At 42.8% G+C, this 60,948-nt stretch overlaps 4 protein-coding genes and 1 gene segment (V, D, J or C); 1 reads left to right on the top strand and 4 right to left on the bottom strand.

Moving 5' to 3' along the window:
* The first annotated feature begins 396 nt into the window (after window positions 1-396).
* LOC110140365 (T-cell receptor beta chain V region E1-like) lies at window positions 397-1,189 on the top strand. The segment is given in 2 exon segments: window positions 397-580; window positions 861-1,189. Coding segments are annotated over 2 exon segments (390 nt in total).
* A 4,439-nt stretch (window positions 1,190-5,628) lies between these two features.
* LOC110140375 (probable inactive serine protease 58) lies at window positions 5,629-12,128 on the bottom strand. The gene is made up of 5 exons (XM_020898761.2): window positions 11,632-12,128; window positions 9,877-10,015; window positions 9,176-9,435; window positions 5,951-6,090; window positions 5,629-5,867 (listed from the first exon to the last, which is right to left on the bottom strand). Exons 1-5 carry the CDS (start codon window positions 11,675-11,677, stop codon window positions 5,718-5,720), a joined length of 735 nt encoding a protein of 244 aa, XP_020754420.2. The 5' UTR covers window positions 11,678-12,128; the 3' UTR covers window positions 5,629-5,717.
* A 2,946-nt stretch (window positions 12,129-15,074) lies between these two features.
* On the bottom strand, window positions 15,075-28,604 carry LOC110140374 (serine protease 58-like). Of its 2 annotated transcripts, none has more exons than XM_020898760.2 (6): window positions 28,514-28,604; window positions 22,244-22,372; window positions 20,567-20,720; window positions 17,789-18,039; window positions 15,739-15,875; window positions 15,075-15,346 (listed from the first exon to the last, which is right to left on the bottom strand). In XM_020898760.2, exons 2-6 carry the CDS (start codon window positions 22,281-22,283, stop codon window positions 15,197-15,199), a joined length of 732 nt encoding a protein of 243 aa, XP_020754419.1. In that variant the 5' UTR covers window positions 22,284-22,372; window positions 28,514-28,604; the 3' UTR covers window positions 15,075-15,196. The 2 variants fall into 2 exon arrangements, with proteins under 2 accessions (XP_020754419.1, XP_020754418.1); XM_020898759.2 differs by having other exon boundaries at window positions 28,458-28,598.
* A 1,656-nt stretch (window positions 28,605-30,260) lies between these two features.
* LOC110140372 (serine protease 1) lies at window positions 30,261-34,406 on the bottom strand. The gene is made up of 5 exons (XM_020898755.2): window positions 34,367-34,406; window positions 32,818-32,977; window positions 31,667-31,920; window positions 30,984-31,120; window positions 30,261-30,463 (listed from the first exon to the last, which is right to left on the bottom strand). The coding sequence occupies exons 1-5, from the start codon at window positions 34,404-34,406 to the stop codon at window positions 30,314-30,316; spliced, it is 741 nt and encodes a 246-aa protein (XP_020754414.1). The 3' UTR covers window positions 30,261-30,313.
* Window positions 34,407-45,971: 11,565 nt separating this feature from the next.
* On the bottom strand, window positions 45,972-49,864 carry LOC110140373 (serine protease 1). Its single transcript, XM_020898757.2, has 5 exons — window positions 49,639-49,864; window positions 48,090-48,249; window positions 47,399-47,652; window positions 46,716-46,852; window positions 45,972-46,180 (listed from the first exon to the last, which is right to left on the bottom strand). Exons 1-5 carry the CDS (start codon window positions 49,676-49,678, stop codon window positions 46,031-46,033), a joined length of 741 nt encoding a protein of 246 aa, XP_020754416.1. The 5' UTR covers window positions 49,679-49,864; the 3' UTR covers window positions 45,972-46,030.
* Window positions 49,865-60,948: the final 11,084 nt, after the last annotated feature.

Genomic DNA, 60,948 nt, shown 5'->3' with positions numbered 1-60,948 from the left:
AGGCTCTTCTGTCCATGGATTTCCCAGGCCAAAATATTGAAGTGGGTTGCCATGCCCTCCTCCAGGGGATCTTCCTGACCCAGGGACTGAACCTGTGTCTCCTGCATTGGCAGGAAGATTCTTTACCACTGTGCCACCAGAGAAGCCCCGTGACTTGGTTTCATTGAGTTATTTTAATTCCTTGTGAAGATTTGAGACAGAGATTCATCATCACATTTCTAGGAATCTCTCCGCAAAGCAGCTGAGAGAATGCAGGTCCAGGTACATTCACTGAGGCCCCGGGGTGAGTGTGGGGAGCATGTACATGTGTGTGTGAGTGTGTGTTGGTGTGCTGAAACAGGAAACTCCAGTTTGAGGTTTGAACTTCAGTGAGATAAGACAAGATACTGAGTCTCCTGGAAAAGCCACTCCCTTTTGAGCGTCAGGCCCGGAGAGTCTCAGCCAATCGGGCCTCCCAGCTCAGCGTCTGCTCTCCTGCCTGGTGGCCCCATCCCCCTGCCCTGCTGGAGAGGCGAGGTGATGGCCCCGTTTCCCGTCCTGTGGGACTGCGTGCTCCTGGCTGCCTGCGTGCTGAGTACAGGTCAGGGGCCTGGCAGAGACAACCGCTTGGTGGACTGAGGGAGGAAAAGAGAGACTGGGTCACAGGGGCGCCTGTAGGTGCAGAAAGTTCTACTCCCTGACCCCCGGCTTGCCGAGACCGTCCTGCGGTCCCCTCACCCTGTGAAAGGACCCCTTCTGTTCCCAGCAGCCTCCTCCAGGCACTCCTCATGGGATCTCTCTTCAGGCTTTGGCTGCAGCTAGAGATCTGGTGGTGACCGCTGCCCCCAGGAGCTTCAGCCTGGCTGGCCTGTGTGTTTCAGATGCAGCCCCGAGCTTGGTGGAGCAAAAGCCCAGGTGGGTCCTGGTACCTCGCGGACAGGCTGAAACCCTGCGGTGCATCCTGAAGGATTCCCAGTACCCCTGGATGAGCTGGTTCCAGCAGGATCTCCGGGGGCAACTACAGGTGCTGGCCAGTCTGCGGAGTACCGGGGATGAGGAAGTCATAAACCTCCCTGGAGCGAATTACCGGGCCACACGGGTCAGTGAGAGCGAGCTGAGCCTACACGTGGCCAATGTGACCCAGGGCAGAACACTGTTCTGCACCTGCAGTAAAGACACAGTGAGACACCCCAACTGGGAAAATGAATAAAAACCACCCACTGGGTCCCAACCACAGACCCAGCCTCCTCCTCCTCCCGGCTCTGCCCCAGTGGCCCTCCCCCACCTGGATCCTCCCTCTGGCTTCTTTACCACAAGCAGACTCTCCCTGCGCTTCAGAGAACACAGCCCACTGAGTCAAGGCTTGATCGGTGGCCCCAGCAGCCACTTGTGACTCTGGGGAAGACTTCTCCTTGAAGCTTAGGTTCTGTGTCTGCAAAGCACTGACACTAACGCCCCGATTCAGAAGGTTGCTTCTCAGATTAAACAACCAGTTCAGGTGGAGCCTTTAGGAAAATACAGAGGCATCTAGGAAGGACTTAATCACTGTTGGCTATTCTCTCCACAGTGGTGGTATTGTGCTAAGTTGCTTCACTCGTGTCCAGCTCGTTGCGACCCCAAGGACCATAGCCTGCCAGGCTCCTCTGTCCATGGGCTTCTCCAGGCAGGAATGCTGGAGTGGGTTGCCATGCCCCACTCCAGGGATCTTCCTGACCCAGGGATCGAACCTGTGTCTCAACATCTCCTGCATTGGCAGGCGGGTTCTTTACCTCTAGTACCACCTGGGAAGACTTAATCACAGTGAACTATTTTCCACATGTATAAAAAGCATACTGCATTTTAAGACCAGTATCAATGCGCAGAGGAAAGAAGGACACCCAAAGAAATCCTGGGAGTCAGAAAAGAGGCAGAGTGACTATCTCAATGTATGACCACCCCCCCAACACCGCTTGCTAAACAAGCACACGTTTTCCCAATTAGATCCACATTCTCTGCATTCAGCACCTCCTGAACGTCTCACGCCTCAATCTCCAGTTGATCTTTTTAAAAGCAAGATCCACAGAGAGGGCCTGACCTAGCAAGGACCAGGGTCTGGGTTCCGGAGCGGAGGGCTCACCAAATATTGACCTAAAGCCATGGCTCAGAAGTGGATCTGCAGCCTCAGGAAGGGCGCATGCCGACTGAGGGCAGAACAGTAGGCTCAGCCTCAGATGAGTGGCCGGGAACCACAGGGAGGGGTGTTATGAGCAAGACCCCCGTCCTGAGACCCCTGCAGAGAAGGGAGACTGGACTGCTGCTGACCCACCCCTCTTTCAGCTCTGAGTTTCTCCATCCCAGACGGTGTGGCCCACACGAGCAGGTGCCTGGGGTGCAGGGTGGGCGTGAGTGAATGCGGAGGCATTTCAAAGGCAGCCCCATCTCTGATGGCACAGTGGGTGGGTGGTTTGCCTCCGAACTACCAGCACCTACCTGCTCTTTCTTCAGCGCTTGAGTGAGAGCTTCCTCCACCAGGGGGCGCCATCGGCCCGCGGATCTCCATAACCTCACAGAGGGCAGGATGGCAGCCATAGTGTTGGCTCGGCCCCTCTCAGGCGTGGTGGTGAACACCTGCCTGGCTCTAGAAGACAAGGACGACGAGGAGGAGGAGGTCGAGAGCCTGGCATTTGGATAGCTGAATCCTCTCTCTATGGCGTTTTGGCAGAGCAGCTGCCAGAAATCCCAAAGTGAGATAATCAAGGTGTCTAGTACTGCATCGAGTTTTCAAAGGGTCTGGGAGTGATGGCCTTGGGATTCCTCAGCCCCTGGCTCCCCGTCTTTAGCTTCAAGTGGGTGATTTTTTTTTTTTAATTTTAAATTTGTATTATTGTCTTGTTCAGTTTCATCAAGAACCACAGCTTCATTTTCTTTTGGTTACACCGTGATGGCATGTAGACTCTTAGCTCCCTGATCAGGGATCGAATCCATGCCCCCTGCAGTGGAAGTATGGAATCTTAACCACTGGACCTCCAGGGAAGGCCCCGCTAGGCAATTTTATTCTACTCCAGTTGTCCCAGCTGATGACTTTAAACCAGGGCTTTTTTCCCACCCTGGTTCCCTACTGAGCAGAACTCATTTTATGGTTTCTCAAACCCTCCCATCCTTGAAGGAAATACACAGAGGAAAGAAACTCTAAATTAAATTCTATGAAATCTTTGAAAGCCTCTTCATTGCAGTATCTGGTGTTCGTTTCTGTGCATAGGAGCAAGCTCTAGCCTGATCTTCACCTGGTTTTTGTATGAGCCTGGCCCATCCAGTCACAGCTTTGGGGATCATAGCTTTTCAGCCTGGAGAATGGTGTTTATAGGGAGTATCCCCTTACTCATTCAGCATGCTCTCCAAATCCTAATGTCTTATTAGGATCTGAGGAGGCTAATAAGGGACACCCCTATTTTCTTTACAGAAATTCTGAACAAAGTGAGAGAGATAACGGAGGAGGCATGTGAAGAGGGAAATTTCTAGCAACGTGACTTACAGAGCTGATAGAGAATATGGCTCATACACATGACAAGAGCGGGCTTCCTAAGGCTGTGACTTAAAATTAGAAAGACTTATCCCACCCTTTAGGACACTGAGTCCTAGATGCCATCCTATTTTCTGTTAAAAACCCAACGTGCAAATGAACAGAGAAGCCTTGAAGAACTTTGCAGGGGTCGCGTTTCCTCCTCTTTCAGTATCATTTAGCTCCTGCTGAAGAACTTTTTGCATTTTAAAGTGTAATAACTTGCTAAAGGAAAACAGAAAACATCAAGTTACTAATTTCAGCTGCTTCTCCAACTCCTAAAATGGAAATGAATGACACAACATGGTAGTGTTTTGGAGTCTTTAAGAGGATTCTTTCAAGGACTCGCCATTAAAATGGGATCCCAAGAGTGAAACTGACAGAAAGGTCAAGTTATTTGATTTATATAACCAAAAGTAAGTCAAAACAACCCCAACAGGTTTGATAGCAGTGGAGTGATGTGAGTCAATAAGCTAAAGTATTCCAGCCTCCTTCTTCCCTTGCAAACTTGTTAGTTATATTAACTGATTTAATTCCCTTTAAGCCAAAGAGAGCCTGGGTGCCCTAGAACAGGGGTCCCCAATCTCCAGATCTACAGCCTGATGATCTGAGGTGGAACTGATGTAATAATAAGAGAAACAAAGTGCACAGTAAATGTAATGCCCTTGAATCATCCCCAAACCACCCCTGGGTCTGTGAAAAAATTGTCTTTCATGAAACCAGTCCCTGGTGCCAAAAAGGTTGGGAACCACTGCCCTAGAGAATGGATCCTATGCCAAGACTGAGTCTTCTCTTAAGTCTATAAAAGAAGAGCCCCTATTTACTTGGTGACTTAGGCACGCTAGGTAGCTTCAGTCGTGTCTGACTCTTTGTGACCACATGGATGGCAGCCCACCAGGCTCCTCTGTCCATGGGATTCTCCAGGCAAGAATACTGAAGTGGGTTGCCATGCCCGCCTCCTCTTGTGATATTAAAACCCCTTGGACGGATGCCATGAAGAAAGAAGGAGAACTGAATTCTTCTCAGGAGACAGAAGATCAATCAACATTATCTAGTTCTCATTCCTGGGGTCAAGATCAATGTGAATTTCTTGAGAGTGGCTGTCGCTCTGCCCTGGTAGACACTTGGAAGGAGCAGAATGGGGACATGGGGACAAGCTATTTGAGGAAGAATTAATGTACAAGGTCAGTTTGGAGGAGGAAAATATGGTATCCCTGAGAATTCTCACCAAAATGCTCTCACTGCGGAAGACTTGAATGAGCAGATAGACAAGCTGGTCTGTTCTAAAGTCCTTCTTCATTGTTCTCATTGTTTTTAAATGGCTCCACAAGCCAAGTGAGCAATGGAACCAAATGGAGCATGTGCAGAGACTTCTTGCAAAGACCTAATTTACAAAAGTCTCACTGACCAATCTCGCCCTTAATATAATACTGGCCACTCCCCATGGAAATCTATCAAGTAAAACTCTCAGGTGATAACTGGAGCTGCAGAGGTGAGATGAAAAGAGAAGAAGGAAGGAAGAAAAAGGCAAGAGTGTTTAACTGGGGGAGAATGAAACTCCTGGGGCAGCTGGCGTCATAGAAAGAGCACATTGGGAAAATCCATCCTGTGCTCTCTGTTCACCTGCTGTGTCCTAAACCCCAGTTACCTTTGGTATTAACCTCTCAGAGCTAAGTCCCTACTGAGAATGCTGCAAAATGAATGTCCAGAATCCAGGTCTGGTGCTGAGAGTTGTGTGGGCAAGGAGAAACCAATTCCTCCTACGGTGTCCCCCCTTAAAACCTCTCTCCTCCCTGAGAATTCTGTTTAGTTTGATCCTTCTCAGACTTCCAGCTGGCATGTATAACTTGCCCAAAGCACGTGTGATTGAATCCAGTGCAAGCAGTAGGCGTTAAGTCACCCAAGATGCCAATCGAATGACTTTTTTTTTTTCCAGTAAGGCAATGATCAGTTCATTAGCGAGAACGCAATCACCACTTCATAAATTCCAAGAGGTATGGAGTTTGCCATCATCATCAATAGGGGAGGAGGAAGTGCTGCCATGTATAGTCACTTACAGGGAGGTACCAGTCACCCACCCTGTGGGGCAGGAGTGAGACAGATGTGTGGGATGCATTCAGGACACCTGGTTAGATTTAATTCTGAGGCTGCACTTAGGAACAGGTGGTGTCACAGGGTCTAGAATTCTTGCCATGAGAACTCAGTTATTCCGGATGGTATTTTCAATCCAGGGTATGTAGTTAAAAATCCTGGTATAGATACCCACATCGGCTCTCAAAACACACCCATCTGCAAATGTCAGGATTCCTTGAAGTATCCCATTGCACACCGCTGGGGCAGCTGTGACTTCCTGCCAGGGAAAAGGAGACTGAGTTATTTTTCTGGCAAAGGACACAATAAAATGGGGACATTAAGGCACTGAGAGTATGTTACCTTGCAGGGCTGCCTCCTTCCTGGCACGATGCCCACACATAACATATTGTCTCTGATGCGGATGTTTTTATAGGCTCTGCGGCACTCAACTTTGGAGATTACAGAGATATTCACATTCTGCAGTGAGTCAGGGTCCTTGTCTGGAAGAAAGAAAGAAACAGAACTTCCTTAAGAGTTATGAGATATCAAACTTCCTTCTTTCCTTTCCTTCGTTTTCAACATAGTTCCTCTCCTGGTAGAAACAAAAGAGTTCAAACACAGAGAAATCAAAACCACGGCCACTAAGACAGTAGGAAGTGACCAGATTAACAATTTCTCATGATACAAAGCGTCTATTTATAAAAGAGGTTAAATTCTTGGAAGTTAGATGTAAATACAAGACATTTCTGCAGTGAAGTGAAACAAATTACTTACAATTTTTTCTGGCAATTCAGACATTTTTTTTTTTTTTTCAAGAGAGTGATTTTACTTCCTTCAGATAAATACCCAGAAGTGGAACTGTCAGATCATATAGTAGTTCTATTTTTAACTTTTTGAGAATTCAGACATTTTAAAAGTGTCCTTTAAGTTGGAATTTTTATTTACTCAGTTTAATTTTATTTTACTTTTTGAGCTTTCAGGTTTATAATTTGCCCCACAGTTTATATTCATCACCTATTCCTTTCTAATTTTTAAATTGAAACACACTGACATGAAACTGCAAAAATATGAGGTATGCAGTGTACAGTATTGATTTGACACATTTGAATATTGTAGCATTGAGTCAGAGGTAGATGCCCCTCTCCTCCTCCGGTGGTAAAGTGATAGGAGATTCATTCTCTGTGGACCAAAAACTCCAAGAGGAGAATAGTAGGACAATTAAGGGAGGAGGCTGGGCCCTGCCCAGACTACATATTTCTCATTCTCGAAGTCAGGAGACCTCCCTGGCCACATATGCATAGAAAGTTTCCTTAGAGGTCAAAGTGGAGTGATATCAAGGGATGCTCTACCCCTAGGCCTTTGCGGTAGAATCCATCTTGGTCAAGAGATGCATGTGCGCACGTAGGAGGATCCTGAGATATACCAAATATGGACTGTGAACCTGGCAAATCAAAATGATTGGCCTAAGGGAACCTGGGAAAAATGCCCCCATACAAGTGATTTAACCTGCCGTGAGGTCTCAACTCTCTCTCCGTCTGAGCCTGCCCGTGTGCCTATGAACACATACTGTACTCTTTTTCCTCCTAATAAATACTTTACTTGTTTCACTTCTTTCTGTCTTTGTGGGAATTCTTTTCTGCAAAACTAAGAGCCACGGTCCTTGTCACTGACCACTGGTCTAGTGGCTAGGATTTGGTGTTCTCACCGCTGCACTCTGGCCTCAGTCTCTGGCTGGGAACTCAAGCCCCGCTTCAAGCCACTGGAGCTCAGGACCACTAGAGATCCATGTGATTGGCCATAGTCCACCTCTGTCCCCTCACAGGATTATCATTTCTTTTTTGTGGTGGGAAAAATTAAGATCTAAGCCCTCAGCAAGTTTGATTATAATACAATCTCACAATCTATATTCATTTTGTACGCTTAGTTGCTCAGTCTTGTCCAACTCTTTGCAATCTTGTGGAATGTAGTCTGCCAGGCTCCTCTGTCCATGGGGATTCTCCAGGCAAGAATAGCAGAGTGAGTTGTCAAGCCCTCCTCCAGGGGGTCATCCTATACTGTGTATTAGATTTCCAGAACTTACTTATCTACTAGTTGCAACTTTGTACATTAGACAACGTCTTTCTTATTAATATTTTGAGAGTCTGAAAAGACTAAGAGAGATCTAAGCCTAGTTTTTCATTCATCAGATCAAAAGTATCCAGTATCTGCTAAAATAAAAAAAAAATCATGCAAAAAGTGGTTTCTCTTAAACCCATAAACCTAGGATGTGAAACTAGGTCTCCTCATTTCTAATTCAAATCATTTCCTTTATATCAATGGTTCACACATATTGTGAACTCTGAAGATCCATAACAAAATTTTTCCAACCTGCAACAAAATGAGAGAAAGAAGAACAAAGTTTCTATACACATGTTAGGTGTTCTTGGCAAGGATTCTTCTTTGGGAGGAAGTATATTATTTTGAGATTTTGCTTTTTAGAGGTGTGTTTATTTGAGTAACTTTATTTGAAAATAATATATTAAGTTTTTAAAAGAAAATGATTGAAGTTCTTTGCCTTATTTTCTAGTCTAGCAATAACTGTATAGCTCAACTTTTCTTTTGGAAAGGACTTTTTAAGAAATGCTTACTTAACTACTTCATGAGCCAGATAAAAATAAACTGCATTTTTTTGTAAGTTACATCTCTTTTTTATTAAAATGATATAACACAGATAAATCAAACATACTGCTTAACAGAAAAGCATTTCCTATTTCCAAAACTCAAGTTGTCTCTCAAAGGACAAGGAGTTTCTACTTTCCTTTTTTTTTTTTTTACTGGAATACAGTTATTTATAATGTTGTGTTAGTTTCAGGCATACAGCAAAGTGAATTAGTTATGCATATAACTGATTTATATATACATATAAAAATCCTTGCTTTTTAAGATTCTTTTCCCATATAGATCATTACAGAGTATTGAATAGACTTACCTGCACTATATATATAGGTCCTTATTAGTTATCTATTTCATTTATATAGTGTATATGTCAATTCCAATCTCTCAATTTATCCCTTCCAATTTTCTGATGAAGTGGGTGAATATTCATTTTTAAAATGTTACCAGTTAAAAATCTTAAACTATTGTTGATCTGTATCACAATTTTGCATAAAGAAGTTCTGCATGATTTAGCACAATATTGTGTATTTATCTTATGTTTACTACATAAGCATAATTTTGCTCTATTTCAGGGCTTTACGTTTCTTTAATGCCTGCGATGGTTTGAAACCATCTAATGTAGGTTATGCCTCATTTCAGAATTAAGAAAATTAAGGCTTCAAAGGTAAAGTGACCAATCAGTTGTCATACAGCAAATGAAGACCAGAATACAAATGTCTTCTTTCCACTAACATGTCTATCAGATATGAAAGCAAAGATGTAGAAAGGTACAGAGAAGCTTTCAGGACTCCTACAGTGAGACTCTAGAGAAGGGAAAGAAGATGAAAGGATGAATGAAGAGGTTACAAGGAAGTTCAGTGGGAAAAATGGCAGAAGCTAAGAAAGACTAGGAGTAGGAGAGGCTCACGTCTGGTTCTGAGAGCTACCCACAGAGATCACACAAGTTGTAGGCCCAGGTAGAGATGGTGCACATGTCGTCTTCAGCGGCAGGTTCTCTGGGCAGGCTGACTGTGTTCACGTAGTTGTTGAGTTCAATATGGGTTTGCAGCTTGATTAACATGAGGTTGTGCTCAATAGAAGTGATGGAAAATTGTGGGTGATGAATCATCTTCTCATAACCAACCACTTGTATGTATTTTTCTTCATTTATATTGGATGGTTTTGTAAGCCCCAGTATTAACTGAAGCTTCCTGGAACAATAGAGATGTTTGTGAGAAGACTGAACAGACATGGATTATCCATCCTTCTGGACCTTTATGGGGCTTCCCTGGTGGCTCAGATGGGAAAGAATCTGCCTGTAATGCAGGAGACCTGGGTTCAATCTCTGGGTCAGAAAGATCCCCTAGAGAAGGAAATGGCAACCCGCTCCAGTTTTCTTGCCTGGAGAATTCCATGGACAGAGGAGCCTGGTGGTCCAAGCTTCATGGGTCCACAAAGAATTGGATGTATGACTAAACAATTAACACACTATAGGTCTTGATGAGCTCCTCCCCAAAGCCTTTTCTCTACTACTGAACATCCCCAGGATGTCTCTCAAATCCCATTTAGCTGAGAGGACCCAGGGAGGATTTTGGTCTATGCCCAACCTGAGAACCCAAAACACAGGGTGACGTTGGAGGTTTATTACTCACGGTAAGTTACAGTGTGCGGCTGTGATCACCCAAAGAGGGTGGATCAGGACTCCAACACAAGGCAAGTAATCAGACTTCAAGTAGATCAGGTACGGGGGAGTGATAGAATTTTTGTCGTCTGGATCAAAGGTCAAAGCAACTGGACAGAGACACACAGAGCACAAACTCTGAGATTGTTTTTCAAGCATTATTTGAAAAAGACAAAGGAAGAGAACTCAACAGACTCGTTGCCCCACCCTTCTCTCCAGGCTTTTTATCTGTAAGTTGAACATGTAAACTGGATCACTTTGTTCTAAAACATGAAGAAAATGATTAAAAAATATATATTTCATAAGATGAAAGGTATTTTCCCATTTAGTTGTCATTATGTGTTCTTCAAAGTATTGATCAAATACAACCTTCCTTAAACACCTTCCAAGATTCAGTAGACATATGGCAAATCAACTCATGGAGAACTTGCTATCTTTGCCATGTTTAGAATGCTTTAGCCAATATTATCCCTTTCTCCTGACAATGCAAGGCTGAATGATAAGTGTTATTTAAAGAACAGAGCAAATGCTAACAGAGTCTGAGAAGGGAGGTAACCATTCATTCAACAAATAAATATTGAGCATCTAGTATGTGGCAGGCTCTAAGGGCTTGGGCTATATAGTGAACAAAACAGGGATCTGCCCCTGCTGTCATACATTCTGATGAGTGGAGACATTCAGTAATAGTAAATGCAGGAATACATCAGTGGTATAGTGTGTTGAGTGGTGATTAGTGCAGGGAGCAAGGCAGGGGCAGTATCAGAGGTGTGCCTGTGTGTGGGTGTGTGGGGGTCATTGTTCAGTATTGCATCAGCAGTTGGGAAGACCTCAGCACCAATGTGAGAGATGAGCAATGTATGAAGATGTGGGAGTTAATCAGGTATCTGGGGAAAGGAATTCCAGTGAGAGAATATGTGTGGAACAAGAGTCCTAAGGCCTGTTTAAGGCACATCACAGAGGCCAGGGTGGGGGACAGGGAGAAAGACAGGAAGGGAAAGAAGCCAAAGAGGTGATACAAGATTTTGTGGGATGTTGTAAGGAATTGCAAGGACTTGAACTTGTCTCCTAAGTGACACATGGAACCGTATCAGGGTATTGTGTAAAGGAGTGATGATAATTTCCTTATAGAGAAGTGTGGCGTGTAGGTATATAAAGCAAAGAGTCCTGTTAGGAGAATGATTTGGTAAAGACAGAAGAGGGTGTCTTGATCCATAGCGATCCGTGGAGGTGGTGACATGTGATTGGATTTAGGAAATGTTTAGAAGACAGAGACAGCAACAGGTTCTGATCAGACTGAATGTGGGTTATAAGAGGATATTCATGAATACCTCCAGGGTTTTTGCTTGAATGACTGGAACCATGTCTGGACAAGACCTAAACCCCTGAATGTGCTGCTATATCCATTAGTTTTTTTCCACCCTGGACTCCACTTTTCACTCGCTCATACCAAACATCAGTCCTCTTCTCCACAGGCCCAGAGTCAGACCCCTGTCTTCCTTAGAGAGTCTAGGGTCAGGTTTCAGGGTTCATGCCTCCCCCAAAAGCACCCATGCAGTCATCCTGAGGCAAAGACGCAGGAAGAAACTTGGTGGGGACACCGGCAGTTCTGAAGGAGAGTCAGTCCTGCGCTTGCAGTCTGGAACCTTGCTCCTGTCTTCACCCATCTTTCATGATTCCCTCAGGATTTCTCTTGGGCAATTAAGGAGAAAGATATGCAGATACTCACCAGGCAGGTTCAAGAGAGCCCACAGGAGGATTAAATTCACAATCATGTTGGAAGCCTTTTCAAAAGATGAGGTTCAGTGCCTTGAAAAGGATGCCAAGGAAGGAAAGAAGAACACTAAGATGGAGCAGGAAGGGATTCTAGAGTTGGAACAACTGTCATCTGAATTCTTTCAATTGCAGTTTTGAGTTCCAAAAGAGTAGGATGTGGTGCCAGATATTAGAGGTGCATCGACAGAGACCAGATGACTCAGTCCTCGACACAGTGGAGAATGGATCTGGAACCCAGCATTTCTCTCCCCCTCTTCAGGGAAAGATGCACCTAATTTGAGAGATGCCGAAGCTCACAGTGCTCCCTGCTGTGTAAGTCTCAGACACCATGTCTCTCTCTGAACTTCAGACTGATTCCTCCTACCTTTGTGATGCTAACCCTCATTTGTGTGACACTGACATTTATTTCCAGTGACCATAACCCCGCCCTCGGGGGCTGATCTTGATCCATCTGTCTGACACTAAACTCCTCATTGAGATATATGAGTCCTTTCTTCTGTGTCACTGCTCATCCATTTATTCTCTCAGCCAGCCAGCCAGCCAGTGATTTACACTGTGTGTCTGATGTGTGCCAGACTGTATGCTCATGTAAGAGGTACCCAGATGTGAGGACACTGCCCCAACTGCAAAGAGTTATAGACTAGTGGGAACAGCAGGTCTATAAACAGGCAATTGTGAAACAAAATATTCAGAGCTAAAAATCTAGATATATCCCTCTCTAGGGAAAAATATTTGCAAAACATGTATCTGTTAAATGATTTATATCCAAAACATACAATGGAATCTGAAAATTCAAGAATATGGAAAACAACCAGGTTAAAAAGTGGGCCAAAGATCTGAACAGTTTATCAAATGCATTAGTCTGCCCAAGCTGCTATAACAAAACACCACAGGCCGGGTGGCTTCAACAACAGACTTTTATTATCTGTTGCTTTGTAGTAAAACATGAAGAAAATGATGGAATCAGCTGTAGTAAACACGCATGATCAAGGTATTAACACATTCAGTTCCTGGTGAGAGCTCTCTTTCCAGTTTGTGGCCAGCAGCCTCTCGACTTATTATCATATGATCTTTCCTCTGTCTACAAGCAGAGTAATAGTAATAGTGCTCAGTGGCTCAAAGAGTGAGCTGCTCATGGGGTCATGTCTGACTTTTGCAACCTCATGGACTATAGGCCTCTAGGCTCCTCTGTTTCTAGGATTTCCCCGGCAAGAATACTGGAGTGGGTTGCCATTTCCTCCTCCAGGGGGATCAAACCCGTGTCTCCTGCATTGGCTGGTTCATTCTTTACCACGGAGCCACCTGGAAAGGCCCCGACTGAAAGTTACATGAAGTTAACTGGATCACTTTGCTGTATGCCTGAAACTAACACAATGTAGTAAATCAACTATAGATCAATTTAAAAAGAAAAAAGCGAAAGAAGTGATCAGATGAGCATTTTCTTAAAAACTCTGGAACGAACATAGATGTGATTCAATAAAGGGGGCTGGGGTCACTGGTCAGTGAGTCAGAGGCAGGAAGCAGGGCGTAACTAGAGACAAGCCCACAGTAGAAGACCAGCGAACAGAGGGGCTTGTGGTCTAGATGGACCAAAGATGACAAGAAAAAGAAGCATTGTTGAATTAAATGGGCTTAGTGTCCAAATCTGAGAATTTGGTTTTCCTGTATGTGCCAGGATAAGCTGTGATGTTCATCATAACCCAGCCATCTTTTTTCCTGTTTTGTTGCTGTTTTATTTTGTTTTGCTTTGCTTTGATAGGAGAGAAATGCATCCACACTCAGAGGGTATCAATATAAAAAAACCAAAGCGCCTCAGCCATCTCTGCAGACACAGATTCACCATGTCCCTCATGAGATAAACTCCAAATCTCTTCACTCTCTGCAGTCTTTTTCTCCTCTGGGGTGAGTCTCTCTGCTCATATCTGTTCCTTTTTCCCTTTTTAACAGATAATCCCATGTCATTCTGTCCCTCTCCTACATGTAACTCCATAGGCTCTCATGTATCACTCGATCCCCTGTTTTTGGGTCATTTGACATCTTCTCAATGCAGTAATTTTATGTGTCCTGGTCAACGGGTTTGGGATGCTGTGCGTTGCCACTTCACACCAGTGTGAGAGACACCCTGAGCATGGATCAAAGCTCCTGCCAATAGCACAGAACTTTACCTAAGTCCGCACATACTGCCTACAAACCTAGAAGCCACCTCACTGCTTCATTATCATCTGAGATCCAGATCTTTGCTAGAAATGGCCACCTCTGTTTCCTTCAAGGATCTCAAATATAACATGCCCCACCTTGCTCCTGATCCATTACAGATGAAAACATTACTTCTCTTTATATTACCATCTAGTATTCTTGCCTGGAGAATCCCAGGGATGGGAGAGCCTGGTGGAGCCTGGTGGGCTGCTGTCTATGGGGTCGCACAGAGTCGGACACGACTGACGTGACTTAGCAGCAGCAGCAGCAGAACCACCATCTACCTTGTTGTTCAAGTTGGAAACAGGGGTGATCCCTGACTCTGCCCCTTGTTTCCACTCACAGTCACTGTGTTTAAAGCTTACAGACTCTGTGTTCTTACATCCCCCAATTCAGACATTTGACGTTCTATTTATCATGGTGGCTTTAATGACTAAGCCTCTGATACCTACAAGATAAAAAAATCTAAATTCCTTTACCAAACAGGTCAGGCCTTTTGCTATCTTACCCTTACCTGCATAAATAATACTTTTCTGTCACATTCTGTCTTCTCTTCTATGAACAATTTATTTTCCACACTTCAGTATTACTTACTTACATGTATTTTCCAGAACATAATGGTTTTTATGCTTTTCTGACTTTTACCTAAGTATACCTCAGTTTTATAATATTCTCCTCTAATTTGTTGGCCTCTTGGGTGGTACCTCCTGTGATTCTGACACCCTGATTTTTTCCTATATTCTCACGCAACTTATTGCTCATCTCCACTGCAGTAATTATCACCAGGTAATAGAACTGGCTAATTGATGACAAAGTCTGCATTATGTCTACTCATGTACCCCTAGCATATGCATGCTCAGTTGCTCAATTATGTCCAACTCTTTACAACCCCATGGACTGTAGTCCTCCAAGCTCCTCTGCCCATAGGATTATCTCAGCAAGAATACTGGAGTGGGTAGCCATTTCCTCCTCCAGGGGATCTTCCTGACTCAGGGACTGAACCCGCATCTCCTGTGTCTCCTGCGTTGCAGGTGGATTCTTTGCCACTAAGCCACCTGAAAGCCCCAGACATATGCAGCACCTACCAAATAGCAGACATTTCAACAATTTTTGAATGAACAAATGGCTGGGAATGTTGCTAGATTTCTCATCATGTTTATAGTTTATATGATAAAGGAATAAGTTTTTAGTGTCATAGCCTAAGTTTTTAGTGTCATTTCTTTTTAATGAATTCTGCTCAAGAACAAGAAACATAATAAAGAGAGTTGTAGATCCAGGGTGGAAATCATGAAGGTAGTGCACTGAGGGGATTGAGAGACACTTCAGTAGTTTTCAATGATGCTCATGATCCATCTTGAATAAGAACTGATTTCTGTGAAGAATCCTTCATTTCCAAGGGTGACACTTCCTTTTGCCCAACTCAAGATTCCATGTACCCTCCCTCTGCAGATGGCTGGAGCTGCTGAGACTTCCTGCCAGAGAGAGGGGACAGGGGGTCAGTGTTGCTTTGTTCCTCATCCAACAAGGATTTATTCTAAGAAGGGGCACATTGTGATAGCAGAACCTTCTATCAGACTGGAATCACTTTTCTTGAGAGGGGAGTACCCTCTCTTCACATCCATGCAGGTCTCACCTCTCTAGGTTTGAATTTGACCAACCTGAGTGCAAGTAGGAGGAAAAAGGACAAATGACTCTCCCCTGACTCCCTCCCACTCTAAAGGAAGGCAGGGAATGGATGACCAATCCACAGACTGAGGAGTCAGAGGAAGACCGCAGGCCTTCTTTTGGATACCATTTGGTTTCCTACAAGCGCCTTTTCTCATGGACCCCTTGCTCTGTGCTTATCTGGCGATAGGAAAGATACCTTAGTATCAGTTAGGGTCTTTAGAGGGTGCCCCACACACATGATGTTTACTGACATTCTTTCGTCTTGCATATTCTGGCACTCATCGTAGGGACGAGTATATTGGCTTATCCACGTCAGGATGTCAGGGTCACTAACTGTGAGAAAGAGAAAAGTCCAGGGTGACTCTCCTTATCACATATACTCTTGTGATCAACCTCTGTTTTGTGAATACATTGTATATATTTATAGTAGGTATCAGACATTCCATCCTTCTTAGAGCCCCTTGTTCAGTATCTCTGTGTCTGAGCAGTGGATTCAAAGCATTACATGAGTCTTACATCAGATATCATCAGATCTATAATTCTCTCTGTACTGTGCATAACTTGGAAAGCTTAAAAAACCCACAGGAAAATTATGAATGATTGTGAGGAGAGAGAGACAGAAGCTGTTGTCCATAAGAAACCTTCCTTTTGGGGACCTACTTCATCATCTTTCATTTAATCATAAAGGGAGAAAGTGATTTTTAATGTGTTTTAAACTGCTTTTTTTATTGTGAGACCATTTATAAGTGGGTTATTTATAAGTGTGTATGTATATGTATAAATACACATATATAATTTCCCCTAAGAAGTAACATTGCTCATCTCACATATTGCAGATGTTACTATACTGTTAACCTCAGGTTGTAAGGAGCCTAACCAACACATTATGTAATTTCAATCTCTGGTGGAGAGTAATAAGGAGGAAGGAAGCAAAAAATCGACTAGAGATCTCTCAAGTTAAACCTAGCATTACTTATAAAGCGGAATATTTTGGATACATTTCCAATCTAATGTTTTAAATCAAATCAGACCGGGAAGTGTCAGGTCAGAAAAGGATGAGAAGAGTTATGTTCAGTTTTAACTTTTTTGGAAATCTAATTGAAATACTTAGAACAAGTTAGGTGAAAGTAACCTACTTACTTGAAATAGTGAATTCTTAATAAACATTGGGAGGCTGGTCCTAGAGAGTTTATAGAATTGATTTGTCACTGTGATTCTGACATGACATGCAGAGCCTATGTGATGACACTTTTTGTAGTTTTATTTTGTTTTCAAGTGGTATGTTGTAAATTACTTTCTAAAATGTGAAGCAGTTACTTTGAATAAGATTTAAAAGCTTCAATTTGTTCAGAAAATATATTCACTTAAATTCTCTAGAATGCTGCTTCTAAACTGAAGTGAAGTTGCCAAATTTCACTGGCACTGACCATATAAAAGTTCCCACTTGTTACCTTTACAAAACAGACTGATAGACCAAACAGTCTCCTATTTTTTATTTGTTTTTATAGAATATATGAATTGTTCTGTAACTATAGGAGAAAGGTTTAAACCTGATTACTATCCACAACTTGCCTTAGTGAGTAGGCTTTAACAAGCCAATCAGTCAATGTCACTCTTTAAAGTCAGCATGTTAGACTCCTCCAATAAACAACTGAGTGCCAATCAATCAACAACAATCTCACCCAGGTAATCAAGCCTCTACAGATGACATAAACTCTCTTCAGCCTCTGAAAGTCCTCCAAACTCTTAGTGGAAAGCTTCCCACAAACCTCATGTGAGCACGGCTTAGTACTCTGTACTGCTCATTAAGACTGTGTCTGCTCAGCATTGCTCTTCTATAATAAGCAATAAGCTCAGCTTTATCATTTCAGATATCAAGCAGTGGTTCTAGTATCCTCTGTTAATGAAAGGGAGGATAATGGTAGTATAAGGTGGTATAAGCTAAGTCCTTCGTGTACGTGTGTGCTGTGAGCTCAGTCATGTGTGACTCTTTGTGACCCCCATGAACCTGCCAGGATCCTCTGTTCATGGGATTCTCCAGGCAAGAATACTGGAGTGGATTGTCATGCCCTCCTCCAGGGACCTTCCCAACTCAGGGACTGAATCCTCATCTCTCGCATCTCCTGCACTGCAGGCAGATTCTTTACCACTGAGCCACACCTGAGACGTGCTTCAGGTATATCCTTCTTCATTTTCCCCAGCGCCAAAACCTTCTCAGGATGAGGAACACAGAGTCAAACACTTACGGTTTTTATATTTACTCCAGGTCCAGGTTGGGATAAAGCAGGATTCATTAAGTGATAAGGGTTCCATAGCTATGGCTATGGTTCCCACTTGGGTGGTGAGTTTAACAGCCTCAGACAGTTTTATCATCATCAGGTCATTGCTCAGATATTCTGAGTTGAAGTCAGGGTAGGGCACAGTCATTGAGTAACTCTGGGTCTGCTCGTGCTGATTTTTGATGTTGGGTTGATAAATTCCCAATCGGATTTTAACACTATGGAAGAAGGAAGGCAGGGAGATTAAAAAAAAAACAGAAAACAAGAAAAAGGGTTACAGAATGTCAGAACTGCAAGAAGTCTCATAGGTGACTTTCTTTAATCATCTAATGATCTTCATTTCTTAGACCTGAGAACCAAAGTGACCTGCCTTGGCCTGTAAAATAGTAGGAACAATAGTTTACAGGATTGTTGTATTAGAGTCAATGTATATACATACAATCTGACATGGTATCTGCCACCTAGAACATACTCGGTGGGATCTAGTTGTTGCTGTCGATGATGTTAATGATCACAACGACAACCTGGATAATCTGAATGAATAGGTAACAGATATGGCACCAGAATCCATTATTCCAGAGGTCTTTGCCTGCCCTCCACTGTCTGAAACAACTCTGGAGCAAGTATATTGTACCTGCAGTTTCTGGATATTCTTAGGCCCTTTCCAGCTTATTTTGGGCCCATATCTTTGTATTTACTGCAAGCTGCCTACACTGATTATAGATTCAAAAGACTCTTAGCAGTCTAACAGGACTCCCACTGACCCACTGTCTATTATGTTTCCTGGAGAAATTTATACCCACCCACTTCTATTGCCAGGAGTCCGGTCATGTAACAGACACAAGAGCCACTGCCTGCCAAAAGATAGTTTGTGCATTAGGTCTGGCTGAGAGAAGAAAATCCGATTTTCCAACGCCAGTTCTTGGAGTGGATGGACTATATTTCCTGTCTATGTTTCCTCTGTATTTCTCACTGACACAAAGCAGGGCTTCAATCTGTGTTTGAATGAACTGTCTTGAACAACCAGATGGCTGAAAACTGAGTTAGAAGTGACCGTTATACATTGCTGAAACTCTGACTAGGTTCCGATTATCTGACACTTTGTCACACACAACAGAGACACAGGTTTGTAAAGGACAGCATCGTCTCGTGCAGAGCTCATTCACTCCTCTCTTCCCTGCATCACATGGCTTCCACCTAACACTTCAACCTCAGCCTGTGAACACCCACCCCTACTCATGAGATTTTCTGTACACTCTTCCCTCTGCCTGAAATTTCCCCCAGAATGTATTCAACCTGGTTTCATCCTCCTCTTCGTGTAGGTTTCATCTCTTCAAACAGACCTGATACAATCACCCTAACTGAAGTAGGCATCTTGTTTCATTCCTGTATATTGCAGCTTGGCAATATACTCATTTCAATGTTTTATTTTGGGACTTTTATTTGCTTTGGCATATTTCCTCTACCAGAATGTGAGCTACGTGAGGGAAAGCTAATTACCATCTTGTTCCCTTGCTGTTTATTCAGTTCATTAAGCAGTCCCTGGAATATGGTAAATGTTCCAGAAGTATGTTGGATGAAAGTTGAAAGTGTTAGTCCCTCAGATGTGTCTGAGTCTTTGCGACCCCATGGACTGTAGCCTGCCAGGCTCCTCTGTCCGTGGAATTCTCCAGGCCAGAATACTGGAGTGGGTGGCCATTCCCTTCTCCAGGAGATCTTCCCGACCCAGGGATCGAACCCAGGTCTCCTGCATTGCAGGCAGATTCTTTGCCATCTGAGCCACCAGGGAAGCTCTCAAGTAGGTTGGATGGATGTCTATTATTTATTTTGCATGAGAAAGAGACTTTTGACATCTTCCTCTTCATCTCCTCCTAAACTGCCCAAGTGTGTATCTTTTTCCCCATTGGGAAGATGACTCTCTCTTCCTGGATCTTCTGATTCCCTGGGATGCCATTAGAACATGCTAGGATGCCTCACAAGACCTGCTTTTTAAATTTACTTATGTGTTTTTAAGTGAAGGATAATTGTTTTACAATACTGTGTTGGTTTCTGCCATACTTCAATATGAATCAACCACAGGTATACCTATGTCCCCTCCCTCTTGAACCTTCCTCCCACCTCCCATGTCTCATCCAAACTCAACCGGGTTGAGGTCCCTGAGTCATAGAACAAATTCTCATCAGTTATCTGTCCTACATATGGTAGTGTATATGCTTCAATGTTACTCTCTGTATTTGTCCCAAACTCTCCTTCCCCCCCCTCACCCCTGTGTCCATAAATCTGTTTTCTATGTCTGCCTCTCCATTGCTGCCTTGCAAATAGTTTCATCAGTACTGTCTTTCTAGATCCAATAAATATCCATTTATATATAGTATTTGTTTTTCTCTTTCTGGGTTCCTTTACTCTGTATAATAGGCTCTAGGTTCATCCACCTCATTAGAATTGTTCCTTTTTATGGTTGAGTACTATTCCATTGTATATATGTACCCCAGCTTCTTCATTCATCTGTCGATGGACATCTAAGTTGCTTCTGTGTCCCAGCTATTGTAAATAATGATGCAATGAATATTTGGGTACATGTGTGGTTTTCAATTTTGGTTTCCTCAGGGTATGTTTTAGCAGTGGGACTGCTGAATCATATTGTAGTTTTATTCCTAGTTTTTAAAGGAATCTCCATACTGTCCTCAGACCTGCTTTTGTTTAAATAGATTCCCCCCTGACTCCCAAGAGCAGAGAAATACTTACGGAGAGAGGCAGTGCGCAGCGGTCAGTACCCACTGCGGGTGAATAAGTGTCCCCACACAGGGCTCTGGGAAGGACTGCAGGTAGACCATATAAGGAATAGTAAAATCTACTTCATTTGTCTTCTCAGTGTTAGAAGTTTCTGCCAGAATGACTCCTAAAGAATCAGAGGGGTCACAGGTAGAGAGATAGGGCAAGTGGTGAGAGTTGGCTAGGATAGTTTTTCCCACCCTAAGGTTTTCAAACTAAAATAGTCTTCTGCAGCTGCTAAGTCGCTTTAGTCGTGTCCGACTCTGTGTGACCCCATAGACGGCAGCCCACCAGGCTCCCCCATCCCTGGGATTCTCCAGGCAAGAACACTGGAGTGGGCTGCCATTGCCTTCTCCAATGCATGAAAGTGAAAAGTGAAAGTGAGTGGGGAGCCATTTTCCCCTATTTTATTTTAATGGAAGGAAAATTGCTTTACAGTGTTGTGTTAGCTTCCGGTGTACAGCAACTCCAAGCAGCTATCAGAATACATATGTCCCCTCCCTCTTGACCTTCCCTCGCTCTCGCCTCCATCCTGCCCCTCCAGGTCATCTCGGAGCACGGAGCTGTGCTATCCTGCACTATCCCACTAGCTACCCCACTAGAAGCTTCCCACTAGCCATCTATTAATATCTGATACATGGTAATGTGTGTATGTCAATGCTACTCTCGATTCATCCCACCCTCTCCTTCCCCTGTCCGGCCCACCGTTCCTTTCTCTGTGTTTGCCTCTCTATGCCTGCCCTGCAATAGGTTCATCTGTCCCGTTTTTCTAAGGGAGATCATGCATGTCACCCAAGCTCTACACATTAAGAAAACTGACACACGTCTTTGCTTGAGATGGAGGTATACTGAAGTTCTGTGAAACTAATGCAAAGGTGTATCTGAGGCTGATCATAAACCCTGGTTGGCAGTGTTGTGTATAACAAAAATGAAAAAAAAAAAAAGATTTACTATGTTAAAAATATTATTCTAAATTCACTTTTGCCAGGAATGAAAGTAAAAAGTTAAATCCTCCCTGACTTTGGTGCTGAAAGGAGTGGAAGGCCTTGGGGGAGGGACCTGAGGCTCTCACAGCCCCTGACTCACCCCTCTCCCCAACTTGCACTTACTCCTCCAGAGTCCATCTGCCCAAAGAAAGGGAAGATGTACTTTTCTGCTGTCTGTCCAGGAGTCCTGGGAGAGTGCAGGACACTTATAAAGACATATGCTAACTTGCTCACAGGTGCAGAAGCTGCTTAGAGAGACTGTTGATGGGGTGAGCCATGCATCAAGAGTGGTACCTTTCACTTGCATTAACAGTTAATCAAAGGAAATGCCCACCGCCTCCTCTATCTTCAGTTTTGGCCAGCTACTTCCCCTCTGATCCATGTGCGTGCATGCATGCTTAGTTGCTTCTGTTGTGTCCGACTCTTTGAGACCCTGTGAACCACAGCCTACCAGGCTCCTCTGTCCATGGGATTCTCCAGGCAAGAATCCTGGAGTGGGTTGCAGTGCCCTCCTCCAGGGGATCTTCCCAACCCAGGGTTCGAACCCATGTCTGTTATGTCTCCTGCATTGGCAGGTGAGTTCTTTACCACTAGCACCACCTGGGAAGCCCCATCCTCCCACACATCACATCACTCCCTAAGCAGCAACAAGACCTAGACTCACCAGCCGTACTCATGAGCATGAAGAAGACACAGCACTTCATGACAGGCTGGGATCTCTCCAGCAGCAGACAAGTCAGATCAAGCTCTCGGCTGTCTCAATCTTTAGTCCAAGTAACCTTGGCAAGAACAGCTGGGGGAGAAATATTGCTTTATGGGGGTAGGGGAGGAGCAAGGATGCTAGCAATCTTCAAACTAGCCCTTATCAAAATCCAGTTATACAAGGCACAGCTGGGAGCTGGCTCTGATGTGGGTGAAAGAAGAAGGGGAGGGCAAGTCCAGCCCCTGGTGCCTCTTCTCTGACCCTACAGGTCTCAGGGGTCACGATGCACCTGCTGACACTCCCCGCCCCTTTCTGTGACGTAGCCATTCTTTGCTGTCCCCTCCTCCCTTTGTGGCTGTGAACCTTATTCCCTGCCCTCACTTGTCATCTCCGTTTCCCCAAGAGTCCCTCTTCTGTTCTCAGAGACTCATCAAATACTGGGGTAATGAAGTAAAGTTAGCAAGGCATCCTCCCCTCCCCATTTTAGGTATGAGGATGCTGTGGTCCTCATGGAAGTTAGCAGCAAAATTAGGACTTGGAACTGAGTCTCCAGATTTCCTCTGATGTGTTGAATTGTACCTGAGTCCTGTGGTCCCAGAACACAGTGGTGGGTGAAAAAGTTTTGGAAATTTTGTCTGCTGAGAAATGGCTTTCCACAAAGAATGACCCTTCCCCATGTTAGTTTGAAGAGACTCTGCCTACTCTTTCTCAGGGCTCCCACAGGACTTTGGATGACTTATTTGTTGATCTGTGACAAGGTCAATCACAGACCTTTTCCCTTTTTTACCTGAACCCACTGACATGGCCAGACATGGACCCTCCAATTCCCCAATCCGTCTCTCATCAATGATTAGCTGAGCTTGCAACTGTCACCCCCACCCCACAACAAATCTAACTACAACTAGAGATAAACACTTCCTGTTCAACTGACTGAGAATTCCCTGATTGTAAAACAACCTCAACTGTTCACCTCTCCAGCTGTTACTTGTATATATCTCCCTACAAAAGTCTTAAGGTAAAATCATTCTGCCGAGACACTCTGATCTTCAAATCCAGGATGTTCCTCTTGTTGCAGTAATCTGAATAAAATGAATCTCCTTGCCTGTTCACTTTTTGTGTTGGACACTTGCTACTCTTTTTAATGTACCCCACTCCTTTTTATAAGTTAGCCTTAACTTTCTGACTGCCCCAGCCAAGATACGTTACTAATAATGGGTTCAATCATGGATATTGGTCTATAGTTTTCTTGGGTTGTTTTTGGCTTGGATATCAGGATAGTGCTGGCCTTGTAGAATGAGTTTGGACGTGTTCTCTCTTCTTCAGGTTTTGGAGGAGTTTGAGAAGTGTTGTTGTTCATTATCTGAATGTTTGGTAGAATTCTCCAGTGAAGCTCTCTGGTCCTGTCTTGTTTTCTGTGTTGAGAGGTTTTGATTACTGACTCAATCTCTTTACTTGTTATTGGCCTGTTCAGATTTTCTATTTATAAAGTGCTTAGAATAGTGAGTTCTAATGGTAAATAGTAATGCTATGTAAACACTTGTTAAATAACAATAACCTTAGGATCCCCATATTTTCCAGGTTTCTGGGGATATCTTTTGCTCTTTATGTCCAAATACTGCTGTTAAGTCCTTAAAACTTTGTAAAATTTCCATATGTATTAATAGCAGTGAAGAGCATAGACTCAGGGGTTAGTTCAGGCTTTAATTCCTGGCTTTAGGGCTTTTTAGCTGTCTTGTCATGATAAAAGCATCCAGCCTCTTTAAGCCTCAGTATTCTAATCTATAAAGTGGGAGGAATATTAGTGCCTATGTCATAGGATAGACATCTTGGTTACTCCCAAGCTTTAGTGGAAAAGAGGCTTCTATTTACTTTTTTAAAGCAAATATTTTTAGATAAATTCATCTTGAGTATCCCTTGAAATTCTTTGCTTGTTAATGGGAAAACCAATAGATTATGGAGTGTACCAATTTGGAGTGAATTTACCTTTGCCATGCTTATATTTCCCATATGAAATACATTTACATTAAGAAACTAAACTTTCAAGTGCAAAGATTACTTTTACATAGCTATTGAAGGTCCTAACCATGAAGTTGGCAGCTGAGAGCCAACTCAGTTTTCAGAGCAAGTGGTAAATAAAATAAATGTATCTGTTATTGTAATGAGACAGGAAGCAAAGAAACTTTTCCTAATCTCAGACTGTTACCTCTTTGTTGTTGTTGTACATTGCCTTATTTTTGCTATGAAATATCATGTCTTTCTGGATTTTATTGAATTGTGAATTAGATATCTATTTGTTGTAAACACAGTTTGGGGAGAGATACCTTTTCTGACCCTACAGTATGGATTTTTATTTAAATTATGGTATGCTTTCATAGGCCTTTTGATGTTTTTCTTTGATTACATTTTGGAAGCAGACCTTTGCTTTCCATCTGTCCATTCTCTGATCCAGTTTTCCTTTCCTGTGGCATTTGCATTGATTGGCATTATATTCTGTAGTCTCTATTTGTTTTCTGTTTACCCAGTGAGAATGAATACACCGTGAAGGCAGGGTTTTAACTGTTTTGTTCCCTGTTGTATCTTTAGTGGATAATACATTGTTAGGCATGTAATAGACCAACCCTCAGTAAGTTAAGTAAGTGGTTGGATAAATGAATAGATATATTGTCTCCACTGTACAACATACCAGGTTTATTTAATCAATCTTCTATTAATGAGTATTTGAGTTATTTCCAGATTTCCAGTGTTATGTAGAAAAATACATCAATAAGCATCCATGATTACTCCGGTGGAGATTGTGGATGCCTCCTTAACATACACTCCTCCACTTTTTTGATAGCTAACCTTAGAATTACTCAGTTCAGTTCAGTTGCTCCATCATGTCTGACTCCTTGCGACCCCATGGACTGCAGCACGCCAGGCCTCTCTGTCCATCGCCAGCTCCTGGAGTTTACTCAAACTCATGTCCATTGAGTTGGTGATGCCATCCAACCATTTCATCCTCTGTCATCCCCTTCTCCTGCCTTCAATCTTTCTCAGCATCAGGGTCTTTTCAAGTGAGTCAGCTCTTCACATCAGGTAGTCAAAGTATTGGAGTTTCAGCTTCAACATCAGTCCTTCCAATGAATATTCAGGACTGATTTCCTTTAGGATGGACTGGTTGGATCTCCTTGCAGTCCAAGGGACTCTCAAGAGTCTTCTCCAACACCACAGTTCAAAAGCATCAATTCTTCAGTGCTCAGCTTTCTTTATGGTCCTACTCTCACATCTATATACAACTACAGGAAAAACCATAGTTTTGACTAGACAGACCTTTGTCAATAAAGTAATGTCTCTGCTTTTTAATATGCTATCTAGGTTGGTGATAACTTTTCTTCTAAGGAGCAAGCATCTTTTAATTTCATAGCTGACCATCTGCAGTGATTTTGGAGCCCCCCAAAATAAATTCTGCTACTGTTTCCCCATCGATTTGCCATGAAGTGATGGGACCAGATGCCATGATCTTAGTTTTCTGAATGTTGAGCTTTAAGGCAACTTTTCCATTCTCCTCTTTCACTTTCATCAAGATGCCCTAACCAAATATATATCAAGTAGACCATGTTTATTGAAAAATGAAAAGTCTACTCCTTGCTTGGATGGTATGCCATGTAACTTGATTATAATTTTCAACAGTATAATCTCCTTCAGTGATTGGCTTAATTATATATATGCAAGTGGCCAGATTCAATTGAGGAGACACATATGATATTTGACAGGGACTTCTGGGGGAAAAGCTGCTTTCTCCCTAGATACAGGCAAGGGGGCTGAGGTGATTTGGTGAATAGGTGGTGGTGATGGGTGGGGTAAAAAAACATTTCACAGGGTACAAGAAAATCTTGAAATTCATTTGTTTCTGTAGGGAAGCCTGAGATGTTTAGATAAGATAGATATAAGATAGCACTAAAAAAAAAACAGTTACGTGTGAAATTATTTTAGGCCATAAGTAAACATAAACGCAATTCAATAACAACTAAGGAAATACACAGGGCAGCTTAGTTATAACTGAACATTTAAGAGCCTTGAATTCAAGGCTAAGGAATTTGGGCTCCATCTTAGTGGCATGATAAGGCAATATTAAGACCTCAGGATTGCTTGGTACAAATGTGCCATCCAGAGGTATACAAAGGCATAGAAAATTGGTAAAAGTAATATGCATCTTGCCAAACCTTCCTCTTCTAAGATACCTGTTATGGACTGCATATTTGTATTCCTGACCACCAAAATTCATATAATCCAAGTCTAACACCCAAGGAAATGTTATGAGAAGGTAGAACCTTTGGCTTTGTTATTGTTCAGTTGCTTAGTCATGTGCGACTCTTTGCAACCACATGGACTGCAGCATGCCAGGCTTCCCTGTCCATCACCATCTCCTGGAGTTTGCTCAGACTCATGTGCATTGAGTCAGTGATACCATCCAACCATCTCATCCTCTGTCGCCCCCTTCTCTTTCTGCCTTCAATCTTTCCCAGCATCAGGGTCTTTACCAATGAGTTGGCTCTTCATGTCAAGTGGCCAAAGTATTGGAGTTTCAGCTTCAACATCAGTCCTTCCAATGAATTTTCAGGGTTGATTTCCTATAGGACTGACTGGTTTTATCTCCTTGCTGTCCAAGGGACTCTCAAGAGTCTTCTCCAGCACCACAGTTCAAAAGCATTAGTTCTTTGGCACTCAGCCTATTTTATCATCTAGCTCTCACATCTGTACCTGACTACTGGAAAAACCATAGTTTTGACCATAGGGACCTTTGTAGGCAAAGTAATGTCTCTGCTTTTTAATATGCTGTCTAGGTTTGTCATTGCTTTTCTTCCAAGGAGCAAGCATCCTTTAATTTCATGCCTGCAGTCACTGTCCACAGTGATTTTGAAGCCCAAGAAAATAAAGTCTGTCACTGTTTCCATTGTTTCCCTATTTATTTGCCATGAAGTGATGGGACCAGATGCCATGATCTTAGTTTTTTGAATGTTGAGTTTTAGGCCAGCTTTTTTACTCTCCTCTTTCACCTTCATCAAGAGGATCTTTAGTACCTCTTTGCTTTCTGCTGTAAGGGTGGTGTCATCTGCGTATCTGAGGTTGTTGATATTTCTCCCAGCAATCTTGATTCCAGCTTGTGCTTCATGCAGCCCGGCATTTTTCATGATGTACTCTGCATATAAGTTAAATAACCAGGGTGACAATATACAGCCTTGACGTACTCCTTTCCCAGTTTTGCACCACTCCATGTTCCATGTCCCGTTATAATTGTTGCTTCCTGACCTGCATACAGATTTCTCAGGAGGCAGGTATGGTGGTTTGGTATTCCCATCTCTTTAAGAGGGAAGGAAGACTTAGATGAGGTCATAAAGGTGGAGCCCCCATGATGGAATTAGAGGTCTTTCAAGAAGGTGATACTTTCACCGAACACAAGTCCCTACGCCAACGCACAATGAAGCCGAACACTAGCAAAGCATTTGAGTTTGGAGAAGAGAAAAGTTTATTGCAGGGCCATGCAAGGAAACAGGTGGCTTAAACATGGAGTTTGGCTTAAACCCCAAGCTCCCTGAAAGCTGTCAGCAAAGCCCTTTTATAAGAAAGGTGAGGGATGGGGTGTGGTTAGTTGTTACAAACATCTTGGTGTCAGACCCTTTGTTCTTAAGGTAAGATCATGGTCCATCGCCACGTTGCTGTAAATCTCCACCAAAACAAATGTTATTCTCTGTTCTGACAAGAAAGGGTAAGGTCCCAAGGCTCTACTTTCGCCTGCCAAGGTCCAGGCTCTGGCTAAGAAGAAAGGGTGCCTGCCCAGTTGGTTACCTGGAGCATTCAAACAGCGTCCAATCTGCATCTCCCCATTAGTGCCCAGGCCCAGCTGATGAGACAGAGCCCACCTGGCTCCCTTGGGACCAGGTCCCAGACCCTGCCCAGCTGTCATCACTGAGGGTGCCAGGTGCCCAGGACCCAGCTGGCCCTCAGGCTCCTCAGGCCACCCAAAGTGGGGGTGGGGTGGGTGGGTACCGTGGACCCATGCAGACAGTCCCGGCCTTTAGGTTGCAGAGGAAGTGATGGCAGAGAGATCCTTCCAGCCAGTGGGGGGCCGCAGTGAGGGCTCCAGAGCTCTGCAGGACACAGCCCCCAGCCTGTCCCCCCGGCCCACCCAACTTACCTGCCCGCTCAAGGTGGGAGGGCCTGGAGGGGCTCGGGGAGAAGGCCTCCACTTACCCCTTACCACACTCTCCTCTGGGAGGACCACAACACAGCCAACCATTGGCCAAGGGCAACTTCCACCCACCAGGTGAAAGGTCTCCTTCTAATGATCTCATAGTAATGGTTGCTTGGTAACAGGGTAACAGCTGTGTGCTATTGGTTGCATTCTACTCGCCCCTACTAAAGGATCAGAGTCGGTTCTCTCACATATGTGTTTACAAAAAGGCAGCTATCTATAAGCCAGAAATTGGGCCCCCTCCTGTGTCACCTTGATCTTGGACTTTCCAGCCTCAAACACTGTAACTAATGTCTGTTATTCAAGCCACTCAATCTGTAGTTTTCTGGTTATAGAGTACCAACTAAGATAACACCTGTTCATCACCATATTATGTGATCCTACTGGGGACTATAAACATTTTTACCTTCCAGACTTCCTCTGCCTATTCCAGTGCTTTTATGTTTAGACCATATTGTATCTTTTTTCCCGTGTATGTGTGCTAAGTTGCTTCTGTCTGGTCCAACTCTTTGCGATCCTAGAGACCATAGCCCCCCAAGCTCCTCTGTCCATGAGATGCTCAAGGCAAGAGCACTGGAGTGGGTCGCCATGCCCTCCTCCAGGGGATCTTTCTGACCCAGGGATCCAACCCACATTTTGTATGTCTCCTGCATTGGCAGGCAGATTCTTTACCACTAGCGCCACCTGGGAAGCACCTTTTTTCTTGATTCATATCAAATACACATAGGAATCATGTGTTGGGACCTGTACTCCTAGTCATTCTCTAAATGATCCAGGGAACAGTGTTGAGGGGCTAAAGGAGGTGTCTGTGCTTCTTCTTGGGATAAGATTGAAAAGAACAGAGAGCAACACCCTTGTAGCCTAGACTTTTATGACCTCAGGGTAATGGATCAATTTCCCACAAACTTATCTACATTTTCACCTTTTTAAAAAATTATAGTTCAAAATGGTACATACTTGGGCTGGAGTTTTGGGGGGTGGTCTAGTGTGGGAGAGGGATACAGCCTGCTGGCAGGAATCATGCCTGCTGGAGCAATAAAATTCCTGATGGAAAAGAAGAACATCTTGGAGAATGAAAGAAACAGGTAGGTGAAGCCTAGGGAAATATAGGAACTGTTACTTTTTAAAACATTTTCCATCTAGCCTTTCCCTTAACCTAGTCTCAGAGTTTCAGGTAGATAAGAGATGAAGGAAGAGAGGGAAGTCATGGCAGTAGCAAGGGGTTGAGAAAAAAGACAGCTGGGAAGGAAGGTTCAAGAGGAAGGGGACATATGTATACCTATGGCTGATTCATGTTGATATATGGAGGAAGACACACAATGTGTAAAGCAGTTATCCTCAAATTAAAAGTAAATAAATATACAAGAAAAATAAAGACAGCTGAGGCTTCATCTCAGCCTCATAGCTAGACCAGTGATTCTGGGCTGTTGGTTTTAACGTTCTGATTTCAGTGTCATTATCTGTGCAACAATGTGATGGTAACAGAGACTGATAACCTTATTCATCTTCATAGCCTCAATATCCACAGAGTCTTGCATATGGTAAGTGAGCAGTAATTTATTTTGATGAGACTGAATGAATGATGAAATCACCTTTCAAATTCCATCTTCACATAATAAATAGTTCAACTCTTTGTCCACCGTCTTCTCAGCAGCCAGACTGAAGAGGGAGTACATAAAAACCAACTAATGACCCTTGAACATATTTGATTTTATGAATGATTTTATTTCAGTAGTGTTCTCAGGATGGGAGGAAGGTGAAGCTGGCTAACCGGGAGGGTCCTGAAGAGATGAAGCTGTTTAGTTGGAAGCGATGGTCTGCTGAATCCAGCTCACGTAGTTGCAGACCTTGGTGTAGACCCCAGGCTTGTTTCTCTGAGCGCAGCCATAGCCCCAGGACACAATGCCTTGGAGCTTCCCATTGCAGACCACAGGGCCGCCAGAGTCACCCTGGGCGAGAAGGAAGAGCCCGTTAGAACTTGCAGCTCTGCCCAGGGGGGAGAAAGGCCCAAGGTGTTCCTCCCTTCCCTGGGGACCAACTCTCCAGGCTGCGGATCCTCTATGAAGACCCCTGGAAAGCCCACCTTCGTTCTCCACGCTGTGCCCCTTTTCTTTCTCCTCCCTCCTTCTAGATCCCTTCTTTCCTCAGCTGCAGATTCATAAGGCCAGAAAGGAATGGGTAGTTCAGTGCTGCCCATCCAGCCACGCTCTTTTCAGAGTTCCCTACTACTATATCCTTCCTCAGAAGGGTACTCGGATGTACTGCTTGCGCAAGATCTGTGCATCTTTTCCCCAAACCTTAACCATTAGTATGGCAAAAAGAAAGCTTGTTATTTATCCCCAGTCCATCCTGAGCCCTCATGATCAGTCCCAGAGACAGCTTTTCAGTGTTCTGAGTTTCAGGAACTGGGAAATGTGGTGGAGACATGTGAGGCCGAGATGGAAGGACAAGGAGTGCAAAGCAGCTCACCTGGCAAGAGTCCTTTCCTCCCTCCAGGTAGCCTGCACAGAACATGTTGCTGGTGATCTGGCCTGGGTAGGCACTTGAGCAAGAGCTGTCAGATAGGATGGGCGCCTTCAGACACTGCAGGACATCAGGGTAGCTGGCTGTTGGGGACAAGATTGAAAACAGAAGAGGATTACCCACACAATCTGGGAAATATCTTTCTCAGTACCTCTCCCCATCTTCCCAATATTCCCATTCCTTCCCTCCAATTGCTAGTAACTTCTATTTTGGAAGAACACCCATTATCTGGAGGGTCTTCTAAATGGTTTTAGCCAGCAAATTGTTCTCTCCATAATACTAGTATCAGTGACCACATACCCTAACCCTAGAGATGTTATTTCTGAAGCAGGACTATACTTTGAGCAGTTCCAACCTCAGCCTCTGTCTGTGTACCTCCTCATTCTTTGCTTTTCTGCAAATCACTCTTCACATTTTAGCTGCATACCTGGCAACTTTAGCTTAGTCCTTTCTTTCTGTGTTGTCAAGCAGAGGGATCCTGCACATTTCAGCTACATATTCTAAGATTCCGCAGAACCCCCCTCTCCTCTGGGAATGCTGCCCTGAGGGACATAGGGCTACCTGACCCTGAGCATGGCTTTCACCTCTAGGATTCTCAGGCCTGCTGACCGTGTCCCCGTGATACTCACTGCCACTGCTCTTGGTGTTGCCCCAGCCGGAGATGAGGCACTGGGTGCCGGCGGAGGCGCAGGACGTTGGCAGAGAGACAGAGGCCACTCGGCTGTTGAGGCTGGCAGCTGATTTCAGCTTAATGAGCATGATGTCATTGTTCAAGGTGTTCTGGTTGTAGCTGGGATGGACGATGCTCTTGGATGCGCTGATGAATTGCTCATTGCCCTCAACGACATTAATGTTGTCTTCTCCCAGACGCACTTGGATTCCGCTGGATCAAAGGATGACAAGTTCTCTAAGTCTCCAGTATGAGGGCCTCCCCCTCCCAGTGAAGCCCCGTCTTGAGCATAAGCACAGACAGAGGGCCCTTGCAGCATTCACCCACACAGACACACACACACACACACACACACACAAACACACACAGGTCACTGTTCACTCAAGGTAGTCCCACCACGTATGGTGCAGGGTAGAAGACTCCTTAGGTAGGTGTCAGTCCAAGGCCAGACTCACAACCCACGAGGCTTAAGATGTTGAAACAACAGTGTGCAGTGCATATGTCTGCAGATAACTAAATCTGATTTGTTGGAGAAGATTACGGGGAGCAGGGGTGATCAGTGTACAAATGATTAAGAGGAAGAATCCACCCTGAATTTCAGGTACTGTATTCACTAGGTACAGGAATGGGAACCAAGTGATGCCAACAATACAGGAAATGGAAATGGACATGGTTGCAATTGTCAATTACTGTACAGAGATGTAGCCGGCCTCAGAGACGTGACAGAGTATTAAGTGACCAGAATGAGTTGTGATTACCTTCAGGTTGCACTGGAAATCTGCTTTGTTTGTTACTTCCATATGCCACTTTTCCCCTGGTTGAGCCATAATGATTAGAACCCCTAAGGTACTCTAGGTATATTTAATCACTCAGTATTTCTCTTCCTGTGTCTTTATGGCTCTCATTTGGAAAGCCATCAGTGAACTCTAAGGGTATGTTTTTGTGGGTAAGTGCCTCAAAGCGTAGTGCCTTGGAGTGGGGGGGATAGTGAGGTCCTGGAATCTGCACACTCCCCTTCAAGCATGACTCTATAGTTCACCCTGATTGTCTTTGATATGGTTGAGGATGCCCTGGCCTCAGAGAACAGGGCTGTGAGTATTGGTTACTTACGACTTGTAGCAGTGAGCCGCAGACACCACCCACTGGCTATTGATGAGGGAGCCCCCGCAGAAGTGGTAGCCGGAGTTCAGGGACACCTGGTAGGGGACAGTATTTGCCCCACAGGTGTAGCCCCCGACGATCTTGTCATCATCGTCCACGGGGAAAGCGACTGACAGAGAAAAGTTGGAAACTCTTTGTAGAACTGATTCATTGTGGAATTTCTACTTTGCAGCAAGGTTTTGCAGATGAACCAGAAAAAAAAAAATGGGTCCTATTTTCTACCAGGCATAATCAAGATCTTATTGCTCTATACACTTGACACATATGCTAAATATTTATGTATTATAGCTATTAATTTTTAATGCATGCTTTAAATTTGATCATATGCTGATTGTTTTTTTTACAAATGTGACACACACACACAAATCAGAGACTCCTTACATAATAAATGCCTTGAAGCCCACTACCTGAAAATATAAAGAATATTTTTTGCACAAAACCTTGCTAAGGAGACATTTGAGTATGTGTTCAATGAAGCTTTGCAGCCACCATCATTGTGTTTATTTGTGGAGTTCAGTATAAAATAAATACCACAAGAGGTAACAGAAAGGAAACTCTTAAATGCCCCCTGAGTTTTTCTGACCTGTAAAAGAATAAGGAGTTTTGTACTTTTGTTCCCCCAATTTCTTCTTGGTTCTCACCTAAAATGTTCACTAAATAATCTCATAGAACATTATAAAGTTTCTCTCTCCAATCTTTCCGCTCATCCCAATCATGTTTCCAACATTTTAAATTTATTCAGCTCTGTAAATTTTGGACCACTGACTTACTGTGATTCCTAAAGACTCTAAATATCTGGGATTATATGCTATATGCCCCATTGTTCATATTTTCTAAACTAACTTTGAGATAGACACTTTTGTTATATAAGTAGGCCTACTGAATTCATTTATAATAATCAAATTTGAGGAAATTTTGTAATAAGTTTGAAGAATACAACTGTATTGAATAGTATAAAAACTGAACAGTCTTTCTCTATTTATTTTCATGATTGCATTACTCCAAAATTTCATTAATGAAGATCTGGTAAAACCCAACCTGAAGATTTTATTCATAAGAAATAGAGTGTCTTTGCCTGTTAAGCTCCCTCTTAAGAAGCTTTTTAGTATAGAGGAGACTCAGATGAGATACAACTTCAAGGAGCTCAAGTGTAGTCATTGTTCCAACTGTTAGCTACAAATTCTTTTAAAGATCAAAACAACATTTCCTTAATGTTGACTATCGTTTCTTTTTCACTCTTCATAGACCATACCTGAAATTTAGGGCAGATTCTTCCTCTTGATACTTTCTACACTGATCACCCCAACTCTCCGTAATCTTCTCCAACAAAAGAGATTTAGTTGTCTACAGACATGTGTACTATACACTGTTATTTCAACATCTTAAGCCTCTTGAGTACAGAGATTATATTTGCCATTCATTGTTGGCTTCCAGAGTACAAAGTACGACCTTAAAAAAGTCAAAGACCCCTACTGATCACTTATTTGTTAAGACTCACCAGCGGCTCCCAAGAGAGCCAGAAAGATGAAGGTCTTCATGATTGCTCACCAGTTCTGGACTAGGGACTAGGTTGCAGGGTTTCCATCCACATCTATTTATATGTCCAGGTTTGTCATGGATACCCATGGCCACAGATGCCAGAAATGTGATTTCCCTCGAAAATCACAAATCCAAATTTAGAATTTAATTCCATGTCACATTGAAGATAATTCAGCATCCAATTTAAACATCTGCCTGTGTCCACTTTTCCAGAAGGTTATGGGAATGGAAGAAATGAACCCACCTGGTGGACACTGCTCCCCTAAATAAAAATGTAAGTTGGAGAAAGATCACAGAACAGGGCTACAGGTGGCTTGATTCCCAGAGAAAAAATTTAGGTCCTCAGTTGTCTCAAGTGTGAACTCTTACCCTGAGGAGTATCTTGAGAGCTACACCCTTGATGTTTCACTAATATTGCCTGTTTCACAATTATATCATCTGTCTTGTGGTAGCTCTAGCCTCGTATACCCATGTTAATGTTTTGTTATTAATAGGAACACTTGTTGTCCTAAGAAAAGAACAAAAATTTTATTCAAAACCACAAGAGTTCAAAATAGAAAAGAGAAAGTGAACCCATTTTATACTTATCTGAGCAGACTGTTTAATAGGCATATTCTAAATACTTAGCCTATGTTAAATTAGTAAGCCTCTAGACAAAGCTACAAGATCCCTCTTATGATTCCCATATCACAGATGGGAAAACTGAAGGCTCACAAAAATACAAGGGACTTTGCTAAACTCACAAGGCAAGTCCATGGTAGGGTCAGGATTCCAGCCTTGGAAAGCTGGCTTCAGTGTCTATGCTCTCAACCACTATGTAACACTTCCCTAGCCAGTTCCCAAAAATCTGGAGACTGACATGCTACAGAATTCTTGGCCAGTGAAAAGACAAGGGGAGTTTATTGAATGCTTATAATGTATCAAACACTGTGGACAGGCCTTCCGTACATCAGCTCATTCAGTCCTTACAAACAGCTTTGTGAGGGCTGTGCTCTAAGTTTTGCCATTTTTATAGCTGGAGAAGGTGTACACAGAGAAGCTAAGACTTCTTCCACAAATTTTCAGTTCTGTGAGGTGATCCACACAGGATTCAAACACAGAGAGCCTCACCTCAGAGCCCATGCCTTCCACATGATGCCATACACGTAACAGAGGAATGATGAAGTGACGTATTTTAAGGCAGGACAGCAAAAATTAAACAATTTAACATTCTCTTTGTGTCACTTTGGACTTCTTCCTTTCCTCCTAATGTGCAGTGTGCTTTTGCTTTTCGTAACTCCTCAAAAACGGAGTGGTTGCAAGACAGTAAAGTTTTTTTTTTTTTTTCCCCTTTCTTCTGAAGCTAGCAATATAACTTCTTAAAAGTTTTATTTTTTTCCCCAGCTCTGTAGGGGTCATGATGTCCTGCTGCTTGCTTTGTATGTGCTTCCCTGGACTGTGTACTCTTCTGCATTTGGACAGAATGTCCTAAAGGTATAAATGAGATCCATCTCATCTAATGTATCATTTAAGACTTGTGTTTCCTTATTTTTTTTTTTCCATTTATTTTTATTAGTTGGAGCACCAGCCCAGGTTGTGTTTCCTTATTAATTTTCTGTTTTGATGATCTGTCCATTGGTGTGAGTGGGGTGTTAAAGTCTCCTACTATTATTGTGTTACTGTCAATTTCTCCTTTTATGTCTGTTAGTGTTTGTCTTATGTATTAAGGTGCTCCTATTTTGGGTGCATAGATATTTACAATTGTTATGTCTCCCTCTTGGATTGATCCCTTGATCATTATATAGTGTCTTGCCATATCTCTTGTAATCTTCTTTATTTTAAAGTCTGTTTTGTCAGATATGAGGATTGCTACTCCAGCTTTCATTTGCTTCTCATTTGCAAGGAATATATTTTTCCATCCTATCACTTTCAGTCTATATGTGTCTTTAGGTCTGAAGTGGGTTACTTGCAGACAGCATATATATGGGTCTTGTTTTTGTATCCATTCAGCCAGTTTGTGTCTTTTGGTTAGAGTATTTAATCCATTTACATTTAAAGTTCAGTTCAGTTCAGTTGCTCAGTTGTCTCTGACTCTTTGTGACCCCATGGACTGTAGCACACCAAGCCTCCCTGTCCATCACCAATTCCTCGAGTTTAATCAAACTCATGTCCATTGAGTCAATGATGCCATCCAGCCATCTCATCCTCTGTTGTCCCCTGCTTCCAATCATTCCCAGCATCAGGGTCTTTTCCAATGAGTCAGTTCTTCGCATCAGGTGGCCAAAGTATTGGAGTTTCAGCTTCAGCATCAGTCCTTCCAATGAATATGCAGGACTGATTCCCTTTAGGATGGATGGGTTGGATTTCCTTGCAGTCCAAGGGATTCTCAAGAGTCTTTTTCAATGTCACAGTTCAAAAGCACCAATTCTTTGGCGCTCGACTTTCCCTATAGTCCAACTCTCACTTCCATACATGACTACTGAAAAAAACCATAGCCTTGACTAGATGGACCTTTGTTGGCAAACCTCGAACAGTCACCTCTACCTTCTCATTTTCAAATTTCAAAGACTTCTTTTCTTGAGTCTCTTCTTAAACAAAGATGTTGATACGGTATGTCTTTGTGAATTTTAATCTAATGCACATCTAAATGAGCACATGCCATTTTTAAAAGCTATTTAAGTAACAATGGTCACCCATTAATTACCTAAAATCATGCTGAAGAATTCTAATGATGCACATAACAGCATGGGACTAGTCATGTCTGGACAGCATGAAGGTGGGGAAAACCAAGGATAACAGATTGTGGGGGTGGGGAGGTAGGTGGGAGGGGTAGGGAGCAGAGTAGACCTGGTATTAAGTGAAAGAGCTTTGCATTCTAAGTGAAAGTCACGAGGAGGATGGCCCCTGTTGAAGAGGCCAGTGGAACACTGGGTTAGTACAAGGTGTCTCTGTATGTATGTATGTGTGCTTGTCATTTCTGTGAAGCAGGTTAACAAATCTGAAGAAAACAGCTTTGCATGGTTGTGCAAGAGCTTGGGCATTCAAGATATTTTATTCTTCTGAGATACTGAAATATATCTGTGGAGTTTGAACCTAGGGAACTGAGTTGGGTCCAAGACTAACTAAATATTCTTACCTGCATTTTATATGGTTTGGTACTTATACTTCTTTTCCTGACTTCAAACACAGAGTGGCCCAGAAGCATGCATCTGTGTTAGTTAATCTGTATTTGTCACCTCTATTTTCCATGCACATGGCTTCAGGGCCTTGGAGGATTATTTAAACCTGTGACTAAATTGGGTGCTGATTGGGCTCAAGCAAACATATTGATATTTATATTGGCAATAACAAGAGTCATTGGCCTCTAAAGGTAATCTTATGCCCTTTCCTTCAATGAATCTGCTTTTCCTTTTCTTTGGCTTCCCTAGTCACTTTTCCTTGCTAATACATCACCAGTCACTGAGACTGAGTTGTCCTGGCTCTTATCATTCCAATGTGTAGGCAAATTTTAAATAAGAATGTCTCCCTTGAGAGAAAATAATAGCAAATGAAGCAACAGACAAAGGATTAATTTCAAAAATATACAAGCAACTCCTCCAGCTCAACTCCAGAAAAATAAATGACCCAATCAAAAAATGGGCCAAAGAACTAAACAGACATTTCTCCAAGGAAGACATACGGATGGCTAAAAAATACATGAAAAGATGCTCAACATCACTCATTATCAGAGAAATGCAAATCAAAACCACAATGAGGTACCATTACACGCCAGTCAGGATGGCTGCTATCCAAAAGTCTACAAGCAATAAATGCTGGAGAGGGTGTGGAGAAAAGGGAACCCTCTTACACTGTTGGTGGGAATGCAAACTAGTACAGCCGCTATGGAAAACAGTGTGGAGATTTCTTAAAAAACTGGAAATAGAACTGCCATATGACCCAGCAATACCACTTCTAGGCATATACACCAAGGAAACCAGATCTGAAAGAGACACGTGCACCCCAATGTTCATCGCAGCACTGTTTATAATTGCCAGGACATGGAAGCAACCTAGATGCCCATCAGCAGATGAATGGATGAGGAAGCTGTGGTACATATACACCATGGAATATTACTCAGCCGTTAAAAAGAATTCATTTGAATCAGTTCTAATGAGATGGGTGAAACTGGAGCCCATTATACAGAGCGAAGTAAGCCAGAAAGATAAAGACCATTACAGTATACTAACACATATATATGGAATTTAGAAATATGGTAATGATAACCCTATATGCAAAAAAAGAAAAAGAGACTCATATGTATAGAACAGACTTGTGGACTCTATGGGAGAACCCGGGGGTGGGATGTTTCAAGAGAACAGCATCGAAACATGTATATCTAGGGTGAAACAGATCACCAGCCCAGGTTGGATGCATGAGACAAGTGCTGAAAAAATGATATACTAAGAAACTTACTAAAAAACTGAAGGAAGCAATCGGAACAACTCAAGTTTAGTGAATAGCATGTTCTTTCTTTCTTATGTGAATCCTAGAACCAGGCTGCATTTTCCTTGAGAATCTCATTCAAAGGTGCCATTAGTTTGGGGACATTTCTATTTTTATAGCTGCATGTGTTTTTCCCCATATTTTATGTGCAAGGTCAGCAACCTTTTCCTCTTCCTGAATAGGGCCAAATTGTAATTGTTTTAGGCTTTTCAAGCAATATATAGATATAGATATAGATAGATATAGTTTTATATCATAACTACTCTGCTCTTGACCATGAGCAACCCTAAATAACAGGTGAATGAGTGGGCATCCATGTTTTTTGGGGGGGAGGTGGTCTGGACGTGAATATCCAGAAAAAAACAGGGGAAATGGAAGAAGTTAACAATCACTGATCTACATATCAGAATTTTGTTGAAGTGTTAACTGAATTCAATCAAGTTTCTGTCAGAATTCACTTCACATTGCTCTCTCGTCCCACTTGCAGCCAATCCTACCTCCACTCCTCAAGGATAGGTTAGTAAAGCAGACTTAATGGAAAGACAATTTATTTTTATCATAGAGGTTCCCAGGTATGTAGCCTGAGACCACAATTTCCAGAAGAGCACGTGCAAATGCCATCATGAAATAATTGAAAGCTTTCCTCTTCTGAATACGATGGACTGGGGAGGCATGTCTTAAGAGAAAACACTCTACTGGATTGGAAGGAATTGAGATAAGGAAGAGAAGCAGAGAAAGTTGGAGGTAAATGTGATGGTGAATATCAAAATAGAGCATCATAAATGGAACACGACAAGAAAGAGGGAGAATGATAGTATGTGTGTGTGTGCATGTATGCTCAGTTGTGTCTGACTCTTTGTGACCCCATGGACTGTTAGCTTGTCAGGTTCCTCTCTCCATGGGATGTTACAGGCAAGAACACTGGAGTGGGTTGCCATTTCCTCCTCCAGGGGATCTTCCCAACCCAGGAATTGAACACATATCTCCTATGTCCTCTATATTGCAGGTGGACTCTTTACCACTGAGCCACCAGGGAAGCCCATTATGGTACATACCCTACAGCAATTATTTGAAAAAGCCTATTTTCTTTCAACTATATTTATATGCCCACCACAAAAACTTTTTTTGTGATTTGTCTCGGAGCTCCATCATCCCAACCTGTTTCAATGCATCCACCTTGCTTTTATGTGATACATTTCCTAAATCAAAGTAATGGATATCCAAAAAACTAGTAGGCATCTTGAATTCCACTCTAGGAGGAAGACATAGATCCTGGGACATACGCTGGTGAGCAACTTTTCACAAGTGCTGTAACTTTCAGAACTTTTAGTCACTATCACTTTCCTACTTCATCCTTGTGAGTTACAGTCATTAGAGTATCTAGCAAATGTAGCAGAGAAGACAGGTTCACATAGGACAAGTCATGTCAAGCTGACCTCATTTTCTTTGGCATGAGCTCACTAGATTAAATAATTTAGAGAAAAATTGGAATCTTGCCTGTCTTGTTCAGCAAAGTACTTGACAATGTTTCCATGGTAATTTTGTAGTTTCCATGGTATTTTTGAAGGCATGCGGCTGATACATGCTCTTGCAGCTGCACTCCAAGGTAGATTCCCATATGAATCTAGAGAAGCAATTAACAACTTTTCTCCAAAGTGCTGTCCCAGAGCTCATATGAAATGTGGCAGGAAGTCCCTGAGGCCTCTGATTTGAGATGACAGAAAGCCAAATAGCTGATTTACTAATGACCCAGAGCTGAGAAAACGCTCAGCCCAGCGGGCACTAGTGGTAAAGATCCCGCCTGCCAACACAGGAGACTTAAGAGATGCTGGTTCGACCCGTAGGTCAGGAAGATCCCTTGGAGAAGGAAATAGCAACCCACTCCACTGTTCTTGCCTGGAGAATCCCATGGACAGAGGAGCCTGGAGGGCTACAGTCCATGGGGTTGCGCAGAGTCGGACATGACTCAAGCAACTTAGCATAGCATAGCACACAGCACAGAGTTGAGAAGAATCAACACAACAGATGACCAGATCAAGGCACCAAAGAGATAATATCCAATGTAAAAACCTTCCTGACTTATCCAAGTAGCCCTCCAATTATCTAAATCACTTAAGTGCTACTATCAGAATCAGCTTCGACTCACATTTTGATATAATTGCAGTCCTGGACAAATAGGATATAAAAAGGCCAAGCCCAATGTCAGAGCTTCAAGTCACATTAGCCAGTCATCTTTCTGGGCTCTTGTCTCCTCTCTGCTCAAGAATCTTACTTGTCACCATTATCTTGTGACAAAGTCCCCCTTGATACACCATCCCCAGTACATGGGTTTCTCCTGTCCCTAATATATTTGTGTCCATACCCACTTGGTATCCCAGCTTCTTAGAGAGAGGGTTCAGTCTTGCTGGCACAGTCTGAAGACAGACTGTCAACACCAAGCCCAACTTACTGCTTCGCTGCTTCCAGATTGGCTCAATTTAGAAAAAATTTCATTGAATAACTAGATTTTAAACATAAACTAGCACAAAATTTGAATTTGGTTTTCCTCTCTGTAAAGAGGACAAGTTTTCTTAAAATGTTGAGCTGCCTTTGATAACAGATTTTAAGTTTACTTTCTAAGTGATCTGTTATATATTTGCCTTTGAAATTTTTGATTGTCACTTTGGTTAAGTGAGTCAGTATTGTTTCACAGTGAAAATTGTGCCATGAGGATCCAGATGACAGGATTGGGACCAGGAAGTGGATATTATAAAAGAGTGTATGTGTGTGTGTGCGCGTGTGCGCACGCTCAGTCATGTCCAACTCTTTGTGACCCCATGGACTGTGGCCCACCAGTCTCCTGTGTCCATGGAATTTTCCAGGCAAGAACACTGGAGTGGGTTGCCATTTCCTTCTCAAGGGGATCTTCCTGAACCAGGAAATGAACTCACATCTCTTGATTCTCCTGCATTGGTAGGCAGGTTCTTTAACCTGTTCTTGAACCATCAGGGAAACCCATATGAAAGAGCATACCATGACTTAATGGAGCAAAGACCTTCCTAACAACTGATGGAAACCACCCGGGTACAGCATGAGGCTCCCTCTGTGTGGTGAATGGAGAATAAATCTAGCAATACTTTCGTTAAAGGAAAGTTAATGTTCTTTGGTAAACTTGGCTTTATCTTAGTCTTTATCACTTGAATATAAATTAATATATTTTGGTGTTTGAAACACTACTATCTCTGCAGTTACCAGTGGTACAGCCTGAAAGAAAATCTGAGTTTGTGATTGTGTTGCCCTGATTAGGCTTTGTTGATTGCTGTGTGGCAGCAAGCTGAGCTGAAGTAGGGTTCCCAGAGGAAGGAAAGAGTCTCTGGGCCAAGCCTCCCTAACACTGGGGTTCATAAGCATCATATGCAGGTGGTGGTTACAAACACAGAGAAGTTTTGATTCTTGGAAGGGACCAGGAATCTATAGTTTTAAGAAGCTCCTTGGAATTCTTCTAGTGTAGGTTTGGAGAACTTATTTTGGTTTGGGGACCTTATTTTGTGAAGCTCTTCTATACACCTTTCCCCTGAAACTGTCCAATTTGGAGGGACAGCACCTTGTGAGCAAAGGTATTTTACTGACACCTGTATGTGAGAGATCAGGCTTACTTGGTGGCTCAGACAGTAAAGAATCCGCCTGCAGTGTGGGAGACTGGGGTTTGATCCCTGGGTCGGGAAGATCCCTGAAGAAGGGAATGGCTGCCTGCTCCAGTATTCTTGGGGCTTCTCAGGTGGTTCAGTGGTAAAGAACCCACCTGCCAATGCATCAGACGCTAGAGACATGGGTTTGATCCCTGGGTCAGGAAGATCCCCTGGAGAAGGAAATGGCAACCCACTCCAGTATTCTCGCCTGGAAAATTCCATGGATATTGGAGCCTTGTGGGCTACAGTCCATGGGGTTGCAAAAAGCTGGACACAACTAAGCAACTAACACTTTCACGTTCTTTCACTTCATGTGAGAGATCCAAGGTCTCCAAATGTAAAACAAGATGAGAGTGGGGTCCTTGCTCCAGAATTCATTCTCTTTACATAGTCATCAGGTTTGTGTTGGCAGGCATAGCCTGCACCCCAGGAAACAATGCCCTGAAGTGTCTCTCTGCAGGTTACAGGGCCACTCAAGTCACCCTCAAGTGAGAGGAACAGACTGTCAGAAAGATATCCATCTCCTTATCAATGCAGGGCTCAGAGAAGGGATGAGGGCAAATCCACCTGCCAGGCATGTTTTACCCTTAGGAAAGTCCCAGCAGATCATGCTGTTGTTGATCAGGGTTCAGCGGGCTGGGAGGCACATGCTGTTGGAGAGCATGGGACCCTTCACACTTAAGAGTTATAAAGCCTGGACCCAGCCCTTTCTCCATTTTTTGTCTTCTTTTTCTGTGGGGTATCTCATTTCTGCACAAAGTGCACGGCAATGATTGCTATCTATAGACACTGAAGAACACTCACCATCCACAGATATGGGCTTCTGCAGCCTGGTTCTCCAAGCTCTCCAGAGAGGCAGGTCCCCACAAAGGGCAGCGATAAGCCTTTCATGATGGTGATGATAACAGCAGTTCCAACATGTCTTGAGCACTTACAATGTGCTCTTTACTGTCTAAAGCTCATTATATCCCTAAACTCAAGTAGTGAGCTGGGTTTTTTTTTTTAATCCCCATTTTATGGTGAAGGAAACCACAGTAAACAAGTCAAGCCAAGATAGGTGATGATGCTGGGCAGTCAGCATATAGAACGAAAGAAGTAATCAAGCTCTATGTTTTCAGAAGTTACATAATAGAAACTGATTTGCATCATCCCACAGAGGTCTTAAGAGTTGGAGCCAAGGCTAAACCTCATTTTCTTGACTCTGAATACAGTGTGTTATGTTGATACTCCATTTCCTCCTGTCCAACAAGTTGAGGTTATTTTGCACCTGAAAAGAGCCATTTCCGGGTGGCGGGGGTGGTGGTGGGGCAGTATCTAAAAGTCCATACTAGAATGTTCATATTGTGTCATATTGACTGTGTGTGCAGTCCTCATTGAGAGAGAAGGAAATAAGACAACTTTTTGTGACAAGAGAAAGAGCAGGAAAAATTTTTCTTTACTTCCCTATCTTCCTGTTGGAGAAGAAATAATTCCTGGAGTGAAATAATTTTAGGAGCTTTTCTTTATGAAGAAGAGAAGGAAGAAAGGAAAGAGGGAAGGAGAGAAGGAAGGAAAAACAAGATACTATGGATCTGAGGGATATGCTTAAACTTGGAAATGATCTAGGGGCAAAAACAAGATTTTTGGTATAAAGATATATCCCTAGGCTCTTTGTCCTAGATAAAGGGGGAGGAGCATTTTGGTTCTGTCCAGAAGCTAACAGCATCAGGAAGGATGTGACTTAGGTAGACTCCAGGCCAGTTCACATGGGAGGCTCTGTGTTTCTAGCCAATAGGCAGACATTTTCAAACTCTGGCAAAATTGTGCAACTTTTTACTTTAATTTTATATGAAGAAGGTCCAAAACGGACAAATCTCTGGGTGCTTATCAAAAACTGAAACCGGGAATACAGTGGCAAGGAAGCTGAGAGGGACGAGGGCCAGTGACATTGACCTGGAGCCCTGTTGGTACATGTAAGTTGATTCCAGGTCTTGTTTTGCTAGGGACAATTCTGGTTTACACATGCTGCCTTGGGGCAGCTGTCAACTGTGCCATCTTTCCTTCTCAAAAGTGTCCCAGTTTGATCACTGAATTATATGGTTGCACTGGTTACATAGAAGGGTCTCAGATAATCCTCAGAATCGGATGAGTGAGGGAGAGGTAGGGTTAGAGTTTGCTGTTATCTGTTGCATATTCTTTGTCTCTAAAGGGAGTTGAAATGTACAGAAGTTGACCCCATATGGTTAAGAACTACTTTTGGCTTTCTTGGTTTATTGGCTTATGGTAATGACACAAAGAACTATTGAACAGAACTCTTCAACGGTTGAACAGACTATACATCACTTTCACAATGAAATACTTCTAACAGAGTAATGCATAAATTCTGTTCTCAATATGTATCTTCCCTCTCTTCAGGTTTTTAAAAGGTTATTTCTTATAATACATAATTTTGCCTAATATCAAGGCTTTCCAGCTTTCTGAACTATGAAAAATTAATATTTGTGGTGTAAGCCACCTAGTCTATCTTTCTTTGTTATAGCAGTTCAGACCAACTTACATAATACACATCCTTCACCTTATCTCTGGGATGGCGAACATTTCCCCCTTTCAAACCTCTTCCACCTGATTCAATGATTTCATGCTCAAACCCCATTATATTTTTCCCTTGATCCATACCACATTTACACAGGAACAACATGCTCCAGATATTCTCTGGATGACCCAGGCAACAGTGGAGAGTTCAAGGAGGGCTGGAGGTCAGAGAACATACCTGTAGCCAAGACTTTTAAGTCCTCAGAGTAACAAATCTATTTTTGGCAAATGTATCTGCATTTGTACCTTTTTTGCTTGCTGTTCAAAATAGTACATGGTTTGGGCTGGGATTTGGGAGGTCTACTTACAGATTTCTGGCAGAAATCATGCCTGCCATAACAATAAAATTCCAGAGAGAAACAAGAATATCTTGGAGAATAAAAGAAATAGGTAGGTGAAACTTTGGAAAATACAAGATCTGTGATTTCTTTTTTTTGGATCTGTGATTTTTAAAACAATCTCCACGGTCACAGCAGTAGCAAAGTGACGGGACTAAGAACAGCAGGAACTTCATCTCAATTTTACTGTGACTAGGCCAGTAGCTCTGGGAAGTCAGTCTTAGCATTCTACATCTTCGTGTCATTATCTCTGTAAAAATATGATGGTAACATAGACCCATACCCTAATTCATCTTAATAGCCTCAACATCCACACCGAGTTTGGCATATAGTAGATGAACATCAATTTATTTTGATGAGACTGAATGAATGACTTAAATCACCTTTCAAATTCCATCTTCATATAATAGTTCAACTCTATGTCCCCATCGTCTCAGCAGCCAGACTGAAGAGAAAGTATGTAAAAATCAACTAATGACCCTTGAACATATTTGATTTTATGAATGATTTTATTTCAGTAGTGTTCTCAGGATGGGAGGAAGGTGAAGCTGGCTAACAGGGAGGGTCCTGAAGAGATGAAGCTGTTTAGTTGGAAGCGATGGTCTGCTGAATCCAGCTCACGTAGTTGCAGACCTTGGTGTAGACACCAGGCTTGTTTCTCTGAGCGCAGCCATAGCCCCAGGACACGATGCCCTGGAGCTTTCCATTGCAGACCACAGGGCCGCCAGAGTCACCCTGGGCGAGAAGGAAGAGCCCGTTAGAACTTGCAGCTCTGCCCAGGGGGGAGAAAGGCCCAAGGTGTTCCTCCCTTCCCTGGGGACCGCATTTCCAAGTGCTGATCCTCCAGGAAGCCCATCTCTTTCCCTGGGAAGTCAACTCTCATTCTCCACATTGTACCCCTACTCTTCTCCTCCCTCCTTCTCTCTCCCTGTTTTCCTCAGCTATGGGTCTGTGAGGCCAAGAAGAGATGAGGAATGGGAAGCTCAAGGCTGCCCATCCAGCCAGGCTTCTTTCAAAGTTCCCTGCTCCTACATCTCTCCTCCGAAGGGCACCAGGATGCACTGCTTGCACACAATCTGTCTATCTTTCCCCCTGAACCTTAACCATTAGTATGGCAAAAAGAAAACTTATTATTTTTCCCCAGCCTATTCTGGGCCCTCATGATCAGTCCCAGAGACAGCTTTTCAATGTTCTGAGTTTCAGGAACTGGGAAATGTGGTGGAGACACATGAGGCTGAGCTGGAAGGACAAGGAGTGCGAAGCAGCTCACCTGGCAAGAGTCCTTTCCACCCTCCAGGTAGCCTGCACAGAACATGTTGCTGGTGATCTGGCCTGGGTAGGCACTTGAGCAAGAGCTGTCAGATAGGATGGGCGCCTTCAGACACTGCAGGACATCAGGGTAGCTGGCTGTTGGGGACAAGATTGAAAAGAGAAGAGGATTACCCACACAATCTGGGGAATATCTTTCTCAGTACCTCTCCCCATCTTCCCAATATTCCCATTCCTTCCCTCCAATTGCTAGTAACTTCTATTTTGGAAGAACAACCATTATCTGGAGGGTCTTCTAAATGGTTTTAGCCAGCAAATTGTTCGCTCCTTAGTACTAGTATCAGTGACCACATACCCTAACCCTAGAGACATTATTTCTGAAGCAGGACTATACTTTGAGCAGTTCCAACCTCAGCCTCTGTCTGTGTACCTCCTCATTCTTTTCTTTTCTGCAAATCACTCTTCACATTTTAGCTGCATACCTGGCAACTTCAGCTTAGTCCTTTCTTTCTGTGTCATCAAGCAGAGGGATCCTGCACATTTCAGTTACATATCCTAAGATTCCGCAGAACCCCTCTCTCCTCTGGGAATGCTGCCCTGAGGGACACAAGGCTACCTGACCCTGAGCGTGGCTTTCACCTCTAGGATTCTCAGGCCTGCTGACCGTGTCCCCGTGATACTCACTGCCACTGCTCTTGGTGTTGCCCCAGCCGGAGATGAGGCACTGGGTGCCGGCGGAGGCGCAGGACGTTGGCAGAGAGACGGAGGCCACTCGGCTGTTGAGGCTGGCAGCTGATTTCAGCTTAATCAGCATGATGTCGTTGTTCAAGGTGTTCTGGTTGTAGCTGGGATGGACGATGCTCTTGGATGCGCTGATGAATTGCTCATTGCCCTCAACGACATTAATGTTGTCTTCTCCCAGACGCACTTGGATTCCGCTGGATCAAACGATGACAAGTTCTCTGAATCTCCAGTGTGAGGGTCTCCCCCTCCCAGTGCAGCCCCGTCTTGAGCATAAGCACAGACAGAGGGTCCTTGCAGTGCACACACACACACACACACACACACACACACACACTCATTTCCTGCGTCTCCTGCATTGGTAGGGTGATTCTTTACCACTGAGCCACCTGGGAAAGAACTATGTTACGATACTCTAGATATATTTAACCATTCATTATTTTTCTTCTTGTGTCTTTACTGCCTTCATTTGGAAGGCCTCAGTGCATACAATGTCTGGTGGGGGCGTATAATGAGGTCTTGGAATCTGAATGCTCCCCTTCAAGCATGACTCTATAGTTCACCCTGATTGTCTTTGGCATGGTTGAGGATGCCCTGGCCTCAGAGAACAGGGCTGTGAGTATTGGTTACTTACGACTTGTAGCAGTGAGCCGCAGACACCACCCACTGGCTATTGATGAGGGAGCCCCCGCAGAAGTGGTAGCCGGAGTTCAGGGACACCTGGTAGGGGACAGTATTTGCCCCACAGGTGTAGCCCCCGACGATCTTGTCATCATCGTCCACGGGGAAAGCGACTGACAGAGAAAAGTTGGAAACTATCTGAAGAACTGACCCACTGTGGAATTTCTACTCAGCTGCAAGGTTTTGAAGATGAACCAAGAAAAGATAAATCATGTTCTCTTATGACGTATAATCAGGAAACTGTTATTTAAGTATAATTCTTTTCATAATCTTATTCTATCACATATGCTTCTTACACTATTTTAAGTATTTACCTTTTAGGTTTTAATGCTTTAAATTTGATCAATATAATGATTTTTACATTTGTAACATGCATACACAAATAAGAGACTCCTTACATAATAAATGTCTTGAAGCCCACTACTTGAGGTTATAAAGAATACTTTTTACACAAAACCCTGATGAGCAGACATTTAAGTATGTGTTCAACAAAATTTTGGGGTCACCATCATTATGTTTATTTGTAGAGTTCAATATAGGATAAATACCACATGAAGTAACAGAAAGGAAACATTTAAATGCCATCTGAGAATGTTCTGACCTGAAAGTAATGGAGAGTTTTATTCTTTTGTTCCCCAAGTGTCTTCTTGGTTCTTGCCTAGATGTTCATCAAATGATTTCATAGAACATTATAAGGTGTGTCTCTCCAATGTTTCCCCTCATCCCAATTGTCTATCTAGCAATTTAAATTTATTCAACATTGTAAAGTTATGACTACTGAGTTGCTATGTTTTCTAAGGACTCCAATATCAGAGATTGTTACATGTACCCTATTATTTATGTATTTTAAAGCAATTTTAGGAAAAACATTTCCTGCTATATAGATAGGTGAAATGAATTTACAACTATGCAATTTGGGAAAATAATATAGTAAGTATGAATTGTGTAAAAATTAGTAGTATAAAAATAGAAATAGTAAAAAAAATAGAAATAGTAATTTTCTATTTCTTTTCATGATTGCATGGCATGTCATATTATCTCAGAGGGATATCATTAGCAAAGATGTGGTAAAATCCAGACCAAAGTTTATCTTCATGAGAAATAGAGTGTCTTTGCCTGTTGAGATCCTACCTAAGGTACTCTTTAGTATAGAAGAGACGTAATGCTCACAAGGTAAGTCCCAATTATTAAATGCAGATCCTTAGAAAGAACAAAACATTTCCTTAACATTGACTATCATTTCTTTTTCACCGTTGCTTCATAGATAGTACCTTGATGTTCAAGGAAAATTCTTCCTCTTAATATTTTCTGCGTTGATCAGCCCTGCTAACCACAATCTCTAACAACTGAGATTTAGTTATTTATAGACATATGTACTATACACAGTTGTTTCAACATCTTAAGCCTCTTGAGTACAGAGATTATATTCAACATTCATTGCTGTCTTCCAGAGTAGAAAGCACAACTTTAAATACATCATAGAACCTACTATCAAAACTTACCAGCAGCTCCCAGGAGAGCCAGAAAGATGAAGGTCTTCATGGTTGCTCACTGGTTCTGGACTGGGGACTAGGTTGCAGGGTTTCCATCCACAGCTATTTATATGTCCAGGTTTGTCATGGGCACCCATGCCCACCGGTGCCAGAAATGTAATTTCCCTGGAAAATCACAAATCCAAATTTAGATTTCTATGCCACACTAAAGATAAGTCAGCAACCAATTTAAACATCTGCCCGTGTCCACTTTGCCAGAAGGTTATGGGAATGAAAGAAATGGGCCCACATGGTCACACGGTTCCTCAAAATAGAAAGGAAGTTTCAGTAAGGTCACAGAGCAGGGCTGCAGGTGGCCTGATTCCCAGACAAAAAATTTAGGTCCTTGGTTGTCTCGATTATGAACATTTATCCTGAGGACTATCCTAAAGTCTACACCCTTGAAGTTTAACTAATATTGTTGACTTCACAATATATAATTTGTCTTGTAACAGCTCTGGTCTTGTATATCCATGTCAATGTTTCATTACTAATAGGAACACTTGTTCCAATGAGAAGAATAAAATTGTTCTGATTTGAAGTCAAAATAGATCAAAACAGCTAGGAGAAAAGTACAAAAAAGTACATAGTGAAGTTGCCCAGTCGTGTCTGACTCTTTGCATAGCCTCCCAGGCTCCTCCATCCATGGAATTTTCCAGGCAAGTGTACTGGAATGGGTTGCCATTTCCTTCTCCAGGGGATCTTTCCAACCCAGGGATTGAACCTGGGTCCCCACATTTTAGGCAGACACTTTAGTGTCTGAGTTACCAGTAAAGCCAGCTAGGAGAAAGAATGAGCACAATTTATATTTATCTGGAATTGCTATTTAATAGGCATATTTTAAATACTTAACCTATGTTATTTAGTAATCGTCATGACAACACTTTAAGATGCCTATTATTATTCCTTCTTAACCAATGGGAAAACATATACACAAAAGTATGAAGGACTTTGCCAAAATCACAAAGCAAGACCGTGGTAAGGTTAGGATTCCATCCCAGGAAATCTGGTGTCAGCATTTGTGCTCTTAACAACTGTGTAACACTTCCCTGGTCAGTTCACCTGTATCTAGAGATCACAAAAATACAGAATTCTTGGCCAGTGAAAAGACAATGGACTTACTGAGTGCTTACTGTGTATCAGACACTACAGTTGGAATTTTCCACAGAGCAAATCATTCTGTCCCTAAAAACATATTTTTAAGTGTTGTGCTGTAATTTTTGCCATTTTCTAGATGGGATGGTTGAAGTTTCGAAAAGGTGTTTTTCTCAAATTTTCAGTACTATGAAGTAGTCAATACAGGGTTCAAACACAGCCCTTTCACTTCAGGGTCCATGGCTTCCACTGTGATGCCATACACATAATCAAGGAGAACAATCTGAACTCTATCAAAATAAGGCATGACTTAAAGGGGTATATGGAATTCTTGGTGGTGTTTTTCAGTCCATCAGTTGTGTCTGACTTTTTGTGACCTCACCGACTGTAGCACACCAGGCTTCCCTGTCCTTTATCATCTCCTGGAGCTTGCTCAAACTCATGTCCATTGAGTCGGTGATGCCATCCAACCATCTCATCCTCTGCTGTCCCCTTCTCCTCCTGCCTTCAATCTTTCCCAGCATCAGGGTCTTTTCTAATGAGTTGCTTCTGTGCATCAGGTGGCCGAAGTATCGGAGCTTCAGCATCAGTCTTTCCAATGAATATTCAGAACTGATTTCCTTTAGGATGGACTGGTTTGATCTCCTTGCTGTCCAAGGGACTCTCAAGACTCTTCTCCAACACCACAGTTCAAAAGCATCAATTCTTCAGCCCTCAGCCTTCTTTGTGTTCCAACTCTCACATCCATACATGACCACTAGAAAAACTATAGCTTTGACTCTACAGACCTTTGTAGGGCAAATTAATGTCTCTGCTTTTTAATATACTGTCTAGGTTTGTCATGGCCTTTCTTCCAAGGAGCAAGCATCTTTTAATTTCATGGTTGCAGTCACCATCTGCAGTGACTTTGGAGCTCAAGAAAATAAAGTCTGTCACTGTTTCCACATTTTTCCTATCTATTTGCCATAAAATGATGGGACTTGATATCATATCTTTGTTTTTTGAATGTTGAGTTTTAAGGCAGCTTTTTTACTCTCCTCTTTCATTTTCATCAAGAGTATCTTTAGTTCCTCTTTGATTTCTGCCATAAGGGTGGTATCATCTGCGTATCTGAGGTTATTGATATTTTTCCCTGCAATCTTGATTCCAGCTTGTGCTTCATCTAGCCTGACATTTGACATGATGTACTCTGTATGTAAGTTAAATAAGCAGAATGACAATGGAATTCTAGAAGTTCTAGAAAAATGCAAGAAATGGGTTCCTGGAGGAGGAATTATCAAAATTGCTGGGATATGGCAGATGTTTCCAGAATAAGTGAATCTACGTGAGAACTAACTTCTACCTAGATACAGCCATTGTGCACCAGACAATACATCTGAAAGCCATACCAGTATGTCAGTTGTTCTTTAGCAGGTTGTCACTCCTGAAGTAGTTTCTGTGTCTTTCATAGCTGAAATTTTTCTGATATGAAGATGACTTAGTAGGAGGCAGAGTTTCTCAGTTCTGGCACTACTGATAATATGAGCCTGATAATTGTTATGGGATGTTGGCATGCACACTGTAAGATATTTATCAGCATCCCTGGCCTGTAGTTACAAGTAGCACTAGTTCTTCCCCCAGTTCAGTTCAGTTCAGTCACTCAGTTGTGTCCGACTCTTTGCGACCCTATGGACTACATCATGCCAGGCTTCCCTGTCCATCACCAATTCCCAGCGCTTACTCAAACTCACGTCCATCACATCGGTGATGCCATCCAACCATCTCATCCTCTGTCATCCCCTTCTCCTCCCGCTTTCAATCTTTCCCAGCATCAGGATCTTTTCAGATGAGTCAGTTCTTCGCATCAGGTGGCCAAAGTACTGGACAGCATTAATGTGGGAAAAACCAAGGATAGCTGATGGTGGTGAGACCTGTGAGTGGGAGGAGAAGGGAGCAGAGTAGATCTGAAAGAACTTTGTATTCTAAGTGAAAGTCACTAAGAGAAATCTCTCTGTGGAAGAGGCTAGTGGAATACTGGATCCAAGTGAGGTGTCTCTGTATCTACATATGCATATTTGTCATTTATGTAAAGTAGGTGAGCAAGTCTGAGAAAGACATCCTTGCATGATTGTGTGGGAGCTTTTTTGAACCTTAAGGTCTCTTATACTTCTGAGATGCTGAAAACTTTCTATGAGGTATGATCCTGGAGATAGGACTGAAAATTCCCAAACTCGATATTCTTATCTGCTCCTTATGTGTGCAAACCTCCTGATCTCAACTTCAATGATTTCTCACTTATAATCAACACAGAACATGCCATAATATGTGATGATCCCCTTCTTCAAACTCATCCCATAAAATAATCATAAAATAACTCTTCCCATAGCTATGTATGGGGAATATACATATTTTTTTTACCCCAAAGTGTAGGCTGGTGTCTATACTACTTTTCCTAACCTCACACATATGGTGGCCCAGAGGCATGTGTCCATATTAATTAATCTGTATTTTTGTCACCTCTCTTTCCCATGCATGTGGCTTAGTGACCTTGGAGGCACTAGTTTAAATAATCCTCCAGCAAATATGTTAACATTTGTATTGGCAGGAGCAACAGTCACCGGTCTCTAAGGGTAATTTATGCCCTTTCCCTCAACGAGTCTGTTTTTCCTTTTCCTTGGCTTCTTCTGCCATTTTCCTGGTTAATACATCACCAGTCATCAAGGCTAAACTGGGCTGATTCTTTACCACTACAGTGTGTAGGGAAATTTTACTAAGGGTTCCTCTTCTTGAAAAAAGATGTACTAAGTAATGTACCAAAAACTGAAGCAAACAATAAGGCAGCAAAATACAAAAGGATCAAGGTTCACAGCATATGCTATTATAACACCCTCGGTGCTGACCTGAGAGTCGGTGCTAAGCAGAATTTCTAATGCTGCCATAAAGGAAATCATGGTTAGTGAACAGGATGTTCTTTTTTGATAAAGGAACCCTGGAAACAGGCTGAGTTTTCCTTGAGTGTCCTGCTCAAGGGTGGCATTAGTTTGGGGACATTTCTATTCTAGCTTCATGTGTTTGCTCCCACATTTTGTTGTAGCATCGGCAACTTTTTCTGTAAAAGGATAGCTAGTACATGCTTTAAGATTTGCAGGCAGTATGGTGTCTGTCACAGCTACTCAGCTCTTGACCACAAGCAACTCTAAACAGAATGTGAAGGAGTGAGCGCCACTGTGTTGCAGTACAAGCTCATTTACTAAAACAGGCTACAGGCCAGCTTGTTTCTGGGTCACAGTCTGTCGACCCTGCTTCAGAAGTTAGGGATGAAACCATTAAATGCCCCACATCCAGACTTGAAGGCTTCGTGCTGAAAAATTGATGCTTTCAAACTGTGGTGCTGGGGAAGACTCCTTGGACTGCAAGAGATCAAAGCAGTCAATCCTAAAGGAAATCAATGCTGAATATTCATGGGAAAGACGGGTGCTGAAGCTGAAGCTCTAATACTTTGGCCTCCTGATGCAAAGAGCCAACTCATTAGAAAGGACCCTGATGCTGGGATAGATGGAGGGCAGGAGGAGAAGGGGATAACAGAGGATGAGATGGTTGGATAGCATCACTGACTCAGTGGACATGAGTTTGTGCAAACTCTGGGAGACAGTGAAGGACAGGGAAGCCTGGCGTGCTGCAGTCCATGGGCTTGCAGAGTCTGACACAGCTGAGTGACTGAACAGCAACAAACATTCAGACCTGAAATTAAATGCGTTCATTTTCAGTGATCAGGTATGGCTTGAAATATTACCTTCTAATTTGTTGCCTTTTCTTCAAGCAATATTTTAGGTGGAAAAGAAGAGAGGGGTTGAGGATTTAGAGCCAGAATACTGGAGTGACAGAGAGCAGGGCAGGAAAAAGGAAATTCTGATAGAAATAGAGTGACAACATATTGTAAAGGAATATTTAGATCTGGGACCAGAGTTCTAGCCTTCATTCAGCCACTAGCTTTTTGCCTTTTTTTTTTTCTGTCCCTGAACTTTAATATCCTCATGGGTAAAATTAATAGACACAGAAAAAATTTGGTGAGTGCAGAGGTTGACATGATCTTTGATTCACATAACAGAGTTTTGTTAAAGTGCCAACATAAATAAATTACATCTCTGTCAGAATTCACATTTCCATGCAAATTTCAAAATTATTTGTTCTAGCTCTGTGAAAAAAATGTCATTGATATTTTGATAGAGATTGTACTGAATCTGCAGATTGCCTTGGGTAATTTGATCATTGTAACACTAATGACATTCCGAATCCAAGAACATGGAATATCTTTCCATCTGTTTGTATTATCTTTCTTTCATTAGTGTCATAGTTTTCTGAATATAGGCCTTTTACCACTTTAGATAAGTTTGTTCCTGGGTTTGTTTGGTGGTTTTTTTTTTTTTTTATGTGATGGTAAATAGAATTGTTCCTTTAATTTCTCTTTATGATAGTTCATTGTTAGTGCATAGAGATGCAACAGATCTCTGCATATAAATTTTGTATCTTGCAACTTCATTGATGAGCTCTAGTAGTTTTCTGGTGGTATCGATGTCCAGATTGATCAGGAGGCCTACCTGCCTGAGGAAATAGCTGGCGGTGTTGAGATCTACAACGGGGACCGCAAGATCAAGGTGTCCAACACACTCGAAAGTCGGCTGGACCTCATAGCCCAGCAGATGATGCCGGAAGTGCGGGGAGACTTGTTTGGTGCAAATATCAACAGGAAGTTTTTGGCCGAAGGCAGCAGGAGGTGCGGGACGTGGACGCTGGCGACACTGGAAGAAACGAGATGGCCTGATAGCTTCCTCTCTGCTGTCCTCTTCTCTTATTTGTCAGTGGATGATCTTCTGTAGCTAACGTTCTCCGACTGATGGGTAATGATGGGAGTCTCAGTTAGTACAACAGGAAACTTTCCTCTAGCTTGTCTCAAGGTAGCACAGCTTCCCGCCATTCTGTAGTTCGCAGCTGCAGGGCCAGGTGTGGGTGCATGCGTGTCCCGCACCTCCTACTGTCCTGGGCTCCACCGTCCAGCCCACAGGCAGGGGGGTGGTAGACTCAGTCCTCAAGTGCATGTGGGCCTCATCCATTCTAGCAGCAGCAGCAGCAGCTTCTAGCCTGCCTATTTGAACCTAGAAGTGTCTGTAAATGTGATTTTAAGGTCTATTCCATGAATCTGCTCTATTTATTAAAACACAATGTGGAGGTAAAAAAAAAGAAGAAGATCACATGGCTTATATTCTTCAATTTGTTAATGTGGTGTATCACATTAGTTGATTTGATTTGAGGATACTGAAAATCCTTAGTCCTGGGATAAGTGCCACTTGATCATGGTGCATTATCTTTTTAATGTATTGTTGGATTGTTAGCTGGCAAGTTTTTGCATCTATGTTCATAAGTGATATTTTACCTATAATTTTCTTTTCTGTGATAGATTTGTCTGGTTTTGGTATCAGGCCTGTAATTTTCTTTTTTTGTGATAACTTTGTTTAGTTTGAGCCTCACAGAATGCGTTCAGAAGTGTTCCTTCCTCTGTAATATTTGGGAATAGTTTGAGAAGGAAAGGTGTTAACTCTTCTCTAAACATTTGGCAGAATTCACCTGTGAAGCCATCTGGTCCTGGCCTTTTCTTCTTGGGAGTGTTATAATTACTGATTCAGTTTTTGTTATTTTTTTTACTGGTAATAGTCTGTTCTTATTTTCTATTTCTTCCTGGTTCAATCTTAGGAGATTGTCTCTTTCTAAGAATTTGTTCATTTCTTCTAGGTTGCCCATAGTTGTTCATAGTAATCTCTTAAGGTCCTTTGTATTTCTGTGACACTGGTGTAACTTCTTTTTTGTCTCTGATTTTATTGACTTGGGCCCTCTCTCTTCTTTTCTGGGTAAATGCTTATCTTTTTTTTTACCTTTTCAAGGAACAGCTTTTACTTTCATTGATCTGATCTCTTCTGCTGTTTCCTTTTTAGTCTGTATTTCATTTATTTCTGCTCTAATCTTTATGATTTCTTTCCTTCTACTAACTTTGGATTTTATTCTTTCCCTCGTTCTTTTGGGTGTAAAGTTAGGTGGTTTGAGGTTTTTCTTTTTCAGTCCATGGGGCCGCTAAGAGTGGGACACGACTGAGCGACTTCACTTTCAGTTTTCACTTTCATGCTTTGGAGAAGGAAATGGCAACCCACTCCAGTGTTCTTGCCTGGAGAATCCCAGGGACGGGGGAGCCTCGGGGGCTGCTGTCTATGGGGTCGCACAGAGTCGGACACGACTGAAGCGACTTAGCAGCAGCAGGACCTCTTACTGCCTTCCGGGTTTGGTCCAGGAGAGAAGAACTGAGTTTTCCTCTGGTCACAAGGGAGACCATCCTGAAATTCAGAGAGAAGAGAGAGGGTTGAGAGGAAGCCCTGGATGGGAGAGGGTTAAGAGAGTCCGGATTTGTTCACAACACAGGAGAACGTGGTTTGCAGAGGCTGTGAGTCAGTGCTGAAAGGTGAGTGGTTAAACACACACTATTGACTTTGGGTTGATCTGCAGGTGTTTTTGTCCCAGTAAAGAGCCTGGACTGCCAGATTTGGTGCCTGTGAGCCTGCCTAGCAGGAGCAGAAATGAGAGGGGTGTGAGGTGGGGTGGGGGGAGCCCTCAGGCAGGTGCAGGTGCAGGCCCAGAGAGGAACAGGAAAGTGGTGTTCTGTGAGCTTCGGGAGCTCAAGTGGTGAGCCTGGCAGCCAGAGTTTTCCTGGGGATCTTGAAGAGACAGTTATCACCTAGGAACACCTACTTATGAGGCAGAAGGTGACCTGGAGCCTCATCTGACACTCCAGAGTGTCAGGGAGTTACAGTTAAAAGGGCTTTATTTGTACCCCTCTGCTGGGTGTTCCCCCTCTTTCCTGGAACAACAGAGCTGGGAGCAATGACAGGAGATCACACTTCAAGGTCTGATAAAACGGTTTCATTAAAATATCAGCAACAACCTTTCTTCTGGACTCAGCCTCTGACTTCCATCTCTGTCAACAGCGATGCCTGGAACCTAGAATTGCCGACACATGAAAACAGGTTGATACCAAAAACCTAGAGATAGAAGAGACAGCCATCCAAGAGATGGATCTAAATATAACTTTGCACTTTGTTTTGACTGAAGGGTCCTGTTTCATAATAAGTTAAGAAATTTAGATTTGAGCTGACTCATTTGTCCATGCGCAGATCTAAATTTCTTAACTTATTATTAGTTACTTTTTTTTTTCCATTTATTTTTAGTAGTTGGAGGCTAATTACTTTACAATATTGTAGTGGTTTTGCCATACATTGACATGAATCGCCATGTATTTACATGTGTTCCCCATCCCTATCCCCCCCTCCCGCCTCCCTCTCCATCCCATCCCTCTGGGTCTTCCCAGTGCACTACTTCTAAAATCTGTTGAAAGTTATAAACACTAGAAAGTATAAGAACACACACCTCTAAGCTCAATATTGAATATTCAGAGTAACTACCTTTGACTTAGGGGTTGAGAATTCAGGGTCCTCTGGACCTTCCTCACTCCCACCCCAGTAAAACATCTACACCATCTTCCTTTAAAGCAACAATAAGGTGACATCTAATCATTTTTGAAGTTTAATAAGTAATACCTAAACATCATGGTATTGTGTTTAACGTTTATCAATTGTTGTCTGTATTACTTTCAAAGATCTAATGCTTAAACGTTTGTGATCCATGTAATAATAGAAATAGTAAATGTAAATATTTTAAGTTAGATGAGACTTCAAAGGATAAATAGGTAAGTAGCATTAGCTTATTAGGTGAAAGGTGCATACTGTCCCATCTGGTTGTAATCTGGATTTTCATTTAGAAAACCAGTGGCCTTTGGTCCACCTGCAGGAGTTAACATGTACATTGACTTTTCTATTTTTGTCAATAAGAAGGGAGATTTCTTTTCAAGGTCAGAGCCACCAACAGCTAGTGGCCAGGTGAGTAGAATGCAAGGTAAACCATGGTCTTTGTCAACCTCACAAACCTAAGGAGCTAATTTTGAGCACCAGTAAAGAAAGAGATGAAATTTGATGACACTGAAATCTTCATGGGACTCTGTGCTCAGGTAACTAAATTCGACAGGATAGGGATCATGAGATTCTTCCTTCCATCCCACTCTGCCAAAGCACACAGCTCAGTCCCACCCACCCCGTCGCCTTTTTAGAGAAGTGGTGAAGAGAGACAGCTCTGTCAGGAGAAATACTGCTATTGTGAAAGTCATAGAAAGCAGAGGCCGGGTTGGAAGTTTTGTTTCTAGAATGGGAGGAGGGTTTAACTTTTAAAACATGCTAATACATGTCTCTTCCCACTAATATACAAACTCTAGGAAACTGTCCAAACATGAGAAGGAGTTTAAATATCAGACAACCAAGAATATGGCCAATGTCCAAACACACATCCTGATATCGTTTCAGCCTGTTTCTTTTTTGCTCTAAATTTTCTCCAGTCTTCTGCCTCATCACCAGAGTCCTATGACTCTTCACCTTTTGTGGATAAAATGGGCTAAAATTACTGTATGTTCTTCCCTTGTTTGCTTTCTCACTGTAATTAAACCCTGGCACTGCCCAGACATCCCAGCATCAGCCCCCCGTTCTCCCTGCAGAGGCTTCTCCTCTGATTTAACTGGACCTATCAGAAAAGAAGCACAAAGAAGCTACTTCTTTGACCCCCTCATTACTTTGGGCAATTCTTGATAGATAATGGAAAAAACAGTGCTTTCAAACTCTCCCGTGAAAAACAGAAAACAGTAAACAGAACTGACATACCTCATGCGAGGCATATTTCTTTCCATCACTTTTCTTCTGGTATCTCTTTGGATGATTTGCACCTGATTTTCCAAGAGTATGTGCATGAAATGCTAATGTAAGTAATTCATTTGAAATCTACTTTTTAAGAAGGGGGCTTCCCTTGTGGCTCAGCTGGTAAAGAATCCACCTGCAATTCAGGACACCTGGGTTCGATCCCTGGGTTGGGAAGATGCCCTGGGGAAAGGAAAGCCCCCGCCCCCACTCCAGTATTCTGGCCTGGAGAATTCCATGGACTGTATAGTCCATGGGGTCGCAAAGAGTCAAACACGACAGAGTGACCTTCATTCATCATTTTTTTAAGAATGGTTACTTCTTTGTATGGTCAGAATCACTAACATATGTAGCCTCCTGTCAGTCTCACTTTTGACTCTTCTTTCCATCTATCCTTTCTTCTCCTTTCCTTCTTCCCTTCCCTCTTTCTTTGAAAAGCTTCACACGTCAGTCGTGTGATATAATCAGGTAGATATCGGATGCATGAGAGCCACCAGCCAATAAGCATCTAGCACTGCCCCTGGTTTTTAGTGTGTTAGTTGCTCAGTCCTGGCCAACTCTTCGTGACCCAGTGGACCGTGGCCAACCAGGCTCCTCTGTCCATGGACTTCTCAAGCGAAGAATATGGAAGCCATTCCTTCCTCCAGGGGATTTTCCCAACCCAGGGACTGAACCTAGGTCTCCCACATTGCAGGCAGATTCTTTACCATCTGAACCACCCCAGAGAAGTGTATGTATAAGAGCCATCTGCAATAAACATCTAGGGCTGCCCCTGGTTAGGATCATACAATTTTAAAACTGAACAGAGACTTGCCATGTTGCTTCAGTCGTGTCCGACTCTGTGGGACCCCATAGACAGCAGCCCACCAGACTCCCCCGTCCCTGGGATCCTCCAGGCAAGAATACTGGAGTGGGTTGCCATTTCCTTCTCCAATGCATTAAAGTGAAAAGGGAAAGTGAAGTCGCTCAGTCGTGTCTGACTCCTAGCGACCCCATGAACTGCAGCCTACCAGGCTCCTCCGTCCATGGGATTTTCCAGGCAAGAGTACTGGAGTGGGTTGCCATAGACATTTATTACAGCCCATTGTTTTGTAGATGAAAAAATGGGAAGCCATGTTCAGGACGGTATTTAACTATATTAATGCTGTTTACATTTCTAACATCTGTATAAAATATATTTTATGTTTCTGGTCTAGGGTAACCTGTAAATTTCTTTTTGCTATCAGAAGATAAACATCATGAGAGGAGAATATTGTCTTACTCTGGCTTTGCACTAAGCAACGATTCAATGAGTGCCAAGAAAGAAAGCTTGCAAGTTTCCGGGACAGAGGTCATTTCTGTTTTGTTCACGATTATGTTTCTAGTGCTT

This window comes from Odocoileus virginianus, chromosome 1, assembly GCF_023699985.2.
Source record: "Odocoileus virginianus isolate 20LAN1187 ecotype Illinois chromosome 1, Ovbor_1.2, whole genome shotgun sequence".
Classification (NCBI taxonomy): Eukaryota; Metazoa; Chordata; class Mammalia; order Artiodactyla; family Cervidae; genus Odocoileus; species Odocoileus virginianus.
Note: the sequence above shows the minus strand (reverse complement) of the source record. Positions and strands in the feature narration are given on the sequence as shown.

Excerpts from the sequence above, each read along its gene's own strand:
- LOC110140375 (XM_020898761.2), bottom strand. The coding sequence starts at position 11,677 with ATGATTGTGAATTTAATCCTCCTGTGGGCTCTCTTGAACCTGCCTG. Across the intron at positions 10,016-11,631 it reads GGCTCTCTTGAACCTGCCTG|TTGCTTTGACCTTTGATCCA; the intron begins GTGAGTATCTGC and ends GTCTCTGTCCAG. Across the intron at positions 9,436-9,876 it reads GCCGCACACTGTAACTTACC|GAAGCTTCAGTTAATACTGG; the intron begins GTGAGTAATAAA and ends CTATTGTTCCAG.
- LOC110140374 (XM_020898760.2), bottom strand. The coding sequence starts at position 22,283 with ATGAAGTGCTGTGTCTTCTTCATGCTCATGAGTACGGCTG. Across the intron at positions 15,876-17,788 it reads CTGGAGTAAATATAAAAACC|TTAGTGACCCTGACATCCTG; the intron begins GTAAGTGTTTGA and ends TCTTTCTCACAG. Across the intron at positions 15,347-15,738 it reads AGACCCTAACTGATACTAAG|GAAGTCTCAGCAGCTCCAGC; the intron begins GTATCTTTCCTA and ends TCTCTCTGGCAG.
- LOC110140372 (XM_020898755.2), bottom strand. The coding sequence starts at position 34,406 with ATGAAGACCTTCATCTTTCTGGCTCTCTTGGGAGCCGCTG. Across the intron at positions 31,121-31,666 it reads CAACACCAAGAGCAGTGGCA|CCAGCTACCCTGATGTCCTG; the intron begins GTGAGTATCACG and ends TGTCCCCAACAG. Across the intron at positions 30,464-30,983 it reads GAGGAAAGGACTCTTGCCAG|GGTGACTCTGGCGGCCCTGT; the intron begins GTGAGCTGCTTT and ends CTTCTCGCCCAG.
- LOC110140373 (XM_020898757.2), bottom strand. The coding sequence starts at position 49,678 with ATGAAGACCTTCATCTTTCTGGCTCTCCTGGGAGCTGCTG. Across the intron at positions 48,250-49,638 it reads GGCTCTCCTGGGAGCTGCTG|TCGCTTTCCCCGTGGACGAT; the intron begins GTAAGTTTTGAT and ends TTTCTCTGTCAG. Across the intron at positions 47,653-48,089 it reads GCGGCTCACTGCTACAAGTC|CGGAATCCAAGTGCGTCTGG; the intron begins GTAAGTAACCAA and ends CGTTTGATCCAG.